This window comes from Pistacia vera, unplaced genomic scaffold (assembly GCF_008641045.1).
Source record: "Pistacia vera cultivar Batoury unplaced genomic scaffold, PisVer_v2 Contig407, whole genome shotgun sequence".
Taxonomy (NCBI): domain Eukaryota; kingdom Viridiplantae; phylum Streptophyta; class Magnoliopsida; order Sapindales; family Anacardiaceae; genus Pistacia; species Pistacia vera.
This window is the reverse complement of record NW_022196232.1, coordinates 651,469-723,557: the sequence shown is the minus strand read 5'-3', so window position 1 is coordinate 723,557 and position 72,089 is coordinate 651,469. Positions and strand designations below refer to the sequence as shown.

The 72,089-nt window shown below is 36.1% G+C and overlaps 6 protein-coding genes and 1 pseudogene across 6 annotated transcripts in view; 2 read left to right on the top strand and 5 right to left on the bottom strand.

Moving 5' to 3' along the window:
- Positions 1–4,687, bottom strand: part of LOC116142349 — an 11,698-nt gene extending 7,011 nt beyond the window's left edge. Inside the window, exon 1 of the mRNA XM_031427775.1 lies at positions 4,490–4,687. Coding sequence (XP_031283635.1) covers positions 4,490–4,687 — 198 coding nt within the window. The remainder of the gene's footprint in view (positions 1–4,489) is intronic.
- A 465-nt stretch (positions 4,688–5,152) lies between these two features.
- On the bottom strand, positions 5,153–7,105 carry LOC116142348 (disease resistance protein RPM1-like). Its single transcript, XM_031427774.1, has one exon. It carries the CDS (start codon positions 7,103–7,105, stop codon positions 5,153–5,155), a length of 1,953 nt encoding a protein of 650 aa, XP_031283634.1.
- Positions 7,106–10,132: 3,027 nt separating this feature from the next.
- Positions 10,133–14,049, bottom strand: LOC116142305 (disease resistance protein RPM1-like). The gene is made up of 2 exons (XM_031427734.1): positions 11,146–14,049; positions 10,133–10,445 (listed from the first exon to the last, which is right to left on the bottom strand). The coding sequence occupies exon 1, from the start codon at positions 14,004–14,006 to the stop codon at positions 11,916–11,918; it is 2,091 nt and encodes a 696-aa protein (XP_031283594.1). The 5' UTR covers positions 14,007–14,049; the 3' UTR covers positions 10,133–10,445; positions 11,146–11,915.
- Positions 14,050–36,955: 22,906 nt separating this feature from the next.
- LOC116142347 (disease resistance protein RPM1-like) lies at positions 36,956–38,859 on the bottom strand. The gene is made up of 2 exons (XM_031427772.1): positions 38,184–38,859; positions 36,956–38,100 (listed from the first exon to the last, which is right to left on the bottom strand). Exons 1-2 carry the CDS (start codon positions 38,857–38,859, stop codon positions 36,956–36,958), a joined length of 1,821 nt encoding a protein of 606 aa, XP_031283632.1.
- A 4,668-nt stretch (positions 38,860–43,527) lies between these two features.
- LOC116142346 lies at positions 43,528–44,438 on the bottom strand. Its single transcript, XM_031427771.1, has 2 exons — positions 44,127–44,438; positions 43,528–43,959 (listed from the first exon to the last, which is right to left on the bottom strand). Exons 1-2 carry the CDS (start codon positions 44,436–44,438, stop codon positions 43,528–43,530), a joined length of 744 nt encoding a protein of 247 aa, XP_031283631.1.
- Positions 44,439–53,481: 9,043 nt separating this feature from the next.
- LOC116142345 lies at positions 53,482–54,842 on the top strand (annotated as a pseudogene).
- Positions 54,843–63,320: 8,478 nt separating this feature from the next.
- On the top strand, positions 63,321–64,694 carry LOC116142343 (UDP-glycosyltransferase 79B9-like). The gene has a single exon (XM_031427770.1). The coding sequence runs from the start codon at positions 63,321–63,323 to the stop codon at positions 64,692–64,694; it is 1,374 nt and encodes a 457-aa protein (XP_031283630.1).
- Positions 64,695–72,089: the final 7,395 nt, after the last annotated feature.

Sequence of the window (72,089 nt, the reverse complement as noted above, 5' to 3'; positions counted from 1 at the left end):
GAATAGTTGATATTGCATGTTGATAACAAGCAAATACTACACCATTATTGATGACACTACACACACGAATTACAAGCAATACAAAACCTTTATTACAAGAAAAAGCCATAATCATCCTCGGTGATCACTGGAAGAGATGGATTCATCAACGTCATTCTTCACCTATTCATGACAATAAAAGATTTACATCCGTCAGCTAAATTAATTCATAGGATAAGTAAAAAAAAAAAAATGTAAAAAAAGAAAAAAAAAACTGATAATTTCATTTGAAGCGACAACGAGCGGTTTCCGGTAACAAGAGACTTGTTCAGCTTGTTACAGTAACAAAATTTATATTAAAATGATCGTCTCTAAATGATCTATCTGTCTATATAACTTTAAACTGGAAAAATGCTTGCATTTATCCGGGATCTGACCGAGAAAATGCGACCACATGAACTTTCTCCGTCATATATTGGCCAAACGTTGCATTGGACAAAGCCTTCAGCTATCCAAAGGCGAATTAATCTACCAAATCTAATTTCGTAGCCTTCTGGAAACACACCAAGGTATAAGAGACATTTTCTGAACTTTGGCAAGCCATGATAATCCTAAAAGATGGCAATATCCCTGAAATAATTTACACCTTCAGCAGTGCAAATAGAGGCTACTGGGTTGCTTAAGAGCCAATCTTGAACTAAATCAAAGCAAAGCTGCATGTGCGAGAAAAGGGAGAAGTTAGTAGCTGTGAGTTGTGGTTACATATCGCAAGAAGTTTCAGTTTCAGCATGGAGAATGGAGGGTTGAAATCACCAACTACTTCATCCAATACTTAATGTTTAACACAATGATCACATAGGAGGGCTTAACAGAAACTGTAACAAGGTCAAGTTGATTTCTGTAGGCTGTATCCACTCAACATGTAAAAAATTTCACCAAGTACAAAACAATCACAAGAGAAAGAAAATATTTTAACATCATGTTCAAGTAGGAGAAAATATATATCATATAGAAATCCAAATCCTGTAATTGCGTCTTCTTCCGAAATACAAGCAATTACTAAGGAAATGACAACAGATTGACAGCACTCAGCAATTAGGAAATAGTAGATATTAGATACTGATCATATAAATATAAATAGTAGATATTAGATATTAGGAAATAGTTTTACAGGATCAGAGTATTGTACTTTTTGATAAGCTAATCCATCTATTACCGGTCCTAGACCTGTTAAGTTTGAAGACAGGAATCTTGGAGTTAAGAAAGATGGTGCTGTTTGCTGATAAAGTCAAAGAAAAACTGATATAATGTTTGCCAATAAAGAAGATTTGTAAAGACAATAACTTTCTCTTCTCTTATGTATGCCACGAATGTATAACTGATTTTCCCAATTTAGAGAATGCAACAAGTATGATGTTAACAATGATACCTCATCTATCACCTAATATTGTAATAGCTGGTAACTGAATTTAAGAGACAGGCTATATTCAAAAGGCTTATTTGTTTTAAGAGACTGACCTGTTGTTTCAGTACTCGTGGAATGGGTTTAGTGACCTTGTCCCACTTCTCTTTTTTAATCATGCAATAAACCCCCTTCAACATCATATTAAATACAATTTTCTTTAGGTTATTGAGATGCTCAATTCCAGTTGGAATCTCCTTCAACAGTGGGCATGATTCCGATCCTCAGCAATGTAAGATTAGGCATTGTACCTTTCTCCATCTTTGAAAGAGTCCTAGGATCAAACGAAAAAAGAAACCGGAAAGCTGTTACACTTTCTCAAGAAACAAACACAAAGAGAAACAGAAATTTCCAGAATTGCAATTTTATTGATAACCTTCATCATATAATCCAATTCACGAATTTGTTTGATACTAGACATGAGTCCACGTTGGCAGTAAGTATGACTCGTACAGATTAATAACTACAATTGATTCAAAAGAAACACAAAATTAAAGTATTTCAGCTGTTGATTTAGGAACTACAACTTACTGATCTTTGACCCAAAAATGAATAAAAGTCCTGCAACTTTGATCTGAACCGACAGCACTTGATTTGGCAATCCATGTGATTTTCAATATTAGAAGATCTGATCCATTCAACATTCAATCAACAAACACAAAACTCAGATTTGTGCAAGAACAGAGAGGAGAAGATGACTTAGCAAAAAAAGAGAGGAGAAGAAGAAGGAAAACCCTTGCTTCACTATGTAATGGAAACGACACCGTTGGACTTATGAGAGCTAACATCCATGTAACGGAACTTCGTTGACAGCCGCTTACTCTTTTTAAACAATAACACTTGGAATATTTTCCAGAATCCAGAATCCAGAACAGAACTCTTTCAAATTGCTGCTGAACCAGATGTTAAAGCTCAAATCTCCAAACTTTTTTCTTCTGATTTTTCAGTTGTACCCTTATCTCTGATCGTTGATTCACTAACAATCTTCATCCATTTCAATCCTTTGAAGTTGTAAAGATACAAATTTTGAAACCTGTACATCAGATCGTGGACTTTACAACTTGAACCAAATTTCTGTCAAGTATTCTTCGGCAATATGCTCTGATGGGAGGTGGTGGCTGTATTTGACAAATCCTTCCTCTTTTTGTAAATGAACTCATCAGATCATGGACTCTACAAGTTTTAGCTCCTACAAACATCCAAGCTTCTTTTAGTAAGCTTTTTCAAGTAATTCTTCTGCAACGTGTTCAGATGGGAGGTGGTTGTTGTGTTGGACAAAGCTTTCAGCTATCCAGAGGCGAATTAATCTTCCAAATCTAATTTTGAAGCTTTCTTGAAACAGACCAAAGTATAAGAGACATGACTTGAGATGGTGAGGGAGATCATCATAACCTTCAGACAAAAACAGGGGACCTCAATAAAAGTCTGAAAAGAGTGTATGATTCATGGAATATATAAGAAATTGAAATTGTAAAGCATCAGAACTCCATTTCTCTTTGATGCTTTGAACTTCTTTCTTTACACTTGTCAACAACTTGGTTTCTTGGACAAGCAAGGAGCCCAAGGTTTCTATAGCAAAGTTCACTGTACACTCTGCCATATCTGATAACCTCTTTCTTGATCACTCCATGGTTAAGATGTTTGCTCATGGATACAGTGTTGTGTGTACATCTAGAAAAAGCCAGATATCCTAATGGGTTCTCCAATTTTCTTTTATACCATTTTTCCAAGTGTGATTTTCTTTTTCCTCATGCCATGAGATTAAAAATATATATTATAAAATTGATTTTATGTAAAAGCAGGTTCATAGGAAAACAGGGTAAAACAGGCGAAATGTTTTTTATAGGCAGACAACAACACAATGATGACTATAACAGTAGCAACAACAACCACATTTCAGGGTAGATATTACACAGAAAGTTCAAGAAAACTCCCAACCCAACAACATGGAAATTACAAGAAGAAAACATTGATAGTAGATATTGCATGCTGATAACAAGCAATACTACACCATTATTGATTACACTACACATGAATTAAAAGCAATACATAACCTTTTTTACAAGAAAAAGTCATAGTCATCCTGGGTGATCATTGGAAAAGATAGATACATCAACATCATACTTCATCTATTCATGACAATAGAAGATTTACATCTGTCAACTAAATTAATTCAGAGGATAAGTAAAAAACAAATGTAAAAAAAGAAAAAAAAAAAAAAAACTGATAATTTTGTTTCCAGCAGCAATGGGCAATTCCCGATAACAGGAGACTTTTTCGGCATGTTGTGGTAACAAAATTGATATTAAAGTAATCGTCTCTAAATGATCTATTTGTCTATACAACTTTAAACTGGAAAAATGATTGCGTTTGGCCAAGATTTGACAAAGAAAGTGCGGCCACCTGAACTTTCTCTATCAGATCCTGGTCAAAAGTTGAATATATTGCAAAATATAATTGCAGATATAGATAGATCGTTAAAATTAAATTACTTTGATACCACTATTGTTATCTAATATAGCCAAAACAAATTTCGGCAATGGACCAGCAACTGTTGGTATTGGATTCAGGCAGCTGGAACTTAATCAATTAATTAAGATAAATTAAAAAAAAATGCTTTAAATAAAAAAAAATTATAAGAATATTTTAATTTTACTTTTATTATGATAATCAATTATTATGTATTTATAAAAAAATTTAAATAATTGATGATTCTTTACAATTACTACGAGATTAGAATTACGTAGTTTCTTACAAGCTAATCCAGCTATAAAATTATTTTTAGAGTTTGTAGTGATATGGTGCTATTTCCTGATAAAATACTAAAACAATTTAATAGCAAAGAAGTGAATTTATGAGAAACACACTATTCAAAAGGCTTGCTTGTTTTAGGAGACTGGCTTGTTGATTTTGTGATGGGGCTACTCGTTACTCGACCTCAATTCTTTTAATAATCTTCTCCAAATCTTCTACTAATAGAGATGACAGATATTTACTAACGTAAAAAAAGTACATTCTAAATGTTTTCTGTTTATAGGTGACACGTACTTGTGGAATGTATTTAGTGACATTCTCCCAGTTTTCATTTTTTATCATGAAATAAACCACCTTCAACATCATTTCAAATACAACTTTCTTTAGGTTATTGAGATGCTCAATTCCAATTGGAATCTCCTTCAACAATGGGCATGGTCCAAGATACAACACCGTAAGACTAGGCACTGCACTTTCAATATCATCATGCATAGTAGTGGTTTAGAAATTTCTGTTAGGGTGGGCCAAAATAAAAACTAATTGCACATAACATTCATATTCTGTTTTTCTAGTCAAAATTGTCACAAAAAGAAAAAAAAAATTACATATTAATTTTTTTTTTTTTTTTTAATTTGAGGGTGGGCCATGCATTTCAATCCTTTGAAGTCTAAGAGATACAAGTTTTGGAGCTTTGGAAACCAACCTTCTTTGAAATGCAATTGTTCATTAAATTATTTTTAGAAAAAAGTTTGTACTGACATGGCTCCATATCTTAGGCTTAACCTAATATTTAATAGCAAAGAAGTGAATTTAAGAGAAACACACTATTAAAAAGGCTTACTTGTTTTACGAGACTGACCTATTGATTCTGTGAGTGATGGGGCTACTCATTACAAGACTGGCCTCAATTTCTTAAATAGCTTCTCAAAATCTTCTTCCGAAAGAGATGAAAGATATTTACTCTCTATTTGTCTCTTTATAGCTGATATGTACTTGTGGAATGTGTTTGGTGACATTCTCCCAGTTCTCATTTGTTATCATGCAATAAACCTCCTTCAACATCATACGAAATACAACTTTCTTTAGGTTATTGAGATGCTCAATTTCTATTGGAATCTCCTTCAACAATGGGCATGGTCCAATATACAGCACTGTCAAACTAGGCATTGCACCTTTCTCTATCATCACGCATTTCAATCCTTCGAAGTCGTAGAGATACAAGTATTGGAGCTTTGGAAACCAACCTTCTTTGAAATGCAATTGTTCATCACAGTTCTCCACAGTGAGAAAAAGCTTCAATAAGTTAGGCAAAGTTTGAAGGATTGTCATTGAATCATTGGTTGATCCTTTCAAATACAAATCTAATCCAGTTAGGTTTTGAAGTTTAGAAATCCAAACTGGTAGAATTTCAATGAACATCCCTCCAAAACCAAATCGCTGAAGACATAAAGGAGGAGAAGCCAAGGATTGTATATCAAAAGGCTCTTCTCCCTTTGTAAACACTGATACAGTCAAACCTTCAAGGTTTTCCATATTTTGGATAATAGCAAACAAATCCTTCACATCTCTTTTTTTAACCCCAATGCCCAACTTTCTCGTCTGCCTCAGTTTCGTAAGCTCTTCAAGTACTTTAGTGTTTGCCTGCACATACCGTAGCTGCTGCGACTCTGTTAAAGCCCCAAAACCTTCCTGTATAATTGCTCCGTAAGAACCTTTGTTGTCACACCGTTTTGCAATTAGACAGCGCAATTTTTTCAAATTCTTGATCTCAATTAGAAGCTCAATTACAAAAGTCCACTTCAAATCAAGAGTCTCTAAGTTGAGAAGCATGCCCATGGACTTGGGAAGTTCTTTAACTTTTGTATTTTTCAAACTTAAGTAGTGCAAATGGAAGAGCTTTCCCACTCCATCAGGAAGACAATCCAAAGGGGCATTTTCAAAATCAAGTATCTTTAAAAGCTTGAAATCAACAACAAATGTAGTCATGAAAGACTCAGGCAATTTGTCTACATTGAAAAGACAATTGGATCGGATCTTTGAATTTTTTATGCTTTCTAAAACACCATTAGTGCAGTTGTGTGTTGAAATACGCTGAGTTTTACTGAAGTGGCTGAAGTTTTCTTCATCAAAGAAAAGACCAAAATCACATGCCCCCATCTTTCTGGGAATGATCTCATACATCAAATTATGAACTCTACAACTTTTAGCTCGTCTATAAGCTTTTCTTTTTGAAACTTGAACTAAGCATCTATCAATAAGTTCTTTCAAGTATTCTTCAGCATCATGCTCAGATGGAAGGTGGTTGTTGCATTGGACAAAGCCTTCAGCTATCCAAAGGCAAATTAGTCTACCAAATTTAATTTCGTAGCCTTCTGGAAACACACCAAAGTATAAGAGACATTGCTTGAGATGGTGAGGGAGATTATAATAACCTTTAGACAAAACTCTCTTGCAATCACTAAGACGGGAATTAGTGCTTAATTTTGAGCCCAAACTATCTAGTAAATTTTCCCATTCAGAAACAATCTTGTTTTTTCTTGAGAGAAGCCCACCCATCGCAGATATTGCTAGAGGAAGACCTCCACATTTTCCAACGATCCGTTTCAATAATTCCGTCAAGTTTGGAGGACAACAGCCGTCAGAGCCTAATGCCTTTCTACAAAAAAGTTCCCATCCCTCCTCTAAAGACAAGGGTTCAAGCATGTGAACATGAACTATTGACAATGGTACGAATTCAGCAATTGCGTTATTCCGTGTCGTTAGCATTACTCTACTATTTTTTTGGTTATCAAGTAACGCATGCTCTACATCTCTCCAAAATTCAATTTTCCACACGTCATCAAACACAATCATGTAACACTTGTCCGGTAAGTGTTCCCTCAACATCATGATCAAATCCTTCTCTTCCATTTTGTCTGCCTTGGTCCTCTTAGCTGTCTCTTGTCAAGTGATGATTTGATATCTTCAATCTCAATGGCAATCCTATGGCGCAGTTTGAGTTCATTTGTGAAACAACACATTTTCTGAAGGAAACGAATGAGACCACTGCCACGAGGAAGTTTTGCATCCTTCAACACGTCATCAAGAACATCTTCAATGTAATAAGCTTGTTCCCTCACTTGTTTTCTCCTTCTTCTTCGGCTGCTGCTCTCGCGTCTACATCCTTGAGGAAAGATTTGATGCTCTCCAATTCACTTTTGATGCTTTCAACTTCTTTCTTTGCACTTCCCAACAACTTGGTTTCTTGGACAAGCAAAGAACCCCAAGGTTTCTGTAGCAAAGTTCACTGTAAACTCTGCCATATCTGATAACCTTTTTCTTGATCACTCCATTGTTAAGATGTTTGCTCATGGATACATTGTTGTGCGTACATCAAAAATTTGTTTTAGGAAACCAGTGTGTATGTACAGATACAAATATGGGTATTTTTGTTTTAAGTACTTTTGTTAACAAATGTAATTCTATAAGTGCACTCGGCTTTATCTTATCTGTATGAAAAGTGAAAACATTAATTTTATATATAATTAATTTTATGTAAAAAGCAGATCGATAGAAAAAACAAACTAAACCCATTGAAACAGAGTAAAACAGGGGAGATGTTTATTTATAGGTAGACAACAAGGATGACCATAACAGTAGCTACAGCAACCACATTTCAAAGTAGATATTACACAGAAAGTTTAAGAAAACTCTCCGTCCTACAACATTGAAATTACAACAAGAAAACATTGACAATAGATATTGCATGCTGATAACAAGCAATACTACACCATTATTGACGACACTACACACATGAATTATAAGCAATACAAAACCTTTATTACAAGAAAAAGCCATAGTCATCCTGGGTGACCACCAGAAAAGATAGATTCATTAACATCATACTTCATCTATTCATGACAATAGAAGATTTACATCCGTCAATTAAATTAATTCATAGGATAAGTAAAAAAAAAAAAAAAAAGTAAAAAAAAGAAAAAAAAACTGATAATTTCGTTTGCAGTTGCAACGGGCAATTTCTGGTAACTAGAGACCTTTTTGGCGTGTCACAGTAACAAAATTGATATTAAAATGATCGTTAAACAGAAAAAATGATTGCGTTTGACTGGGATCTGACTAAGAAAGTGCGGCCACCCGAACTTTCTTCGTCAGGTCTCGAACAAATGTTGCATATATTGCTAAACATAATTGTAGATATAGATAGATCGTTAAAATTGATTATTTTGATACCAATATTGTTACCTAATATCGCCAAAACAAATTCCAGCGACGAATCCACGAGTGTTGATACCGGATTCTAACAGCTGAAACTTAATCAAAATTTAAGAGACCCAATCTCCTTCAACAATGGGCATGGCCCAATCTCCAGCTCTGTAAGACTAGGCATTGCACCTTTCTCTATCATCATGCATTTCAATCCTTTGAAGTCGTACAGACACAACTGTTGGAGCTTTGGAAACCAACCGTGTTTGAAATGCTATCGTTCATCACAATCATCCACAGAGAGAATAAGCAAAGATAAATTAGTGTCATGGAATCATTGGTAGATCGAACCAAATCCAATTCTAATCTGGTTAGGTTTTGAAGGTTAGAAATCCAAACTGGTAGAATTTCAATAAACATCCCTACCAAACCAAATCGCCGCAGACATGAAGGAGGAGAAGCCAATGATTGTATAGCAAGAGGCTCTTTTCCACTTCTAAACGCTGATACAAACAAACCTTCAAAGTTTTTCATATTCTGGACAAACAAAAGGTTTTTAAGAGAGATACAGAAATTTCCAGAATTGCAATTTTATTGGTAACCTTCATCATACAATCCAATTCACGAATTTGTTTTATACTAGATATGAGTCCACGTTGGCAGTACGTGTGACTCTTGCAGATTAATAACTACAATTGATTCAAAAGAAACACAAAATTAAAGTGTTTCAGCCGTTGATTTAGGAACTACGACTTTGACCCAAAAATGAATAAAAATCCAGCAACTTTGATCTGAACCGACAGCTCTTGATTTGGAAATCCATGTGACTTGCAATATTAAAAGATCTCAGCCATTCAACATTCGATCAACAAACACAAAACTCAGATTTGCAGGCCGTCGGATTTCTGCAAGAACAGAGAAGAGAAGAAGAAGAAGACGGAAAACCCTTGCTTCGATCTGCGTTGTTCGAGTTTTCGCCCTTTTTAATATGTAATAGAAACGACACCGTTGGAAGAGCTAACGTCCATGTAACGGAACGTAACGGAACTTGTATCTTTGTCGTTAACAGCCGCTTACTCTTTTTAGACAATAGCACTAGGAATATTTTCCAGAATCCAGAACAGAACTCTTTCAAATTGCCGCTGAACCAGATGTTAAAGCTCAAATCTCCAAACTTTTTTCTTCTGATTTTTCAGTTGTACCCTTATCTCTGATCGTTGCTTCACTAACAATTTTCATCCATTTCAATCCTTTGAAGTTGTAAAGATACAAATTTTGAAACTTGTACATCAGATCGTGGACTTTACAACTTTCAGGTCGTCCAGAAGCCTTTCTCTTTGCAACTTGAACCAAATTTCTGCCAATAAGTTCTGTCAAGTATTCTTCGGCAATATGCTATGATGGGAGATGGTGGCTGTATTGGACAAATCCTTCCGCTTTTTGCAAATGAACTCATCAGATCATGGACTCTACAAGTTTTAGCTCCTACAAACATCCAAGCTTCTTTTAGTAAGCTCTTTCTTGATCACTCCATGGTTAATATGTTTGCTCATGGATACAGTGTTGTGTGTACATCTAGAAAAAGCCAGATATCCTTATGGGTTCTCCAATTTTCTTTTACATCATTTTTCCAGGTGTGATTTTCTTTTTCCTCATGCCACGAGATTAAAAAAAATATATTATAAAATTGATTTTATGTAAAAGCAGGTTCATAGAAAAAACCAACTAAATCCATTGAAACAAGGAAAAACAGGGGAGATTTTTTTTATAGACAGAAAACAACGATGACCACAACGCAGCAACAACAACCACATTTCAATGTAGATATTACACAGAAAATTTAAGAAAACTCCCCGTCCAACAACATGGAAATTATAAGAAAACATTGACAGTAGATATTGCATGCTGAGAACAAGCAATGCTACACCATTATTGATGACACTACACACATGAATTACAAGCAATACAGAACCTTTATTACAAGAACAAGCCATAGTCATCCTGGGTGATCACCGGAAAAGATGGATTCATCAGCAACATTCTTCATCTGCTCATGACAATAGAAGATTTACATCAGTCAGCAAAATAATTCATACGATAAGTTAAAAAAAAAAAAAAAAAAAAACTGATAATTTTGTTTCTAATGGCAGCAGACGATTTCCAGTAACAAGAGACTTTTTTGGCGTGCTGCAACAAAATTGATATTAAATGATCATCTATAACCGATCTATCTGCCTATATAACTGTAAATTGGAAAAATGACTACGTTTAGCTAGAATCTGATCGAGAAAGTACGGCCATCGGAACTTTCTTGGTCAGATCCCAGCCAAACGTTGACTATATTGCTAAAACTAATTGTAGAGATAGATCATTAAAAGTGAATTATTTTGATACAAATATTGTTACCCAATATCGCCAAAACAAATTCCAGCAATGGACCTGGAGCTGTCGGTATCGGATTCCGACAGCAAGAACTTAATCAATTAATTAAGTAATTTTTTTTAAAATGTTTTCAATAAAATAAATTATAGGAGTATTTTTATTTATGATAATAAAATAAAATGTATTTATAAAAAAAAAATTCAGATAATTAATGATTAATTACAAGTACTACCAGATTAGAATGATGCTAATCCAACTATTAAATTATTTAAAAAAAAAGTTTATTTGTTTACTCATAAAAAAAACTGCAATATTTAATAGCAGAGAAGTGAATTTAAGAGAAACACACTATTTAAAAGGCTTACTTGTTTTAGGAGACTGACTTGTTGATTCGGTAATGGGGCTATTCGTTACTCGGGCTTAATTTCTTCAATAGCTCCTCAAAATCTTCTGCCAAAAGAGATGACAAATATTTACTAGTGAGAAAATAGTATTTACCTCTTTTTGTCGGTGTATAGCTGACATGTATTTGTGGAATGTGTTTAGTGACATTCTCCCAGTTCTCCTTTTTTATCATGCAATAAACCTCCTTCAACATCATACGAAATGAAAGCAACTTTAGGTTATTGAGATGCTCAATTCCAGTTGGAATCTCCTTCAACAATGGGCATGGTCCAATATACAGCTCTATAAGAGTAGGCATTGCACCATTCTCTATCATCATGCATTTCAATCCTTTGAAGTCATAGAGATACAAGCATTGGAGTTTTGGAAACCAACCTTCTTTGAAATGCAATTGTTCATCAGAGTCACGCACAAAGAACATAAGCACCAATAAATTAGGCAGAGCTTGAAGGATTGTCATGGAATCATTGGTAGATCCAATCAAATCCAATTGTAATCTGATTAGATTGTGAAGTTTAGAAATCCAAACTGGTAGAATTTCAATAAACACCCCTCTCCAATCAAATCGCTGAAGACATAAAGGAGGAGAAGCCAAAGATTGTATATCAAGAGGCTCTTCTCCACTTGTCAACACTTTTACACTCAAAACTTCAAGCTTTTCCATATTCTGGACAATTACAAACAAATCCTTCACATCTCTATTTGCGACGCTAATGCCCAGCTTTCTTAACTACCTCAGTTTCTTAAGCTCTTCAAGTACTTCAGTGTTTCCATGCACATACCGTAGCTGCTGCAACTCTGTTAAAGACCCAAAACCTTCGTGTATTTTTGCTTTATCTCCGTAAGGACCTTTGTTGTCAAAGAGTCGTACAATTAGACAATGCAATTTTTTCAGATTCTTGATCTCAATTGGGAGCTCAATCACAAAAGTCCACTTCAAATCAAGAGTCTCTAAGTTGACAAGCATGCCTATGGACTTGGGAAGTTCTTTAACTTTTGTATTTTTCAAACTTAAGTAGTGCAAATGGAAGAGCTTTCCCACTCCATCAGGAAGAAAATCCAAAGGGGCATTTTCAAAATCAAGTATCTTTAAGAGCTTGAAATCAGCAACAAATGTAGTCATGAAAGACTCGGACAATTTGTCAATATTGAAATGACAAATGGAACGGATCTTTGAATTTTTTATGCTCTCTAAAACACCATTAGCACATTTGTGTATTGAAATACGCCGAGTTTTACTAAAGTGACTCAAGTCTTTTTCATCAAAGAAATGACAAAAATCACATTCCTTCATCTTTTTGTGAATGATCTCGTACATCAGATCATGAACTCTGCAACTTCTAGCTCGTCCAGAAGCTTTTCTCCTTGAAACTTGAACCAAGCTTCTATCAATAAGTTCTTTCAGGTATTCTTCTGCAACATGCTCAGATGGAAGATGGTTGTTGCATTGGACAAAGCCTTCAGCTATCCAAAGGCGAATTAGCCTCCCAAATCTAATTTCGCACCCTTCTGGAAACACACCAAAGTATAAGAGACATGGCTTGAGATGGTGAGGAAGATCATAATAACCTTCAGACAAAACTCTCTTGCAATCACTAAGATGGGAATTAGTGCTTAATTTTGAGCCCAAGCTACCTAGTATATTTTCCCATTCAGGAGCAATCTTGTTTTTTCTTGAGAGAAGCCCACCTATCGCAACAATTGCTAGAGGTAGACCTCCACATTTTCCAACAATACGTTCCGATAATTTCGTCAAGTTTGGAGGACAACAACCGTCAGAGCCAAATGCCTTTCTGCAAAAAAGTTCCCATCCCTGCTCTGAAGACAAGGGTTCAAGCATGTGAACATGAACTATTGACAACGGTATGAATTCAGCAACTGCGTTATTCCGTGTCGTTAGCATTACTCTACTATTTTTTTGGTTATCAAGCAAAGCATGCTCTACATCTCTCCAAAATTCAATTTTCCACACGTCATCAAACACGATCATGTAACACTTGTCCGTTAAGTGTTCCCTCAACATCATGATCAAATCCTTCTCTTCCATTCCATCTGCCTCCGGTAGAGTGAACCCTGTTGAACGGTAAAGTTCTCGTAAAATTTTCCTTAGTAAATCTTTCTTCAAGTATTCTTTCCCAACTGTGATCCAAGCCTGGCAATCAAAATGCTTCTTCATTGTATCATTCGCATAAATTTTCCCGGCAAGAGTGGTCTTGCCAAGTCCTCCTTCGCCCACAACTGCAACAACTGAACGGTTGGATATTCCACGTACCAACAAACCAATCAACTGGTCTCTAGTAGATTCGATGCCCACAAGTTCAGCGTCTTGGATGAAAAAGGAACCAACTCGAGAGTCGTGCGGTACAACATCTCCTTGATCTATGGTTCTGAATTTATAGTCATCAGCTCTTCTTCGTATATCAGCAAGTGATGATCTGATATCTTTAATCTCAGATGAAGTTCCATGTCGCGCCTTAAGGTCACACACGAAGCAACGCATTTTTCGAAGGAAACCAGTGAGACCTTTGCCACCATGTTCATCATGCTTCGCCTTATTAAGTATGTACTCATCTATGACGTCTTCAATGCGAAAAGCTTGTTCCCTTACTTGTTTTACCCATATACCTACAATGCCTCCATTGCTTTCTTCTTCTTTTTCGACTGCTGCCCTTGTATCTGCATCCCTGAGGAAAGGCCTGATGAATTCCAATTCTCTTTTGATGCTTTCAACTTCTTTCTTTACACTTATCAAGGGCTTGGTTTCTTGGACAAGCAAGGAAGCCAAGGTTTTTTTAGCAAAGTTCACTGTAAACTCTGCCATATCTCATAACCTTTTTCTTGTTCACTCCATATTAATTCTTAAGATGTATGATCTTGCATACAATGTTACTAAAACAGTGGGTTGGACAGAAGTGTGAACACAATTCTTTAGATGTTTTTGTTGACTAGTAAAACTTTTGGGACTCTGTGACTTAGTCGTAAACAGCTGGACTAATTAATAATTAATAAAGTTTGAGAAGACTCTGTTATTGATTAATTTGGTTATGTATGGTTTTAAGCCTATATTACTGTGAAAAAGTTGTATCTACCAAATGTTAAAGGAAAATATGGATAAAAATATATTGAAAACTCAAATGGATTGAATTAATTGATGTGATATAAACTTACACAATAAAATATAACATGATACCAAATAATATAATATAGTTCAATTAATATAACCAAAAAAAAAAAAAAAATTATTAGTCTAATATACATAAAGGAAAATACTCACACTTACTATGCATACCAACTTTTCATCTTGACTAATGTGAAGTGTGATGTGGGGAGTCTCAAGCCGATCATGTCGCATTCTACGTCAGTTGGTATACAGAATCAGTACCCTCTACATGAAATATATATAAAAATATCTATATGATATTACATTGCGATGTTGAGTGACATTGTTAGTGTGCATGCCCAAACTGCATCAAAATACTCTGGACTGAGAAGCAGAATTAGTTTATCAAAGTTGGTTAAGGAAGTTGACGGAGTAGAAGGTTTTTTGTTAATAGAAGTATAATCCCGTTAGTTTACTTAAACTCAACGCTGTCATTTTATTTGAGTTTGAAAAACATAATTTGAAGATTGAACACACAGAGATCAACAATAACAGTATATATTAAATTGAAGGAAGAATTATCTACATCTCCAACTATAGTATATACTAAACTTTGGCCTCTGCGAGCCAAAAAATAACAGTCAACAACGTTTCTGGTAATACCAAATAGCTCTCTATCTTCTCGTTTATACAATGTTTCTTCTTTGTTTATACAATGTTTGATTGTTGTGTTAAGAAAGCAGCGGGTTGGAGAGAAGTGTGAACACAAATATTTTATTCTTTTGTGATCGGACTCATTACTACCAGCGTCTACACACGAAAACTTTATCCTTTATTTTCCACACGCTAATCTCTTTTGTCAAGGTCTGTCAATAAAGAGAATCTAGTTGTTCCCTCTGAGGAAAAAGAGGGCTCAATTTTCTTTCTTCCCTGGAAAAAAGTGATGCTGGGGAATAATTGTCACTATCCTTGAATTTCGTAAAGTGATACTATCGGGTGCACCTTTATCTTCTAATGTAATATGTTATTCAAAATGAAAAACCAACATGATTGTTTCATGAAGGGCACTTGTTTCAATTTGATTAGGAAATGCGTCTTCGAACTCTGTTATTTTCTTGACCTTTTAGTGATGGAGTGTGATACAGATTGGCAATATACCACTGCGAGGATAAGAATGAATTATTTTAATTAAGCTGGTGTTAAGTGACATTGTTGGTGTGCAAGCTCAAACTATATCAAAATACTTCTGGATTGAAGAAGATTGAACACAGGGGTTTTAACACTTGAAATCACAGAGATCATCAATCTGGATTTGTAAATCAACGGTTAGATGGCGGTCATTTTGTGTTTCTTTTGTCAAGTTCACAAGGATTAATCATTTTAAATTAAAAACTCTTCAAGTATGAGGAAGTTGATAAAGAGACTCCCTATAACTTTGTCGTAAACAGCTGGTGTAAAATAGACTTATTAATAAACTAATTAATTTGGCTAAGGTTAGGTATGGTTTTAAGCAAATATTACTTGAAAAAGTTGTAGTGGTTAAACCCTTCACCCTCTGTTACGCAATGGTGGAGATGGGTCCCTTATATCAAATCAGCAAAGCTACTTTATGAATAGTATTTGTTGTATATATATATATATATATATTAGGCCAATAACATTACAGTTTCACTCGTGTGATAATATTATGGGGTTGATATTTTAATAATGTGTTCTATGGAATTTCATGTTACCAAATGCATGTAGAGAACATGATGGCCTATGTTTGTTCCCACAAGGTTCGGGTTCGAGTACCCTCAGGCCTGGGTTCAAGTCCCCACATTGGTAAATGTAGGTAATTATACGACCAAAAGCTATTGTTTCTCACTTCCTAAAAACAGCATTTGTTGCCTTGTTATATATAATTTTGTCCTTAATTATTTACCTAGAAAAGACCAGGTATGCTATTAGGCTATTTTATGTAGATGCAATTTCATAGAAAAAACCAACTAAATCCAGGGAAACAGGGGACTCTTTTTTTTTATTGACAGAAGGTGTTCCAAAAAAGGTTTATACTTTCTTCAAGTTTCAATGGAAGTATCCATGGATACACTGTTTAAGAAACTTTGGAGAGAAGTGTGAACACAATTCCCATACAAATAAACGATTAAATTTCATCAAATTTCATGGTGAGTGGACTACGTATTTACACTGATTTGATTGATATTATTCAAGTTTGTATATAGTAATCTAGATATGATTTAAAAATAAAACGTATGTATTTTAGTTAGACCTTCAATTCCATTAGGGGGGCCGAAAAATGAAATCAAATAAATATATTTTTAATTATAGGAACCTAAGTGTGGACATACATATTATTCACAATTGTTTATTTCAACAACCTGGAATTTGTCTTATCTCTTCTGCAAGTTGATTAATCATACCTAATATCTTATTTTAGTGCTGGCCAGCAGTTGAAGGAGCCTTTTGTTTTCTTTCCTTTGTTTTAATTTTTTCCCCTTCATCCGCTTTAGGCCTTTAGCTACTATAATATAACCATCTGGCATCTACCATTTAGAGCTTAATAATACAAGATCCAGGTCTCCCTGTCCAGCATTTTCCATACCAAACGCTCGCTATTTTAATCCTTGAGCAGGTAGCAGGTCATGGTCATAAGAGATAAGACAAGGTTTCTTTATGCAAGTTGCAGAATTATGGTGTTTAAAAGTGTATGGGAAAAGGATTTTAATTGATAAACAAAGGGAATTAATTAATCTTTGAAGACAAGGACAACAAGCTTATTCCCAGAGGCTACACGGTACAGGTTGGCTCATTTTTCCTTTCAAATTAGTAAGTCTTAAAGGATTTACGATTCTACATTAATTTGTGTACCAATAATTTGATGCTATGAGGAATAAAAAAATGTGGTTTAGCCTTAAGTACTATAACCATCTACCTTATAGTTGTTAAGAAATACACAAGGTCCTCGTTCTCACAAACTAAAATTTCCAATCTTAAAAGAAGAAATTTATCAAACTTAGGTTGATCAGGTTAAAATGTTGGATGCAAAATTTTTAGTCATTTGAGACAAATTTATTTGAGAAGAGGCATTTAATTTATAATTGAGAAAGTGGCAGGTTATGGTACAAGAGATAAGGGAAGATTTCTTAATGCAAATGGCACAATTATGTTGCTCAAAACTCTATGGGGAATGAAAGGATTTTAATTTATAAAGAGAGGAATTTAATTAGTTTGGAAGATCACCATAACAATCTTCTTACCATAGGCTACACATGGCACATTATTCATTTAATAAATTAATTTGTGAGGCCTTTGTTAAAAGAGAACAAAGGAAAACAGGGGACCCTGTTTCTCCAAAGGTGTATACAATACATTTCAAATGTGCACTGCTTTACTAATGTTTAACACAATGATCTTACACCAAGGGCTTGATGAACTGGACGGAGGTGTATCAAGAATCTCATTTCTACTTGTCAATGCAAGTACAACCAATTGCTCAAGGTTTTCCATATTCTCAATTACAGCAAATAAATCTTTCACATCACTATTTTCAAGCTAACGTTCAATTTTCTTAACTGTTTGAACATCGTAAGTTCGTTAAGTATTTCAGAGTTTATCTGTACATGAAGTAGCTTCCGCAACTCTGTTAAAGCCCCAAAGCCCTCTTGTATTTTTGCTCGATCTTGGTAAGGACATCTATTGTCCAACTGTCCAACTATTAGACAACGCAATTTTTTCAGGTTCCTGATCTCGACCGGAAGTTCAACTTGTCCACACAACCAGCCCACTTAAACGAACCTCGCACAGGGGAGTCCATGCAGAATAGAGCAGAAGGCTGACGCAGCCTGCCCATGCATCTGCACGACCTGCCCACGCAACCAGCCCATGCTACCAGCCCAAACAAATGAAGCGCTTTCCCACTCCATCAGGAAGAGAATCCAAAGAGGCATTTTCAAATCAAGTAATTCCTTTACTTGCCTTCTCGAACAAGAAGATGGTACAAATTAGACGGATTAATTTAAACAGTTGGATGCATAGCTTTAATCTACCAAATGTTACTGTAAAGTAGAGGTGTTCAAAAGCAGTTAACCGGTTCCGCTTTTCTAAACAGAACTGGATTTTCGGTTCAGGAAAATCCCCGAACCGAAACCGAACCGGTTTTAGTGAAAACCGATTTTTTGGTTAACTGTTTTAAAAAAAGCGGTTAACCGATTTTGAACCGGTTTTCCCTTCTTTTTTTTATAAAACTTTTTTTTTTTTAAATTTTGTCCTAAATTAAGTTGTAAATATAGACAATACATTGGGAACTAAGAAAAAAAATTTGGGTTGAGATTTTAGATTGAGTGAATTATGAAATTGTTCATCAAATACAGCTGAAATGTGAAGTGCTGCTTGTTTAATGTTTAACCCAGAAAACAGATAGCAGGAAAGGTTACTATCAAGGTCAAGTTGAAGAAAATATCATCTAGAAATTCGAATCCTGGAATTGTGTCTTCGCTTAGGAAAACTTTATCCTTGACCTACTGCTGTAATAACTGAGCGTTCGAATCTTCCATTCAATAACCGATCAATCAATTCGTCTCTAGTTGATTCAATACCCACAACTTCAGTGTCTTCGATAAAAAAAGGAATCAACTCGAGAGTCATGTGGAATGACATTTCTTGTTCCACTGCTTGGTCCGTGATCTGTGGACCTGATGAAGCTATACATTGGTCCTCTTAGCTGTCTCTTGTCAAGTGATGATTTGATATCTTCATTCTCAATGGAAATCCTATGGCGCAGTTTGAGTTCATTTGTGAAACAATACATTTTCTGAAGGAAACGAATGAGACCACTGCCATGAGGAAGTTTTGCATCCTTCAACACGTCATCAATAACATCTTCAATGTAATAAGCTTGTTCCCTCACTTGTTTTCTCCTTCTTCTTCGGCTGCTGCTCTCGCGTCTGCATCCTTGAGGAAAGATTTGACGCTCTCCAATTCACTTTTGATGCTTTCAACTTCTTTCTTTGCACTTCCCAGCTACTTGGTTTCTTGGACAAGCAAAGAACCCCAATGTTTCTATAGCAAAGTTCACTGTAAACTCTGCCATATCTGATAACCTTTTTCTTGATCACTCCATTGTTAAGATGTTTGCTCATGGATACATTGTTGTGCACACATCAAAAATTTGTTTCAGGAAACATGTGGGTATGTACAGATACAAATATGGGTATTTTTGTTTTTAAGTACTTTTGTTAACAAATATAATTCGATAAGTGCACCTGGCTTTATCTTATCTGTATGAAAAGTGAAAACATTATATATAATTAATTTTATGTAAAAAGCAGATTGATAGAAAAAAACAAACTAAACCCATTGAAACAGGGTAAAATAGGGGAGATGTTTATTTATAGGCAGACAACAAGGATGAACATAGCAGTAGCTACAACAACCACATTTCAAAGTAGATATTACACAGAAAGTTTAAGAAAACTCTCCGGCCTACAACATGGAAATTACAAGAAGAAAACATTGACAGTGGATATATATTGCACGCTGATAACAAGCAATACTACACCATTATTGACGACACTACACACATGAATTATAAGCAATACAAAACGTTTATTACAAGAAAAAGCGGTAGTCATCCTGGGTGACCACCAGAAAAGATAGATTTATCAACATCATATATGTTCATGACAATAGAAGATTTATATCCGTCATCTAAATTAATTCATAGGATAAGTAAAAAAAGAAAAAAAAAAACTGATAATTTCGTTTGCAACTACAACGGGCAATTTCTAGTAACTAGAGACTTTTTTGGCGTGTTACAGTAACAAAATTGATATTAAAATGATTATCTCTAAATAATCTATATGTTTATATAATTTTAAACAGGAAAAATGATTGTGTTTGACTGGGATCTGACTAAGAAAGTGCGGCCACCCGAACTTTCTTCGTCAGGTCTCGAACAAATGTTGCATATATTGCTGAACATAATTGTAGACATAGATAGATTGTTAAAATTGAATTATTTTGATACCAATATTGTTACTTAATATCGCCAAAACAAATTCCAGTGACAGACCCGCACTGTCAATACCAGATTCTAGCAACCGAAACTTAATCAATTAATCAAGGTAATTTAAGGAAAAAAAAAAATGTTTTGAAGTCATAGACTAGGCATTGCACCTTTCTCCTTCAACAATGGGCATTGTCCGATATCCAGCTCTGCAAGACTAGGCATTGCACCTTTCTCTATCATCATGCATTTGAATCCTTTGAAGTCGTAGAGACACAAATGTTGGAGTTTTGGAAACCAACCTCGTTTGAAATGCAATTGTTCATCACAATCATCCACAGAGAGAATAAGCAAAGATAAATTAGGCAGAGCTTGAAGGATTATCATGGAATCATTGGTAGATCGAAGCAAATCCAATTCTAATCTGGTTAGGTTTTGAAGGTTAGAAATCCAAACTGGTAGAATTTCAATAAACATCCCTACCAACCCAAATCGCCGAAGACATCAAGGAGGAGAAGCCAAGGATTGTATAGCAAGAGGCTCTTTTCCACTTGTAAACACTGATACAAACAAACCTACAAGGTTTTTCATATTCTGGACAAACACAAGGTTTTTATGAGAGAAACAGAAATTTCCAGAATTGCAATTTTATTGATAACCTTCATCATACAATCCAATTCACGAATTTGTTTGATACTAGACATGAGTCCACGTTGGCAGTAAGTGTGACTCTTACAGATTAATAACTACAATTGATTCAAAAGAAACACAAAATTAAAGTATTTCAGCTGTTGATTTAGGAACTACAACTTACTGATCTTTGACCCAAAAATGAATAAAAGTCCTGCAACTTTGATCTGAACCGACAGCTCTTGATTTGGCAATCCATGTGATTTTCAATATTAAAAGATCTCATCCATTCAACATTCAATCAACAAACACAAAACTCAGATTTGTGCAAGAACAGAGAGGAGAAGAAGAAGGAAAACCCTTGCTTCACTATGTAATGGAAACGACACCGTTGGACTTATGAGAGCTAACGTCCATGTAACGGAACTTGTATCTTTGTCGTTAACAGCCGCTTACTCTTTTTAAACTATAACACTTGGAATATTTTCCAGATTCCAGATTCCAGAACAGAACTCTTTCAAATTGATGCTGAACCAGATGTTAAGCTCAGTTCTCCAAACTGTTTTCTTCTGATTTATCAGTGTACCCTTATCTCTGATTGCTGCTTCACTAACAATCTTCATCCATTTCAATCCTTTGAAGTTGTAAAGATACAAATTTTGAAACTTGTACATCAGATCGTGGACTTGACAACTTTCAGGTCGTCCAGAAGGCTTTCTCTTTGAAACTTGAACCAAATTTCTGTCAAGTATTCTTCGGCAATATGCTCTGATGGGAGGTGGTGGCTGTATTGGACAAATCCTTCATCTTTTTGCAAATAAACTCATCAGATCATGGACTCTACAAGTTTTAGCTCCTACAAACATCCAAGCTTCTTTTAGTAAGCTCTTTCATGTATTCTTCTGCAATGTGTTCAGATGGGAGGTGGTTGTTGTATTGGAAAAAGCTTTCAGCTATCCAGAGGCGAATTAATCTTCCAAATCTAATTTTGCAGCTTTCTTGAAAAAGACCAAAGTATAAGAGACATGACTTGAGATGGTGAGGGAGATCATAATAACCTTGAGACAAAAACAGGGGACCTCAATAAAGTCTGAAAAGAGTGATGATTCATGGAATATATAAGAAATTGAAATTGTAAAGCATCAGAACTCCATTTCTCTTTGATGCTTTGAACTTCTTTCTTTACACTTGTCAACAACTTGGTTTCTTGGACAAGCAAGGAGCCCAAGGTTTCTATAGCAAAGTTCACTGTACACTCTGCCATATCTGATAACCTCTTTCTTGATCACTCCATGGTTAAGATGTTTGCTCATGGATAGAGTGTTGTGTGTACATCTAGAAAAAGCCAGATATCCTAATGGTTTCTCCAATTTTCTTTTACACCATTTTTCCCCAGGTGTGATTTTCCTTTTCCTCATGCCATGAGATTAAAAAAATATATTATAAAATTGATTTTATGTAAAAGCAGGTTCACAGAAAAAACCAACGAAATCCATTGAAACAGGGTAAAACAGGCGAAATGTTTTTTATAGGCAGACAAAAACACAATGATGACCATAACAGTAGCAACAACAACATGGAAATTACAAGAAGAAAACATTGATAGTAGATATTGCATGCTGATAACAAGCAATACTACACCATTATTGATGACACTACACATGAATCACAAGCAATACATAACCTTTTTTACAAGAAAAAGCCATAGTCATCCTGGGTGATCACTGGAAAAGATAGATACATCAGCATCATACTTCATCTGTTCATGACAATAGAAGATTTACATCTGTCAGCTAAATTAATTCATAGGCTAAGTAAAAAACAAATGTAAAAAAGGAAAAAAAGAAAAAAAACTGATAATTTTGTTTCCAGCAGCAATGGGCAATTTCCGATAACCGGAGACTTTTTCGGCATGTTGTGGTAACAAAATTGATATTAAAGTAATTGTCTCTAAACGATCTATTTGTCTATACAACTTTAAACTGGAAAAATGATTGCATTTGGCCGAGATTTGACAAAGAAAGTTTGGCCACCTGAACTTTCTCTGTCAGATCCTGGTCAAAAGTTGAATATATTGCAAAATATAATTGCAGATATAGATAAATCGTTAAAATTAAATTACTTTGATACCACTAGTGTTATCTAATATAGCCAAAACAAATTCCGACGATGGACCGACAACTGCTGGTACTGGATTCCGGCAACTGGAACTTAATCAATTAATTAAGATAAATTAAAAGTTTGCAGTGATATGGTGCTATTTCCTGATAAAATACTAAAATAATTTAATAGCAAAGTAGTGAATTTAAGAGAAACACACTATTCAAAAGGCTTGCTTGTTTTAGGAGACTGGCTTGTTGATTTTGTGAAGGGGCTACTCATTACTCGACCTCAACTCTTTCAATAAGCTTCTCCAAATCTTCTGCTGATAGAGATGACAGATATTTACTAGTGTGAAAAAAGTACATTCTAAATGTTTTCTATTTATAGGTGACTGTGAAATGTGTTTAGTGACATTCTCTCCCTTCTCATTTTTTATCATGAAATAAACCTCCTTCGACATCATTTCAAATACAACTTTCTTCAGGTTATTGAGATGCTCAATTCCAATTGGAATCTCCTTCAACAATGAGCATGGTCCAAGATACAACACCGTAAGACTAGGCATTGCACCTTTCTATATCATCATGCAGAGTAGTGGTTCAGAAATTTTTGTTAGGGTGGGCCAAAATAAAAACTCATTGCACATAACATTCATATTATGTTTTTCTAGTCAAAATTGTCACAAAAAGAAAAAAAAACTACATATTAATATATATATATTTTTTAAATTTGAGGGTGGGCCATGCATTTCAATCCTTTGAAGTCTAAGAGATACAAGTTTTGGAGCTTCGGAAACCAACCTCTTCGAAATGCAATTTTTCATTAAATTATTTTTAGAAAAAAAGTTTGTACTGACGTGGCTCCATATCTTAGGCTTAACCTAATATTTAATAGCAGAGAAGTGAAATTTAAGAGAAACACACTATTAAAAATGCTTACTTGTTTTACGAGACTGGTATGTTGATTCTATGAGTGATGAGGCTACTCATTACGAGACTGGCCTCAATTTCTTCAATAGCTTCTCGAAATCTTCTTCCAAAAGAGATGAAAGATATTTACTAGTGTAAGACTTGTATCCTTTATTTGTCTCTTTATAGCTGATATGTACTTGTGGAATGTGTTTAGTGACATTCTCCCAATTCTCATTTGTTATCATGCAATAAACCTCCTTCAACATCATACGAAATACAACTTTCTTTAGGTTATTGAGATGCTCAATTCCTGTTGGAATCTCCTTCAACAATGGGCATGGTCCAATATACAGCACTGTCAGACTAGGCATTGCACCTTTCTCTATCATCACACATTTCAATCCTTCGAAGTCGTAGAGATACAAGTATTGGAGCTTTGGAAACCAACCTTCTTTGAAATGCAATTGTTCATCACAGTTCCCCATAGTGAGAAAAAGCTTCAATAAGTTAGGCAGAGTTTGAAGGATTGTCATGGAATCATTGGTTGATCATTTCAAATACAAATCTAATCCGGCTAGGTTTGAAGTTTAGAAATCCAAACTGGTAGAATTTCAATGAACATCCCTCCAAAACCAAATCGCTGAAGACATAAAGGAGGAGAAGCCAAGGATTGTATATCAAGAGGCTCTTCTCCCTTTGTAAACACTGATACAGTCAAACCTTCAAGGTTTTCCATATTCTGGACAATAACAAAAAAATCCTTCGCATCTCTTTTTTTAACCCCAATGCCTAACTTTCTCATCTGCCTCAATTTCTTAAGCTCTTCAAGTAATTTAGTGTTTGCCTGCACATACCGTAGTTGCTGCAACTCTGTTAAAGCCCCAAAACCTTCTTGTATAATTGCTCCGTAAGAACCTTTATTGTCATTGCAACGCAATTTTTTCAAATTCTTGATCTCAATCGGGAGCTCAATAACAAAAGTCCACTTCAAATCAGGAGTCTCTAAGTTGAGAAGCATGCCCATGGACTTGGGAAGTTCTTTAACTTTTGTATTTTTCAAACTTAAGTAGTGCAAATGGAAGAACTTTCCCACTCCATTAGGAAGACAATCCAAACGGGCATTTTCAAAATCAAGTATCTTTAAAAGCTTGAAATCAACAACAAATGTAGTCATAAAAGACTCGGACAATTTGTCTACATTGAAAAGATAAATGGATCGGATCTTTGTATTTTTTATGCTTTCTAAAGCACCATTAGTGTAGTCTCAAGTTTTCTTCATCAAAGAAAAGACCAAAATCACATGCCTTCATCTTTCTGCGAATGATCTCATACATCAAGTTATGAACTCTACAACTTTTAGCTCGTCCAAAAGCTTTTCTCTTTTAAACTTGAACTAAGCATCTATCAATAAGTTCTTTCAAGTATTCTTCAGCATCATGCTCAGATGGAAGGTGGTTGTTGCATTGGACAAAGCCTTCAGCTATCCAAAGGCGAATTAATCTACCAAATTTAATTTCGTAGCCTTTTGGAAACACACCAAAGTATAAGAGACATGACTTGAGATGGTGAGGGAGATTATAATAACCTTCAGACAAAACTCTCTTGCAATCACTAAGCTGGGAATTAGTGCTTAATTTTGAGCCCAAACTATCTAGTAAATTTCCCCATTCAGAAACAATCTTGTTTTTTCTTGAGAGAAGCCCACCCATTGTTGATATTGCTAGAGGAAGACCTCCACATTTTCCAACGATTCGTTTCGATAATTCCATCAAGTTTGGAGGACAACAACCGTCAGAGCCAAATGCCTTTCTGCAAAATAGTTCCATCCCTCCTCTAAAGACAAGGGTTCAAGCATGTGAACATGAACTATTGAGAATTGTACGCAGTCAGCAACTGCTTTATTCCGTGTCGTTAGCGTTACTCTACTATTATTTTTGTTATCAAGTAAAGCATGCTCTACATCTTTCCAGAATTCAATTTTCCACACGTCATCGAACACAATCATGTAACACTTGTCCTTTAAGTGTTCCCTCAACTTCATGATAACATCCTTCTCTTCCATTCCATCTGTCTCCATTAATTAGAGTGGACCCCGTTGAATGGTAAAGTTCTCGTAAAATTTTTCTTAGTAAATCTTTCTTCAAGTATTATTTCCCAACTCTGATACAAGCCTGGCAATCAAAATGTTTCTTCACTGCATCATTGTTATAAACTTTCCAGGCAAGAGTGGTTTTGCCTAGTTTCACGGGTTGGGAGTTTCACACCCAAAAGGCTAACCTATTAGGTGGAGGGACTCTACCCATTTATAAGCCCAAGACCTCCCCAATACGCTTTCAATGTGAGATTTGTTACATTCTCCCCTACCCAATCCTGTGACGCCCTCATCACAGGTGGGGCCCCCCACCTACCCATCCACCTCACTCTCATGTGGACCCACAATCACACGTGGACGCCCCTGCGTGGGCGCTTGGTGGGACATCGAAAGACGGATTGGGTCTGTTCTGATACCACTTGTCACGGGCTGGAAGTTTCACACCCAAAAGGCTAACCTATTAGGTGGAGGGACTCTACCCATTTATAAGCCCAAGACGTCCCCAATACGCTTTCAATGTGGGATTTGTTACACTAGTCCGCCTTCGCCAACCACTGCAATCACTGAACGAATATTGGATGTTCCTTCCACCAATAAAGAAATCAAATTTTCTTTAGTAGATTCCATACCCACAACTTCAGCATCTTCAATGAAAAAAGAATCAACTCTAGAGTCATGAGGGATAACATTTGTCCCTCCTCTGAAGTTGTAGATTTGTCCTCTTTCTTGTATACCAGCAAGTGATACTTTGATATCTTTAATCTCAGTGGCGATTCCATGTTGCAATTTTAGAATCTTTTTGAAGTAGCACGCTTTATGAATGTCAGCAACGAAACCTCTGCCATGAAGAAGTCTAGCCGCCTTCATTGTGTACTCATCGATGGCATCTTCAATCCGGAAAGCTTCTTCCCTCAATTGTTTCACCCAGGTTTTAACAACTTCATTGCCCCCTGTTTCTTCTTCTTGTGCAGCTCTTGTATCAGCATCCTTGAGTAAAGATCTGATGCTCTCCAGTTCACGTTTGATGTCTTCAACTCCTTGTTTTGTATTTCCCAACAACTTGATTTCTTGGACGAGCCAAGAACTCAAGATTCGAATTACAGAGATCACTGCATCCTCTACAATATCTCACCTTTCTCTTGTTACTCACTGCATTGATATCAAAAGCTTATAAAATTATGGTGTTTAATTGTATGGGAAAAGGATTTAATTAATAAACAAAGGGAATTAATTAATCTTCAAGACGAGGACAAGAAGCTTTTTCCCAGAGGCTACACATTAGTCAATGGAGAAGATGATTCACTGCTACATTCTCACACCTCAAGATTCTGCATCTATTAGTGGGCTATAGAAGAAAAACAAATGTCAAAATAATTTTTAGACAACAGAAGCATTTTTTTTTTTTTTTTTTTTGGAAACAACAACAGAAACTTTGCTAAACGAAAAAGTTTGTAGTGATAAGGTGCTATTTCCTGATAAACTTAAAGAAAAACTGAAATAATCTTTGCCAATAAAGAAAGATTTAGAAACTGACTTGTGAAATGTGTTTTCATTTTTTATCATGCAATTATCCTCCTTCAACATCACACGAAATACAAATTTCTTTAGGTTTCTGGGATGCTCAATTCAAGTTGGAATCTTCTTCTACAATGGGCATGGTCCAATACAACCTTTCTCTATACTGATCCCTTTCAATCCTTTGAAGACACAGAGATACAACCTTTGAAGCTTCAGAAACCAGCCTTCTTTGAAATGCAATTCTTCATTACAAAGAGAATAAGCACCAATAAATTAGGCAGAGATTGCAAGACTGCCATGGAATTATACGTTGACTCATCCAATGTCAATTCTAATCTGATTAGATTTTTAAGTTGAGAAATCCAAACTGGTAGAATTTTAATGAATATCCCTCCCAAGTAAAAACGCTGAAGACATAAGAGGAGAAGCCACAGATTCTATATCAAGAATCTCATCTCTACTTGTCAATGCAAGTACACCCAATTGCTCAAGGTTTTCCATATTCTCAATTATAGCAAATAAATCTTTCACATCACTATTTTCAAGCCTAATGTTCAACTTTCTTAACTGTCTGAGCATCCTAAGTTCGTTAAGCACTTCAGAGTTTATTTGCAAATGAAGTAGCTTCTGCAACTCCGTTAAAGCCCCAAAGCCCTCTTGTATTTTCGCTCTATATATCTTGGTAAGGACTTCTGTTGTCCAACTGTTGAACTATTAGACAATGCAATTTTTTCAGATTCTTGATCTCGACTGGAAGCCCAAACATAGGAGTCCACTTCAAATCCAAGGTCTCTAAGTTGTAAACAAACTATCTATACAAGGCCACATAGCCCAGAAAAGAACTCTGCCGAACCCAAAGGGGAAGTCTATGCAATCAAGAAGGAAATTGCTGCCACCAGCCCACGCAAACTTCCCACGGAACCAGCCCAATCAACTTGTCCAAACAACCAGCCCACTTAAACGAACCTCGCACAGGGGAGTCCATGCAGAATAGAGCAGAAGGCTGACGCAGCCTGCCTATGCATCCGCACAACCTGCCCAAGAAAGAAAAACAAGTGTCTTAAGGGCATGTTCTGCGGGAACAGGGCAAAGCCGGTCAATGTTCTCAACGGCAACTGGAGAAAGAAAAAAATTTAGTGTCTTCAATGATTTGCCAGTTGTTGTTCATGAATATGTACATCAGTACGTGGATTGAGATATAGCACATACCGTTTTAATTCCTGTTAAAACGGAACAGAGGAAAACAGGGGACCCTGTTTTTTATAGGCAAAGCTTTCCCTAAAAGGTTATTGGAAGAAATTTCAGTTTCAGCATAGAGAGTGGATGTTTAAAATTATCAAATTGTTCATCAAATACAGTTTAAATGTGCACTGCTTGCTTAATGTTTAACCCAAAAATCATATAGCAGGAACGGTCACTATCAAGGTCATGTAGGAGAAAATATCATCTAGAAATCCAAATCCTGGAATTGTTTCTTCGCTTTGGAAAACTTTAGCGGCAAGAGTGGTCTTGCCTAGTCCTCCTTGACCTACCACTGCAATAACTAAGCGTTTGAATCTTCCATTCAATAACCGATCAATCAATTCGTCTCTAGTTGATTCAATACCCACAACTTCAGTGTCTTCGATGAAAAATGAATCAACTTGAGAGTCATGTGGAGTGACATTTCTTGTTCCACTGCTTAATTGGTCCATGATCTGTGGACCTGATGAAGCTATACCTTGGTCCTCTTAGCTGTCTCTTGTCAAGTGATGATTTGATATCTTCAATCTCAATGGCAATCCTATGGCGCAGTTTGAGTTCATTTGTGAAACAACACATTTTCTGAAGGAAACGAATGAGACCACTGCCACGAGGAAGTTTTGCATCCTTCAACACGTCATCAAGAACATCTTCAATGTAATAAGCTTGTTCCNGACGAAGAAACTAAGAGATTGTAAACTACATATACTATTAGAGAAAGAAAAAGAGGGTGGGGTGGGATGGGGTGATTTGTCGTGGAGACGCTGGTGATGTGAAGAGACGAAAGGAGACGAACTGTGCGGTAAGGATGGATATGCCACCGGCGCGCTATTAGGTTTAAATAAACATGTTGCGTAATACCAATTAGCGCCCTAACGGTTACTTTCTTATCGACGCAATCCAATTGGTCCGTTGGAGGACGAATTTGAAATTTAGTAGCCTCTAAGGCACTAACGGTCACTTGGAGGACGAATTTGAAATTTAAAAATCAAGTTGTCCTTGTTTGGGTCTTCTAGAACTATAGGGACTAACCTATCTGATTAGTTTTAATAAATATGAAATTAAAAAATGGAAAAACTAATTTAGCAAAAAATAATAAACTAATAAATAATAATAATAATAATAATAATTTGATCATATATCATACATATATAATAATAATTTTATCTGAAATAACATATAAAATAAATAGTTTTGGTGGTTTTGTGCTTCAGCCTTCCAGTGCAAACAACTTAGGACTTTAGGACAAGTTTCAGAGTCGGTAATTGTGAGAAACTCATGTATTTGCGGCAGACTGAGACTTCTCTTAAGAAGCCTCCACAAGGGTTGCATAGCTGCAGCTGCCTCAAAACACTATGCATTCAAGGTAGCCCAACTCTTGTTTCTTTTCCAGAGAACGGTTTTTTGCTGAGTCTAAGTGAACCTAAGGGAATGAAGCATGATAATTCTTGTCTTGAAAGGCTGCATATTGAAGGTTGTCATTCACTTGCATTCATTGTCAAAGGTCAGCTACCTCCATCTCTAAAACGGTTTTCAATAAAAGATTGTGAGAAATTGCAGTTTTTGTTTGGTGATACAGAGGATAACTGTAGTGCCTCTGCATTTCTTCTTGAGAACTTGTGTATCAAAGAATGTCCATCTCTGATGTGCATATCACCAAGAGGCCAGTTGCCCATGGCGCTCACACATCTTGATATTTGGGATTGCTCAAAGCTAGAGTCGATAGTAGAGTGGTTCGATAGTAACATGTCTCTTGGGACAATATTTATCTTGGGATGTGAAAATCTTAATTCGTTACTTGAGGGAGGGCCTATGCAATCTTAACCATCTTTATCATATATATGTACAGTTTTCAAACCTTGTTTCCTTCCCAGAAGGAGGGCTTCCCAACACTAATTTACATGTTTGTTTGTCTGGATGTAAGACACTCAGAGACCTGCCCTACGGTAATCAAAACCTCAGCTGTCTCCAAGAATTATCAATAAGGAGTTGTTCAAGTATCAAATTGTTTCCAGTAGAAGGTTTCCCTACCAGCCTAAGATCTCTTACAATTACCGGTAATCACGAAATCTATAAGCCACTGAAGGAGTGGGGATTGCACAAGTTCACCTGCCTTACAAACCTGGAGATAGGTGGATGTCCATATGCAGTGTCTTTTCTGGGGGATGAGATGGGAATGATGTTGCCCACCTCTCCAACTGATCTGACCAGGTTAGAATTTCCTACCAAAGAATATGATGCATGAAGTCACACATTTTCGGACCAAAACTAGTGCAGCAATTCCAACCAATTCAGCCGAGTTATATGTATATAAATAAGACAAATAAGAATCATAACACACCCATTTATTTATTTATTTTTCAGATTTTTCATCAATAAAAAGGTGCTGAAATCAAATCTGTACATGCAGCTAATATTAAGCTATTTACTTCATCTAAAGCATACTTCCAACACCATCAAGTCTACTGTCCAGGCCAAAACACCCAAAGTATATTATCCAGCAACACAACCGCCATTTATTTACTTACACCAACACTGGTAATAACCTAGCCGAAGCATGGAGAGAAGATTTTTAAACTGTTTCACAAAATAGCCACTTTAACTTTTGTATTTCTCAAACTCAAGTAGTGCAAATGGAAGAGCTTTCCCACTCCATTAGGAAGACAATCCGAAGGGGCATTTTCAAAATCAAGTATCTTTAAAAGCTTGAAATCAGCAACGAATGCAATCGTGAAAGTCTTGAGCAATTCGTCTACATTGAAAAGACAAATGAAACGGATCTTTGAATTTTTTATGCTCTCTAAAACACCATTAGCGCATTTGTGTACTGAAATACGCCGAGTTTTACTAAGGTGACTCAAGTCTTTTTTCATCAAAGAACCGACAAAAATCACATTCCTTCATCTTTCTACGAATGGTCTCGTACATCAAATCATGAACTCTACAACTTTCAGCTCATCCATAAGCTTTTCTCTCTGAAACTTGAACCAAGCTTCTATCAATAAGTTCTTTCAAGTATTCTTGTGCAACATACTTTGATGGAAGGTCGTTGTTGCATTGGACAAAGCCTTCAGCTATCCAAAGGCGAATTAATCTCCAAAATGTAATTTCACACCCTTCTGGAAACACACCAAAGTATAAGAGACATGACTTGAGATGGTGAGGAAGATCATAATAACCTTCAGACAAAACTCTGTTGCAATCACTAAGATGGGAATCACTGCTTAATTTTGAGCGCAAGCTATCTAGTATATTTTCCCATTTAGAAACAATCTTGTTTTTCCTTGAGAGAAGCCCACCGATCGCAGCAATTGCTAGAGGTAAACTTCCACATTTTCCAACCATACGTTTCGATAATTTCGTCAAGTTTGGAGGACAACAACCGTCAGAGCCAAATGCGTTTCTGCAGAAAAGTTCCCATCCCTGCTTTGAAGACAAGGGTTCAAGCATGTGAACATGAACTATTGACAACAGTACGAATTCAGCAACTGCATTATTCCGTGTCGTTAGCATTACTCTACTATTTTGGTTATCAAGTAAAGCATGCTCTACATCTCTCCAAAATTCAATTTTCCACACGTCATCAAACACGATCATGTAACACTGGTCCATTAAGTATTCCCTCAACATCGTGATCAAATCCTTCTCTTCCATTTCATCTGCCTCCATGAGAGAGGACCGTGTTGAACGGTAAAGTTCTTGTAAAATTTTCCTTAGTAAATCTTTCTTCAAGTATTCTTTCCCAACTGTGATCCAAGCCTGACAATCAAAATGCTTCTTCACTGTATCATTCATAAAAAATTTCCTAGCAAGAGTGGTCTTGCCACGTCCTCCTTCACCCACAACAGCAACCACTGAACGGTTGGATGTTCCACTTACCAACAAACCAATCAGTTGGTCTCTAGTAGATTTGATGCCCACAAGTTTAGCGTCTTGGATGAAAAAGGAACCAACTCGAGAGTCGTGCAACACAACATCTCCTTGATCTATGGTCCTCAATTTATAGTCCTCCGCTCTTCTTCGTATATCAGCAAGTGATGATCTGATATCTTTAATCTCATATGAAGTTCCATGACGCACCTTAAGGTCACACAAGAAGCAACACATTTTTCGAAGGAAACCAGTGAGAACTTTGCCATCATGCTCATGATGCTTCGCTTCATTAAGCATGTACTCATCTATGACATCTTCGATGTGAAAAGATTATTCCCTTACTTGTTTTACCCAAGTACTTAGGACACCTCCATTGCTTTCTCCTTCTTCTTCGGTTGCTGCCCTTGCATCTGCATCCCTGAGGAAAGATCTGATGAACTCCAATTCTCTTTTGATGCTTTCAACTTCTTTCTTTACACTTCTCAACAGCTTGGTTTCTTGACAAGCAACGAAGCCAAGGTTTCTATAGCAAGGTTCACTGTAAACTCTGCCATATCTCATAACCTTTTTCTTGATCACTACATCTTAATTCTTAAGATGTATGATCTTGCATACAATGTTACAAAAACAGTGGGTTGGACAGAAGTGTGAACACAATTCTCTACACTTCTCAACAGCTCGGTTTCTTGGGCATTTTTGTTTTAAGTACTTTTGTTAACAAATATAATTCGATAAGTGCACCCGACTTTATCTTATCTGTATGAAAAGTGAAAACATTAATTTTATATATATATGTAAAATTAATTTTATGTAAAAAGCAGATTGATAGACAAAGAAACTAAACCCATTGAAACAGGGTAAAACAGGGTAGATGTTTATTTATAGGTAGACAACAAGGATGACCATAACAGTAGCAACAACAACCACATTTCAAAGTAGATATTACACAGAAAGTTTAAGAAAACTCTCCGCCCTACAACATGGAAATTACAAGAAGAAAACATTGACAGTAGATACTGCATGCTAATAACAAGCAATACTACACCATTATTGACGACACTACACACATGAATTGCAAGCAATACAAAACCTTTATTACAAGAAAAAGCCATAGTCATCTTGGATGATCACTAGAAAAGATAGATTCATCAACATCATACTTCATCTATTCATGACAATAGAAGATTTACATCCGTCAACTAAATTAATTCATAGGATAAGGAAAAAAAAAAAAAAACTGATAATTTCGTTGCAGCTGCAACGGGTAATTTCTAGTAACTGGAGACTTTTTAGGCGTGTCACAGTAACAAAATTGATATTAAAATGATCGTTAAACAGGAGAAATGATTGCGTTTGACCGAGATCTGACTAAGAAAGTGCGGCCACCCGAACTTTCTTCGTCAGGTCTCGAACAAATGTTGCATATATTGCTAAACATAATTGTAGATATAGATAGATCATTAAAATTGAGTATTTTGATACCAATATTGTTACCTAATATTGCCAAAACAAATTCCCCCGATAAACCCGCGACTGTCGATACCGGATTCTAGCAGCCGAATCTTAATCAATTAATCAAGGTAATTTAAAAAAAAAAAAAAAGTTTTGAAGTCGTAGACTAGGCATTGCACCTTTCGCCTTCAACAATGGGCATGGCCCAATCTCCAGCCCTGTAAGAGTAGGCATTGCACCTTTCTCTATCATCATGCATTTCAATCCTTTGAAGTCGTAGAGACACAACTGTTGGAGTTTTGGAAACCAACCTTGTTTGAAATGCAATTGTTCATCACAATCATCCAGAGAGAGAATAAGCAAAGATAAATTAGGCAGAGCTTGAAGGATTATCATGGAATCATTGGTAGATCGAACCAAATCCAATTCTAATCTGGTTAGGTTTTGAACGTTAGAAATCCAAACTGGTAGAATTTCAATAAACATCCCTACCAACCCAAATCGCCGAAGACATGAAGGAGGAGAAGCCAAGGATTGTATAGCAAGAGGCTCTTTTCCACTTGTAAACGCTGATACAAACAAACCTTCAAAGTTTTTCATATTCTGGACAAACACAAGGTTTTTAAGAGAGAAACAGAAATTTCCAGAATTGCAATTTTATTGGTAACCTTCATCATACAATCCAATTCACGAATTTGTTTTATACTAGAAATGAGTCCACGTTGGCAGTACGTGTGACTCCTGCAGATTAATAACTACAATTGATTCAAAAGTAACACAAAATTAAAGTGTTTCAGCCGTTGATTTAGGAACTACAACTTACTGATCTTTGACCCAAAAATGAATAAAAATCCAGCAACTTTGATCTGAACCAACAGCTCTTGATTCGGAAATCCATGTGATTTGCAATATTAAAAGATCTCAGCCATTCAACATTCAATCAACAAACACAAAACTCAGATTTGCAGGCCGTCGGATTTCTGCAAGAACAGAGAAGAGAAGAAGAAGAAGACGGCAAAACCCTTGCTTCGATCTGCATTGTTCGAGTTTTGCCCTTTTTTAGTATGCAATAGAAACGACACCGTTGGAAGAGCTAACGTCCATGTAACGGAACGTAACGGAACTTGTATCCTTGTCGTTAACAGCTGCTTACTCTTTTTAGACAACAACACTTGGAATATTTTCCAGGATCCAGAACAGAACTCCTTCAAATTGCTGCTGAACCAGATGTTAAAGCTCAAATCTCCAAATTTTTTTCTCTGATTTTTCAGTTGTACCCTTATCTATGATCGTTGCTTTACTAACAATCTTCATCCATTTCAATCCTTTGAAGTTGTAAAGATACAAATTTTGAAACTTGTACATCAGATCGTGGACTTTACAACTTTCAGGCCGTCCAGAAGCCTTTCTCTTTGCAACTTGAACCAAAATTTCTGTCAAGTATTCTTCAGCAATATGCTCTGATGGGAGGTGGTGGCTGTATTGGACAAATCCTCCCTCTTTTTGCAAATGAACTCATCAGATCATGGACTCTACAAGTTTTAGCTCCTACAAACATCCAAGCTTCTTTTAGTAAGCTCTTTCTTGATCACTCCATGGTTAATATGTCTGCTCATGGATACAGTGTTTTGTGGACATCTAGAAAAAGCCAGATATCCTAATGGGTTCTCCAATTTTCTTTTATACCATTTTTCCAGGTGTGATTTCCTTTTTCCTCATGCCACGAGATTAAAAAATATATATTATAAAATTGATTTTATGTAAAAGCAGGTTCATAGAAAAACCAACTAAATCCATTGAAACAGGGAAAAACAGGGGAGATGTTTTTTTATAGACAGACAACAACGATGACCACAACAGTAGCAACAACAACCACATTTCAAAGTAGATATTACACAGAAAGTTTAAGAAAACTCCCCACCCAACAACATGGAAACTACAAGAAAACATTGACAGTAGATATTGCATGCTAAGAACAAGCAATGCTACACCATTATTGATGACACTACACACATGAATTACAAGCAATACATAACCTTTATTACAAGAAAAAGCCATAGTCATCCTGGGTGATCACTGGAAAAGATGAATTCATCAGCAACATTCTTCTTCTGCTCATGACAATAGAAGATTTACATCAGTCAGCAAAATAATTCATACGATAAGTAAAAAAAAAAAAAAAACTGATAATTTTGTTTCTAACGGCAGCAGACGATTTCCAGTAACAAGAGACTTTTTTGGCGTGTTGCAACAAAATTGATATTAAATGATCATCTATAACCGATCTATCTGCCTATATAACTGTAAACTGGAAAAATGACTATGTTTGGCTAGAATCTGATCGAGAAAGTGCGGCCACCGGAACTTTCTTGGTTAGATCCCAACCAAACGTTGAATATATTGCTAGAACTAATTATAGAGATAGATCATTAAAAGTGAATTATTTTGATACAAATATTGTTACCCAATATCGCCAAAACAAATTCCAGCAATGGACCCACAGCTGTCGGTATCGGATTCCGGCAGCGAAAACTTAATCAATTAATTAAGTAATTTTTTTTTAAATGTTTTAAATAAAATAAATTATAAGAGTATTTTTATTTATAATAATAAAATAAAATGTATTTATAAAAAAATTTTCAGATAATTAATGATTAATTACAAGTACTACCATATTAGAATGATGCTAATCCAACTATTAAATTATTTTTAAAAGAAAGTTTATTTGTTTACTCATAAAAAAAACTGCAATATGTAATAGCAGAGAAGTGAATTTAAAAGAAACACACTATTTAAAAGGCTTACTTGTTTTAGGAGACTGATTGTTGATTCGGTAATGGGGCTACTCGTTACTCGGCCTCAATTTCTTCAATAGCTTCTCAAAATCTTCTGCCAAAAGAGATGACAAATATTTACTGGTGAGAAAATAGTATTTACCTCCTTTTGTCGGTGTATAGCTGACATGTATTTGTGGAATGTGTTTAGTGACATTCTCCCAGTTCTCCTTTTTTATCATGCAATAAACCTCCTTCAACATCATACGAAATGAAAGCAACTTTAGGTTATTGAGATGCTCAATTCCAGTTGGAATCTCCTTCAACAATGGGCATGGTGCAATATACAGCTCTGTAAGACTAGGCATTGCACGATTCTCTATCATCATGTATTTCAATCCTTTGAAGTCGTAGAGATACAAGTGTTGGAGCTTCGGAAACCAACCTTCTTTGAAATGCAATTGTTCATCAGAGTCACGCACAAAGAGTATAAGCACCAATAAATTAGGCAGAGCTTGAAGGATTGTCATGGAATCATTGGTAGATCCAATCAAATCCAATTGTAATCTGATTAGATTGTGAAGTTTAGAAATCCAAACTGGTAGAATTTCAATAAACATCCCTCTCCAATCAAATCGTTGAAGACATAAAGGAGGAGAAGCCAATGATTGTATATCAAGAGGCTCTTCTCCACTTGTCAACGCTTTTACACTCAAACCTTCAAGCTTTTCCATATTGTGGACAATTGCAAACAAATCCTTCACATCTCTATTTGCGACGCTAATGCCCAGCTTTCTCATCTGCCTCAGTTTCTTAAGCTCTGCAAGTACTTCAGTGTCTGCATATACATACCGTAGCTGCTGCAACTCTGTTAAAGCCCCAAAACATTCTTGTATTTTTGCTTTATTTAAGTAAGGACCTTTGTTGTCCAAGAGTCGTACAATTAGACAATGCAATTTTTTCAAATTCTTGATCTCAATTGGGAGCTCAACCACAAAAGTCCACTTCAAATCAAGAGTCTCTAAGTTGACAAGCATGCCTATGGACTTGGGAAGTTCTTTAACTTTTGTATTTTTCAAACTTAAGTAGTGCAAATGGAAGAGCTTTCCCACTCCATCAGGAAGACAATCCAAAGGGGCATTTTCAAAATCAAGTATCTTTAAGAGCTTGAAATCAGTGACAAATGTAGTCATGAAAGACTCGGGCAATTTGTCTACATTGAAAAGACAAATGGAACGAATCTTTGAATTTTTTATGCCTTCTAAAAACCGTTAGTGCATTTGTGTATTGAAATACGCCGAGGATTACTGAAGTGACTCAAGTCTTTTTCATCAAAGAAATGACAAAAATCACATTCCTTCATCTTTTTGCGAATGATCTCGTACATCAGATCATGAACTCTGCAACTTCTAGCTCGTCCAGAAGCTTTTCTCTTTGAAACTTGAACCAAGCTTCTATCAATAAGTTCTTTCAGGTAATCTTCCGCAACACGCTCAGATGGAAGATGGTTGTTGTATTGGAAAAAGCCTTCAGCTATCCAAAGGCGAATTAACCTCCCAAATCTAATTTCGCACCCTTCTGCAAACACACCAAAGTATAAGAGACATGGCTTGAGATGGTGAGGAAGATCATAATAACCTTCGGACAAAACTCTCTTGCAATCACTAAGATGGGAATCAGTGCTTAATTTTGAGCCCAAGCTACCTAGTATATTTTCCCATTCAGAAACAATCTTATTTTTTCTTGAGAGAAGCCCACCTATCGCAGCAATTGCTAGAGGTAGACCTCCACATTTTCCAACAATACGTTCCGATAATTTCGTCAAGTTTGGAGGACAACAACCGTCAGAGCCAAATGCCTTTCTGCAAAAAAGTTCCCATCCTTGCTCTGAAGACAAGGGTTCAAGCATGTGAACATGAACTATTGACAACGGTACGAATTCAGCAACTGCGTTATTCCATGTCGTTAGCATTACTCTACTATTTTTTTTGGTTATCAAGCAAAGCATGCTCTACATCTCTCCAAAATTCAATTTTCCACACGTCATCAAACACGATCATGTAACACTTGTCCGTTAAGTGTTCCCTCAACATCATGATCAAATCCTTCTCTTCCATTCCATCTGCCTCCGGTAGAGTGAACCCCGTTGAACGGTAAAGTTCTCGTAAAATTTTCCTTAGTAAATCTTTCTTCAAGTATTCTTTCCCAACTGTGATCCAAGCCTGGCAATCAAAATGCTTCTTCGTTGTATCATTCGTATAAATTTTCCCGGCAAGAGTGGTCTTGCCAAGTCCTCCTTCGCCCACAACTGCAATGACTGAACGGTTGGATATTCCACGTACCAACAAACCAATCAACTGGTCTCTAGTAGATTCGATGCCCACAAGTTCAGCGTCTTGGATGAAAAAGGAACCAACTCGAGAGTCGTACGGTATAACATCTCCTTGATCTATGGTTCTAAATTTATAGTCATCCGCTCTTCTTCGTATATCAGCAAGTGATGATCTGATATCTTTAATCTCAGATGAAGTTCCATGTCGCACCTTAAGGTCACACACGAAGCAACGCATTTTTCGAAGGAAACCAGTGAGACCTTTGCCACCATGTTCATCATGCTTCGCCTTATTAAGTATGTACTCATTTATGACGTCTTCAATGCGAAAAGCTTGTTCCCTTACTTGTTTTACCCAGATACCTACAACGCCTCCATTGCTTTCTACTTCTTTTTCGATTGCTGCCCTTGTATCTGCATCCCTGAGGAAAGGCCTGATGAACTCCAATTCTCTTTTGATGCTTGCAACTTCTTTCTTTACACTTTTCAAGAGCTTGGTTTCTTGGACAAGCAAGGAAGCCAAGGTTTCTATAGCAAAGTTCACTGTAAACTCTGCCATATCTCATAACCTTTTTCTTGTTCACTCCATCTTAATTCTTAAGATGTATGATCTTGCATACAATGTTACTAAAACAGTGGGTTGGACAGAAGTGTGATCTTGCATACAATGTTACTAAAACAGTGGGTTGCATACAATGTTACTTTATCCTTTATTTTCCACACGCTAATCTCTTTTGTCAAGGTCTGTTAATAAAGAGAATCTAGTTGTTCCCTTTGAGGAAAAAGAGGGCTCAATTTTCTTTCTTCCCTGGAAAAAAGTGATGCTGGGGAATAATTGTCACTATCCTTGAATTTCGTAAAGTGATACTATCTGATGCACCTTTATCTTCTAATGTATTATGTTATTCAAAATGAAAAACCAAAATGATTGTTTCATGAAGGGCACTTGTTTCAATTTGATTAGGAAATGTGTCTTCGAACTCTGTTATTTTCTTGACCTTTTAGTGATGGAGTGTGATACAGATTGGCAATATACCGCTGCGAGGATAAGAATGAATTATTTTAATTAAGCTGGTGTTAAGTGACATTGTTGGTGTGCAAGCTCAAACTATATCAAAATACTTCTGGATTGAAGAAGATTGAACATAGGGGTTTTAGCACTTGAAATCACAGAGATCATCAATCTGGATTTGTAAATCAACGGTTAGATGGCGGTCATTTTGTGTTTCTTTTGTCAAGTTCACAAGGATTAATCATTTTAAATTAAAAACTCTTCAAGTATTAGGAAGTTGATAAAGAGACTCCGTATGACTTAGTCGTAAACAGCTGGTGTAAAATAGACTTTTTAATAAACTAATTAATTTGGCTAAGGTTAGGTATGGTTTTAACATTTAAGCATATATTACTTGAAAAAGTTGTAGTGGTTAAACCCTTCACCCTCTGTTACGCAATGGTGGAGATGGGTCCCTTATATCAAATCAGCAAAGCTACTTTATGAATAGTATTTGTTGTAAAATAATTGATATTGTTAAAAATATATATTAGGCCAATAACATTACAATTTCACTGGTTTGATAATATTATTGGGCTGATATTTTAATAATGTGCTCTATGGAATTTCATATTACCGAATGCATGTAGAGAACATGATGGCCTATGTTTGTTCCCACAAGGTTCGGGTTCGAGTCCCCTCAGGCCTGGGTTCAAGTCCCCACATTGGTAAACGTAGGTAATTATACGAACAAAAGCTATTGTTTCTCACTTCCTAAAAACAGTATTTGTTGCTTTGTTATATATAATTCTGTCCTTAATTATTTACCTAAAAAAAACCAGGTGTGCTATTAGGATGTTTTATGTAGATGCAATTCCCATACAAATAAACGATTAAATTTCATCCTTAGAATTTCATCAAATTTCATGGTGAGTGGACTATGTATTCACTGTGATTTGATTGATATTATTCAAGTCTGTGTATGGTAATCTAGATATGATTTAAAAATAAAACGTATGTATTTCAATTAGACCTTCAATTCCATTAGAGGGGCTGATATGAAATCAAATAAATATATTTTTAATTATAGGAACCTAAGTGTGGACATACATATTATTCACAATTGTTTATTTCAACAACCTGGAATTTGTCTTTTATCTTGTGCAAGTTGATTAATCATACCTCATATCTTATTTTAGTGCTGGCCGGCAGTTGAAGGAGCCTTTTGCTTTCTTTCCTTTGTTTTAATTTTTTTTCCTTCATCCGCTTTAGCTACTATAAGATAACCATCTGACATCTACCATATAGAGCTTAATAATACAAGATCCGGGTCTCACTGTCCAGCATTTTCCATACCAAACACTCACTATTTTAATCCTTGAGCAGGTAGCAGGTCATGGTCATAAGAGATAAGACAAGGTTTCTTTATGCAAGTTGCAGAATTATGGTGTTTAAAAGTGTATGGGAAAAGGATTTTAATTGATAAACAAAGGGAATTAATTAATCTTGAAGACAAGGACAACAAGCTTCTTCCCAGAGGCTACCCGGTACAGGTTGGCACATTTTTCCTTTTAAATTAACAAGTCTTCAAGGATTTACGATTCTCCATTAATTTGTGTATCAATAATTTGATGCTATGAGGAATAAAAAAATGTGGTTTAGCCTCAACTACTATAACCATCTACCTTTAAGTTGTTGAGAAATACACAAGGTCCTCCCTCAACACGTCATCAATGACATTTTCAATGTGATAAGTTTCTTCCCTCACTTGTTTTACCCAAGTTAAGACTCCTTCATTGCTTTCTCTTTCTTCTTCGGCTGCTGCTTTCCAATTCACTTTTGATGCTTTCAACTTCTTTCTTTGCACTTCCCTACAACTTGGTTTCTTGTACAAGCACATAACCCAAGGTTTCTATAGCAAAGTTTACTGTAAAGTCGGCCATATCTGATAACCTTTTTCTTGGTCACTCCATATTAAGATGTTTGCTCATGGATACATTGTTGTGTGCACATCAAAAATTTGTTTCAGGAAACCAGTGGGCCTACTGGGTATGTACAGATACAAATATAATTCGTTCAGAGCACGCGACTTTGTCTTATCTTTATGAAAACATGCTGACTGAAGAATGGTTAGACAACATTAATTTGAATAAATAATAAGGCACCCTATTTCTTGATTAATAATGACTTAATATCAGTTTTTTTTATCACCTAGAAAAAGCCAGATATCCTAATGGGTTCTCCAATTTTCTTTTATACCATTTTTCCTGGTATGATTTTCTTTTTCCTCATGCCATCGAGATTAAAAAATATATTATAAAATTGATTTTATGTAAAAGCAACTAAATCCATTGAAACAGGGGAGATGATTTTTATAAACAGACAACAATGATGACCATAACAGTAGATTGTAGCAACAACAACCACATTTCAAAGTAGATATTACACAGAAAGTTTAAGAAAACTCCCGGCTCATGAATTACACCATTATTGATGTCACTACACACATGAATTACAAGAACTAGCAATAACATAGAAATTACAAGAAGAAAACATTGACAGTAGATATTGCATGCTGAGAGCAAGTAATACTACACCATTATTGATGACACTACACACATGAATTACAAGCAATAGAAAACCTTTATTACAAGAAAAAGCCATAGCCATCTTGGATGATCACCGGAAAAGATGGATTCGTCAGCATCATGCTTCATCTGTTCATGACAATAGAAGATTTAGATCAGTCGGCTAAATTAATTCATATGATAAGTAAAAAACAAATGTAAAAAAAGAAAAAAAATCTGATAATTTCGTTTCTGGTGGCAACAGACGGTTACCGACAACTGGTGACTTTTTTGGCACGTTACGATAATAAAATTGATATTAAAATGATCTTCTCTGTGATGATGATGTGGCTTGTGTATGCCACGGTGGAGTCAGCACCAGTCGGAGGCTCGAGAGACCTTGAGAGGACATTCTCTTTCTTGAGCTTTCGTGGGTTACAAGATCAAATAGCACATCCAGCTTACTCTATCGACAGTCCAGCCAGCTAAAGGATCAAGGAAATCGGGATCAGCTGCCTTTAAAGGGGGTCTTGAATCTCATGTCATCAAAAGTAGGCAGGCTTTGAACAACCAGATAAGAATCAGTTCAACTTTCAAGAGCTTTCGTCCATCTCTCGCCCATCTATTTCCGGATGCAAGCATTGATCTTGAATGGTGTAGTTATCATACCTCTTAGGAAGAAAAACCAGACCCGCCTGACTCCCTCAACCTATAGGTCGAGTCACTTCCTTCCACTTGCCTTACAAGGACCTACCAGACTATCGGCTTTAGATAGTCATCTTCCTCTCTTGCTCCACTTTCACTACCCTTGACTATAGCAGCAAAGCTAGGAGACTCCTGAATATTCTGCTGCTTTCCTTCATTTTTATAAGAATGGTGATGCATCTGTTCCACCTTATCTATATTTTCTTGGCATAGCACTGCATTTGATTCTTTGGGAAGAATGACATCATCTACAGATAAGTCTTCATTAGAAAGCATTTCAAATCTATTTGCTACAGATTTTGCAGACCCTTTCATTTTACTGACATTTTCTATCATATCAGCTCTCTGTTTCATACCTGAAGGTCTCTGCACAACTCTCCAGTCATTAGCATTATCAGTCTTTTTAGGGACCCAGTCCCGCTTGATTTCCTTCTTCTTCTTCAGAGGTTGAGCAAGGGTTTGGTTATTCTTCGGGCACTTGACAGTTGAATGCCCCAATTCTTTACAGTTAAAGCATTTCAAAGGTTTCCAAGGGCTTTTATAGATAGAATTTCTCCATCTCAATTATTAATCAATACAGACTCAGGGAATTCATCATGAAAGTCAACCTCAACACCAAACTTTTGCAAAAGTCAATCTGTTACCTCTCTCAGTGCAATGGCCTTATCCATGTATAAAGGAACTCCAATAGCACTTGCTAAGTAGCTTAAGCCCATTCTGGTCATATATTCCATTGGAACATGCCAAAACTTCACCCAGATAGGAATTTTAGTAGCTGCAAGCTTTATGAGCTGCATATTGGGTTTCCATCTTATCAGAGCCAGAGTCTGGTTTGCAATGTGCCAAGGTTCCTCTTCTAACACCCAATCCCTGGTTCGGTTCTTTGAAAATTTGAACACCCAAAAATATTTATCCGCTGCCATAACTTCAACTGATCCATCACGTCCCCAAAGCATGTTTGCAACATTGTAAACAAGGCTATATTGAGTGAGTCAATAGCTTGGTGAGCACTTAGCTTTGCCCTATCAGTCAAGCAGTCCTTGGTGCTTATGCGCCTGTATCAGTAGCCCTAGTTCCTCTTTTATCATACTAGCCTTGTAGTATGATTACAGAGATAAAGTCCATAGGGATTTCATTTTCTACCCTTACAAGATCTTGAGATTGCTTTTCGTTAGGGTGGCTAACGCTAATATCTTTCCTTGTCCCTGGTAGGTCTAACAATGGAATAAGGAGTAGGTGTAACGCTTAATAGATGAATTTCCCTAGTACTAACGCTAGTAATTCTTTCTTGGGAAGGATCTTGCTATAGGCTATAAAAGCCTGGTAATTGAATGTATGGCGTATAAGGGTTTGTAAGACTTCTAGAAGAAGCTTTTTTCTAAAGGGCTAGGTGTCAAGGGTAACAAACCTATCCAAGGATATTATGTCTAATCGGCTAAGGGCCTAAGGAGTAGTTGATTATCGAGCTAAGATCTCTCGCGATCTGACAAGGCTTCTCTCTGGGCATATTAGTTTGAAAGCCTACAAAAACGAAGGAAGAACTTTTTCAATTGAAAGCAGTTTTAGTTCAAATGGAAAGACCAATGCAATCCCTTAGGCAAGTAAGCATCTTAGGCAAGTGAGAAAGCTTGTTCCATCAGGTTACAGGGCAGACAGTGTAGGTTACCTTTGAATATTGTCCCATAGTCGGTAATATAGGGTAGGGTGTAAGCCATCCAGTCCCAGTGCCTGTTCCCGAATAAAGAATATAGTCGGCATCAAATTTCATTTCATTCCAGTAGTACCCGTTGCTTGTTTTGTTGGGTTGGTTGGAGTGCTTTAATCAGACTTGACCGAGTAGATAATGTTGGGATCTTATCTTCACCATGAATGATCCTACTGGCGAACATCTCATGGCACAACATTGATCAATAAGATAAGAAAGGATAAATAGAATATACGGAGATACCCCCCATTCCTATCAGCGTGAAATGAAAAAAAATCAGTCCTCTCCTCCGCTCTCTCTGTCCCTGGCTTCTACTTTCACATACCTTCTGGCCTCAGTCGTTGACTTTGCCCCTTCCGCTCCTCCATTTAAAAAGAAATTGAGTGGTTGTTTGCTCCTGAACGAAGGGGATAGTGGTTTTTATAGCGCTTTCTCAATGAGATATATCATATCGCGGTAGAGCCCCTATCCGTGTTTTGAAAAATCCCTCTCTGGTGTCATCTACTTGCTGACTGCACAGCCTTACTATGGCTTTTAGAAAGCAAGATCCCTCCGTTTATCACTCTATAGAAAGAACATCCCATACATACTTGCTTGCCCTAATCGAATGTTATCCCTTACTCCATCCCCTGAAGGAGTGTATCCTTTTTCATCTAATGATGTATTTTCCAACTACCTTTCTTTCTGTCTCAGTCATCTCATCTCTCTTACCTAAACATAGAAGATAAGGGGTTAGCTAGACTGACTCCCCTTATGAGCCCGAAAGCCATATGAACGAAAGCAGGCAAAAAAGTAAACTAGACAAAAGGGTACCACTCCATAAGAACAGATTCACCAGGCACTTGAAATTCTCAAATCCCTGGACGTGGTGAAATAGAAAGGAAAGAGCAGACTTTCTTCCTTTCGAGGCATACTACTATCTCAGTTTCTCTCCTTTGACTGTCAGATCGATCCCTTATTGAATTGAAGGGAATTCTTCTCGGAGTTGGGGTTATCTCCATTCTCTTTATCGATGAATAAGGGAGTCCGGCAGGAGACAAAGAAGATTAATGAAAAGGATGCATCGAGGTTCGAAGGAGTTGAATGCATAATAAGATCTCTCTGACTATGTCCCATCCATACTTGGTTTAAGTTGTTAACTCTCCATAAATAAATAAAATAAGCTATAGAGCCATAACATTTGCCTTCATTGCTTCGGTGTACGGTTGACATCTTTAAGGGAATGCTTCCTTTGCTTGTACTTCATTGTTGGGCCCAATGGTCTAACTTATGGTTGCCATGACCTTGATCCGAATAGGGGTCTAAATCAATAGTTGCACCAAGAACCGTAGCACCAAGACTACAATATGGTTGCAACTAGAGGATAGGCCGAAGCGCCAAGTAGGAGAGGTCAGAGTAGTGGTTGTCGACTGAAAGAGATTCGAGGTTTTGACGGTGAGAGATATTGATGACCACGAACTTAGGGAAGTGGAAAGTGGAAGAGAGAGGTCGGACCTAAAAGGATAAGAAAGAAGGCTCTCCATCCACTTTTTTTGTTTGACAGGGGCATACTCCAATAAATGGTTTCTACCTCAGCCCTTCTTGCTTCTTCGTACTTTCCTCTTGCTTCTCTTTCCTGAAGGTCTTCTCTTTGTCTTCCTTTATCTGCCTATGTTGGAATACTAATAAAGGAGAGTTTTCAATCACCCTTTGGGTACTTATGCTTATTCAAAGAGCTATATTTAGCTTGTCTGGACGTCCTTTGTAGTCGCTGAGTGCAGAGGTCCCAGTCTCAAGTACTTTCTTTTGTCTTTATTTTTGATTGGTCGTGGCTAGCTCGTGCATAATTGTACCTATGGATCTCCAAATACCTCCACTCGTTGACTTCAAACGTCCTAGCGAGATGAAGAAGAAGGCGACCAAGAAATTGTGTAAAAGACAGAGAGATGCTAGGGATACAGGCACAACGAAAAACTTTTGTGCCTTAACCCAGCTAGTGTGCTCTAACTGACCTATGTGCCACGATTAGGACTAAGAGCTTATGCCTCATTGCAAATTGAATTACCGCTTGAGAAAAAGGAATATAGAAAGCTATTTCGAGAGTGCTGACTCCACTCTTGTTTTTAGATCGAGATTCCACTATTATATGGAAAGACAAGGGAGGTCCCCTTTGAATTGGGACTACAGATCTGAGGAGACAACTAAAGGCTCATATCATGAATGAAGGCTTAACTTAAGCTTAAGAGAGCACTCCTTCAAAGCCTAAGAGATAGGCAATTCTTACCCCCTTATATTCTTTAGTAGGAATATTCACTACTGCCGCTCGTTCGAAGCACCCAGTTCTTGAACAATTTCCTATTTTAATTCAATCTCGGGCATTAAGTCAGTTCAGAAACCCTGCCTGTTCTGCCTATAAACCACCGACCGATCTCATCCATTTGACAAGAGGTATAAAAGTTTCTAATTTGATTGTCTAAGAGTTTTCTAATAGTTTTTTCAATGTCCAATTCCAATAGAGTATTGAGTTGTTCCATGAGGAAAAAAAGAAGAGAAGAAAGAATATAGGATCATGGAAGAAAGGGAAAAAAATAATACCAATCAAAAAAACTTTTGTCTTTTTTTTCATTCAGTAAAAGGTGCCGAATTCCTTTCTCATCTACAGAGTTTTCTAACTAAAAAGATTTTGACTTGGAAAGAGGGTCCAAAGAATCTCGATAGTCGTTCCATGAACAATCGGATGGATTTTTTTATAGTGGAAATGCCATAGAGCGCAAACCAAGATCCATAATAAGACCATAATAATTTAAATTAAAAAAAAAAAATAAGATCAGTATGAGAAAAGATATCGTGATGTAAATATCTTTTTCCTTGCATTGCATCATAGGTGTTGCTACGTCTTGAGATAGGAAGTAAAAGGGTTTCACTACATCAAAATGACTATCGTCTGTATAAAGTTTTAGGAAGAACTGTATTTTAATAATAATCTTGTTTGCTTTTTTATTTGACTGCTTGGTGAAATGACGTACTTACGATTCCAATGGGAGGTTAAGTCAAAAATACCGCGCCAATGATCAAGCAAGAAGATTTCCATAAGAACTTCCACAGTTGAGATAAGAGTCTAGCCAGCTCTGTATGACATGTGTGGATAATGAATGACTTGCATGGTATGCAATCTGAACATCCACAGGGTACAAAAGGTAAGACCTAAATGAGCTTAGTACAACACTATGGGATAGAAACCTAATCCTAAAGAAAACCCATCACTGAACAAGCATAGGAATAGAAGAAATGGGTTTAGAACTAAGTGACAGTAACTTGCATATACCCCCCTATCGAGCCCAGTTAAGCTCACGAACTGTTCGAGCCGAGCATCAGGGAGCTTGAGCTCAGCTTGACTTAGCACTCGAGAGGCTCAAGCTTGATAAGTCGAGCCGAGCTACGAGCTTATCGCAAGTAGCTCGGCTAGTTTGCAACTCTAGTATTGTCTATGCTTTTTAGGGACAGTCGATAGAAGCATACTTATTTGTCATCATGCAATTTTACATATTAGTGAATAGAGTGCATGTGCATATGTTAGCAAGGAAATTAAGGATTGTGTGTGTCCAGCACATTCTCTTGTGTATAAGTAGCACTCTCAAAATTTACTTATCTGAAACACAAAAATAGATACCTCAAAACTTCATGTAGCAATGTTTCCTTTGGTTGCCTTTGGCCATTTCATTCCTTTCCTTACCTCTCAAACAAGCTCGCCGAGAGAGGTCACAAGTTATAGTTTCAAACTTTCGATTTCATCATTTAATATAATAAATTGAATGCTTGGAAAACTTTTAGTTTTAGTGCAGGTAACGGGCAAGGATGAATCCTTAACCGCCCAAATCTCAGATTTTTCAATCTCTCTTTTATTTTACTAATTCTTATTTTTAGTTTTATTGCACTATAGATGTATTAGTACAACTATTTCGACACCATTAATGGCCAAATGTGTCACTGGTTCGTAGCAAAATATTGTTAAAGCCATCATTTGGTAGTTTATTTGATACAGAAGGAAAGAAAAAGGTTTCGTAGCCTATTTTATAAAGAAGGCCATGAATAACTTTTTTGTAAGTATTTTTTAAGCCTTTTACTTTAAATGGATACGAATTATATCGTAGCGTTTTTTAATAGAAAAGACTATGAAATACTATAAATGACCATGTATTAGTTGGCTATGAAGATTATGTGGGAATAACTACTTATAGGCTAGATTAAGGTGCAGAGGGCTCTCCTTGGGAGAGGGTGCTGCATCAAATAACTGATAGGTAAGTGAAGCCACCCAAAGGGGGAAAGGACTACCGTCGGGTTAGTATCGATAGAGTAAAAGTCGTCGTGGATGTCGGCTCTTGAAGGGGGTGCATGTTAGGATCCTAAATCAGGATCTCACACTCACCAAGTGTGGTACTTGAGCCTAGAGGCTCTCCCACCTATTAGGTCAGAAATTATAGTTTGTAGTCAAAATCAAGCAAGATGAGTCTATCATGACAATGGGATCATGGTTTTTTTTTTTTTTTTTTTTTCAGCCGTGAGCATCTATTGCAACAGAAATTTAGTTTTGGGCTTCTAAATTTTTTTGTAGAAACCTCAACGGGTTAGTCTGATAGTCAAGGAAATTTGTTTCCTTTATTGACTTCTTAGTTTGAACCTTGGAGTCATCTATCACATTATAATTTATCTGACTCTTTGGGTTTATAAGGTGTTCAAAGAATCTTAATGATTAATTGAGGTATATATAAACTAATCCGAACACCTGATTAGTGTACATCCATAATCAATTCAACATACTCACAACAAATGAAAATTCCAAAACTCCATCATGTCTAATTTCATCGAGTTTCTTGTTTCTTGAAATAAAAAGCAACAGTAGAGAAAAAAAAAATTAATCATAAAACTTTAATTTGGCAAAGCTTGTATGTAAAATCTTCCTCCTTTCTTCCAATGAAGTGGTAAAATATGTAAAAGTAAAACGGAGACTCATTATATTATCAGTTTATCACCATTGCGTCAATCCCACCCAGATTTTCTCATTCAAAAAGCTGGAAGAGGAGAGTACATATTTGTCAAGCTGTCGGATATCATCGGGTGGAGTGCATTTTAGGTGACTAAATGCATCAATATGGTGTAGCCGACAAGAATATCTGAACACGTGATTTTCATGAAAAATGTCGGACCACCCATTTTTTTTTCATTTCGGCCACCTTTTTTAAGAATGTGAGGACTTCGTTCACATTTTTTTGTTTTTGTTTCCAAAGTTCAGAAAAGTTTCATCTCATTTTCTTTTTCTTCTTATTACTTTTATCTTCCCATGCAACAAATAAATCAGTATAGTCCTTCACAAAATAAAGAGAAGCTTTTTAAGGACAGGGACTTGGATCAATGAACTGTTGGTGCAGGATCTATGAAGCCATTGATAATGAGGGAAATAATAATTCGAGATGCAAATCTCTGCCACCTTCTAACTGATTAAAGTTTCTATCATGTGGCCATTGCTTTGCTCCATTTTCCAGTTTGCACATTTCATGTAACTATCATAATACATGTAATTGTAAACTAGTGATAGAATATAAATAGATAGTTTCCAGGATAATTTTTTTTTTTTTTTTTAATTTTATCGTTTGTCTTCTTTTTAAAGTGTTGCATTGGGAGCACATACTTATTAGATAAGAAATGAAGTAATAATAGGAATTTTAATATGACGTAGCGAGTTAGTATGATAAAACAAGGCAAGCACTTAATTATACCTTTAAAGTTGATAAACAAGTCTCAATCTAAAAACTTAAGTCTCAAAGTCTAAGATAAAATTTGAATGATTCATTAAGTATTCTATCTCCCCCAAAGAAACAAATAATATGTCTATATAGGGTGGTTACAACCAACCCTAACAAGGCTCTAATTAAACAAAGAAATAAAATCCTACTTAAACAAGAAAACTAATTAAAATAAGAAATCTCAACGGTTGACTAATTATAAATTAAAAAAGTAAAATTTAACTAAATTAAAACTTCCTAAATCAACTAAACTCCTAATTTAACAACATTTTTCCTACATCATACTCCTCCTCTTAAAAATAAACTTGTTCTCGAGTTTCAATCTGGTGGGTGATACTTGAAGTAGAGTAATAAGTCCTTATTTGGAGCAAATAAATATCCTTTGTCATTGATCTTCCCAAGAGAGTTGTCACGCACTATAGTCTTCAAGTCGAAATCGAATGTCATCAAAGTTTCATCCTTTTGATCCTTAACTTGAATGTGCTCTTCTTGCTCAAGCTTCTTCTTTAGGACAACTTGCTTTTGCTCAAGCTTCTCCTTTAGGACATCTTGCTTTTGCTCTTGTTCAATCTTCTCTTCTTGGAGAATTCGTTCAGCTTCAATGTCTACTTTATGCTCAATCTCATTTGATGTGTGATCCTTCATTTGTAACATCTCACAATCTTCGTTGGCTTTAAAAATTTCTTTAGGAAGTACTTGATGCTTCTTGTCTTCTTCCATTATTGGTGAGGCATGTATTCTCTAAAGAAGAATTCTTTTTTTAATTCTTAATTGTCATTCTACATTAGAGGCTAATTGAAGAACATCAAGCAATGTATGGTTAGGTTGTAAATTAATTTGAGCTCCTATGTTTACATTCAACCCATTAAAGAATCTTAAAACTACTCTATATGGATGTTCATATAGTCGAGGAGGAGTAACAACCGTCGATATTCAGCAATATATTTTCGAACAAATCTCTGACCCTGATGGCATCTTTGGTACTGCTGGAACAAGATCCATTTATAATCAAAGGAAGAAAATCTCTTTGTAACAACTGTTTCATCCTGTACCAGGTTCTAACTTGTACTTTCCCCTTGCAAAATCTTATGGATTTATAATCTTTCCCACCATGCAAAAGCTCCACCCTTCAATTTGCACACAACAAGTCTCACCCTTCTTCCTTATGGAATCTCCATATATTCGAAAAACCTGTCTATTTCCGCAATCCAATCCGAAAAGTCTTCAATATTTAAATTACCATTAAAGCAAGGAATATCTACCTTTAATTTGAATTCGCTAGTATCTCTATCCCCATAGCCACTTCATCCATATCCAGCATGCCTCCCAAAATCTACAAAGTAATCATCTTCTTCATCCGAATCTTCCACATAGACTTGTTGTCTACGCCTGTTTGGAAAAACTAGTCTACCAAAAAGTTGTCCATGAGCCACATCATCTCCGATACGTTGCCTCTCGTCATTCCAGTTTCTGTTGGCATCTTCGCTCACAGAGTATCAAGTTGATCTGTAATTTCTTCAAAGTGTCGTTCCAAATGCTGGAATCTAAGATCCATTTGTTGCTCCAAAGCTCTCAACGCCACCCCTTGCGAGGTCTCAGTTCCTTGATCTTAGCCATGAGAACCGCTGTCGCCTACAACTTCATCACTTGCATGCCATTAGATCAGACGAATTTTGCCTGCTCTGATACCAACTAACGTAGTGAGTTAGCATGATAAAACAAGGCTAGCACTCGACTATACCTTTAGGGTTGATAACCAAGTTTCAATCCAGAAACATAAGCCTCAAAGTCTAAAATAAAATTTGAATATTTCATTGAGTATTCTATCTCCCCAAAAGAAACAAATAATATGTTTATATAGGGTGGTTACAGCCAACCCTAACAAGACTTTAATTAAACAAGGAAATAAAATCCTACTTAAACACGAAAACTAATTAAAACAAGAGATCTCAACCGTTGACTAATTATAAAATAAGAAAGTAAAATCTAACCAACTAATTGTATTTTATTAGTATTATCAAATATTCATCTAAAATTATGTATAAGTTAGTATTATTTCAAAAAATATTTACAGCTTGATAAATTTTTGGTTGTGCCCTTTTATACGAACCCTTCTTACACATTTTATGGAAGAAAAAGATAAAAAGAAAAAACTGTTGATAAAAATGGACATAACCTTAATTTCCAATATACAGTATTCTAGAAAATTAGAGCTCTCATTGCCTTTTTATATTTTTTATTTTATGATTGAGGTGTCCGGATCAACTTACGCACACTCCTATTAACAATTGAAGAAAAACTCAAATTGATGACTTTTTAAGTAATACACTCAAAAAGTCCCTCAGTCACCCAGAAGCTGGTTAGCTCTCATTGTTTTTAAACGTTTGTGTATGTAATTCAAACAAAAATCAATAGACTCTGCGGTCATTTTCTTTCTTCCAACCATATTCCTTCGCCATCCAATACAGACGTTTTCCATTGTAAACTTCAAATTACTTGGCTGAAGGAGAAAAAATGGCCACCGAAAAACTCCATGTAGCAAAGTTTCCCTGGTTTGCCTTTGGCCATTTCATTCCTTACCTTCATCTCTCAAACAAGATTGCGGAGAGAGGTCACAGGGTCTCCTACTTATTGCCCAAGGGAGCTCTCCCAAAGCTACAATAACTCAACCTCCACCCTGACCTTATTCACTTCTTACGATTCCCCATGTTGATGGTCTCCCTCCAGGTGCTGAAACTGCTTCCGATGTACCATTCTCTCTTCATCAACTACTTGCTTCTGCTTTGGACAAAACTCAATATCAAGTTGAGACCATTCTTACCAATCTCTAGCCAGATATTGTCTTCTTCGATTTTGGGCGATGGATTCCATCAATAACCCGTCAATTGGGCACCAAGTCAATCTACTATTCCGTAGTTAACGCATGCATACTTGCGTTCTTCGCGGTTCAAGGTCGAAGATTTACTCCGGAGACTACCTTGGAAGAGAAAATCCAACTACCGCCTGGCTACCCTTCTACTACTGTGATAATAAAACCCAATGAGGCTCCTCATACTGTTGGGCTAAGCGATCCCCTTGAAGGGGCTTCCCTTTACGAGCGGTTGACTAGAAGCTTGAAAGGAAGCGATGCAATTGCTTTGAGATCATGTCAAGAAACTGAGGGACCTTACTCTGATTATCTTGGACAACAGTATTCAAAGCCTGTGCTGTTAACAGGGCCTATATTGCCTGAAACTTCAGCTACAAAGCTTGAAGAGAAATGGGGTAAGTGGCTAAACAAGTTTGAGCCAGGTTCAGTGGTGTATTGTGCATTTGGAAGCCAAATTACTCTGCAAAAGTAGCAATTTGAAGAGATAATGTTGGGGTTTGAGTTAAGTGGGTTTCCATTCTTGGTAGCTCTAACACCGCCTCATGGATGTTCACCGATCGAAGAAGCATTACCTGAAGGGTTAAAAGAGAGAATTGGTGAGAGAGGTTGGGTGCTTGGAGGATGGGTACCGCAGACGTTGATACTAAAACACCCTTTTATTGGGTGTTTCGTGAGTCACTGTGGATTTGGTTCGATGTGGGAATCTTTGGTTAGTGATTGCCAAATAGTACTGATTCCATTCCTTCCTGACCAAGTTATGGGTACAAGATTAATGGTAGAAGAACTGAAGGTAGCAATAGAAGTGGAGATAGGAGTAGACGGGATTATTGGCAAAGAAGCTTTGAGCAAAGCAATCAAGTTGGTTATGGACAACAACAGTGAATTGGGTGCCTCAGTGAAGAAAAATCATGTGCAATGGAAAAATATCTTTTCCGCTAAGGATTGGCAAGATGAGAAGCTAGATACTTTCGTTCGAGATCTGCAATTTATTTTAGAATCTGCATAAGCAAGTTCACAGCTAAATGAATGATGATGGAGGCAGCAGTTATCTTCTTTTCTGTAGAGTATGTGTTAAAGTCAGATGTGTTTCGCTTGTCCTTGTTCTTATATTGGCTCGTTTGTATCAAACTTAGTAATAAACTTCTCTCAGTGAATTGAAGAAGTTGTAGTTTCAATTTCATCATTTAATAAGAAGGTTAAATCCTTTAGAAAAATTGTAGTTTTAGTGCAGGACCGCAGGTAATGGGTAAGGATCGGCATCTTCTCATCATTAAATCTCAGATTTTTCAATCTCTTTCCTATCCATACTCAAAACAAACGAAATTTCAAAATTCTATCATCTCTAATTTCATGTACCATCACAAGTTTCTTGTTCCTTTAAATAAAAATCTGCTGTAGAGAAAAAGAAAAAAAAAATTAATCACAAACCTTCATTTTCCGCAGGAGTAGATGAGAAATAAAATTGGGAAAAATTCAGTACGATAATAAGCGGTTGCTAGTAGAGTCGGCGATGGGCTGTGTCATGTTATGCTGTGCCTAAAAATTTAAGGCCCATTATAACGTGGGCTGTTCCATGCTAAATCTTGCAAATATTCGTGCTTTGTAATGTCGTACCGGCCTGTCAAATCTGAAGGCTCATGGCACAGCTCGCTATATAGCGTGCCATTCTACAGGCCTTGCACGTGGGCTAGTCCACGTGCTTTGTGGACCGGTCTACAAACTTTTCTTTAATATTTATAAATTATGGTCATTTTGATTTATTATCAATAATTTTATTATAAAAATATTTTATATGTTATATTTAGTGACATTTTGTATTTGTATTAATTAAGAAAATATATAATCACTATTAAATATAATAAAATAATGAGACATTGAAATATTAATTGAATTTCAACACTTTTTATTGTTTATAAGTTATAATTATAAATTATAAATATAAAGTTAGAAATTAGAATTAAAAATTAACATTAACAATTACCTCTTCATTAGAAATACAAGTATATAAATATAATACAACTATCTCAATTTTGATTTTAGTTTATAAATATTCAAAGTAAATGATTGATCAAAAAAATATCATACATCTTCATTTTCATTAATAGAGATGTAATTATTAATTCTTAATCCTAACTTCTAAGTTTGTATTTGTAATTTATAATTATAAGTAATAAAAAAGTGTTAAAATTTAATTAATTTTTAATATTTTATAGTGATTATATTTTTTTTTAATTAATTCAAATACAAAATGAGAGAGAAAGGAGAATGAAGATTGGGATTGGAGTGTGAAAAAATAAAAGATATAACGAGATATTTATAAAAAAAAATTAAAGAAAATGTGAAATCATTGTTCCCCCTCGCCCATGGGGTAACAACTATTTTAAAAAATAGTCATTATTAATGACTTTTTTTTTTTTTTTTTTGAAGTAGATCGTGCGTGTCTTTTTTAAGACCCATGATTTAGCATGCATGATTATGAGTAGCGCTGTAAACAAGCTGAGCCAAGCCAAGCCGAGAGTTTTCGACTTATCAAGCTCGGCTCATTTGCTACAGGATCGAGCTCGAGTTCGAGCTCGAACTTGTTAAGTAAGAGAAAAGAGACTCGAACTCGAACTCGATCAAGTTAGAGTCGAGTTCGAGCTGACTCGACTGAGTCGACCAAGATTACCACACTTTTTCCTTCCAGCACTCTACACGATGAATATCATTGATACTTTTCCATTTTAACGTCTGCCATTTTACACATACAAGGAAAGGAGAGGAAAGGAGAATTTTTTTTTTTTTCCTTTGCAGCTTTTTCTAGACATGGAAGATCCATCGCTCTCAATACACACACTACCACTCAAGTCTTCATCACCTGCATCTTTATCTCCACCATTTTCATCTTCATCTTTATTTTCTTCTCCATCTCATCTTCATCTTGTAGAACATCACGATTTACACTGCTTCCATCTCCATCTTCTTCATCTTCATCTTCGTCTTCGTCTTCTTTCTCATCACAACCTTATTTTGATGTTGATTTTTTATTATTAAAATTTGCAAGAACAAATTTAGGGGTTAGGGGTTGTCGATTTGGGAAATCTGATTTCGGGGTTTAATTTTGTGTTTTGGAACTAATTACATCGGGGGGTTAAATGTCGTTTTTACAAATTTTTAAAATTAAAAAACAAACATAACACTTCAATCTCCATAGTTTATAAAATATAACAAATAGAACCCTGTTTAGCCAAGCCACATCAGGCTCGCGAGCCTACAAGCTGAGCTTCTCCATGTTTGAACTCGACTCATTTTATACAACAAGCCGAGTTGACTTGGCTAATTACAAGTTGAGTCATAAACGAGCTTCAAATGAGCTGACGCGAGTCGCTCGGCTCATCTGACAACCCTATGAGTCTTGTCATGTTGAAAAAAATGAGTCTTGCCGTGTCGTTCTTTTTCTCATTGACATACTTTTCTTTTTTTTTTTTTTTTTTTTTTTTTTTAAGGTGGCTGCCAGCTCTAGCTGCTATTGATGGCTAGTGCAAGTGTTGCTAGGTGGGTTACTGTGTTAGATTATGAGAGAAGAAAGATAAAAAATATGTGGCTGGGATTAGTGTGAAAAGATAGATGTTTTTAGTGGGCAACAACAATGAATCTTCGAGTGGACTGGTTTGGTATTATCATGATGTCATAAAGAGGGTGAAGTATAAAATTATTAGGGGTCCATGAAGAAGTTGATAAGTACGGCTGGTTTGGTCTCAAGATTCACAGTGGCCGACTATGAGTCATCTTCGTTGGTACAGACCCCACATGGTAAAAACATCGGCTAGCCGCCTAGCCCTATACGAAATTTTATTCAAGCCAATGGAACTCATTATTCAAAATTTAGGAAGGTTCAAGATTAGTAAATAATCTAGTCTTATGAATTTTTTCTTATAATTTTAGTATAACAGTTTATAATTAATTAATTTACAATTAAACAAGTAGATGGATAAATTTGTAAACTGATCAATTATAATCTATTACATCAAAATTACGAGAAAAAGTTTGTGAGATTATGTTGTAAATATAGTATTACTCATTTAAGAATTATTAGGCTAGATGGATTTTTATGCGTCAAGTGGGTTGGGTTGCGGGTTACACAACCCAAAAATTTATACATGTTTATACACTAGTGAAAGGCAGGCCATTGAGCAGTTGATGTCTTGGAGAATATTATTCTTTCTTTTTCTTTGTGAGATTGAATTAAATTGAATTTCATTTGGGTTAAATCAAAGAGAAACATTATTTTGGGATTAATTAAACAGCTTCGTCAATTTTGATAGATACTGATGATGTTCTCTTATCGCTAGCTTTAATATTAATTGTAATAAAAAAAGAAAAGAATAAAGAACATAATCATACATATATCAAGGCCACTTCTGTTATTTTAAAAATCAAGGACACCAGTTCTCCTAGAATTTTTTTCTAGTCTTCTTTGATTTTCTCTTCATCATCCAAACACTCACAATTCGCCAATTGAGTCTCAAAACAATTATTGAACATATATATTAAAACATCATATATGACAAAACTCCTAAAATGGAAGTGATAAGAAATTATTCTTATTCATCTATCTTGTAAACAAAATATAAAAAGCAAATATATACACGTTTCTGCTAAACTTGTACAAGTATATACAAGGGAAATAAACAAATCAATTAAAAAAATTATGGAGATAATTAAGAAGAAAAATGAGACAATTAAGGAGATCATCAATCACTCGAATTATGGAGGTAATCAAAGAAAAATATCTCTAATACTCCTCCCTCAAGATGGAGTGCGAAGATCTTGAATTCCCATCTTGACGAGTAAATGGTGGAAGGTATTAATGGCAGAAAGTTGGATTTGCTGCAATATGTAATGCCACTTTTTTTTATTTGGTATAATAATTGGTGGTCACTTCTTGCCTTTGCTGCAAACCCAGAACCCTTTGATCTTTTAAATCTCCAATCCATCATTCACTCGCTACAAGGGGTGGTTAAGACCACATCTGTCTTGTACACAATACTCTTGATTTCTGGATTCCACAACTTATACCCTTTGACTCCATCCTTATATCTAATGAAGATACACTTTGTTGATTTACTATCCAACTTGCTTCTATTTTCTTTTGGCACATGAACAGATGCATCACATCTAAATACCCTCACATGAGACAAACTAGGTTTCCTTCTAAACATAGCCTCAAAAGGTGTCTAATTTTGTAGAGCTGATCAAGGAAACCGATTCTCTAGATAACATGTAGTGGCTATGGCTTCAGACTAGAACTCAAGTGCTAGACCAGCACCAGTCAACATACTCCTTGCTTTTTCCATGAGTGATCTATTTAGACATTCAATCATTCCATTTTGTTGAGTAGTATATGAAGTTGTCTTTTGTCGTGCAATGTCATTAGTCACACAAAATTTGTCAAATTTTTCTGAGCAAAATTCTCCACCATTGTCTGTCCTGAGAACTACAACTTTCCTCTCCGATTGATTCTCCACCAAACCCCCGGATACGTCAACGTCCACAGATAATCCATTAACCCCATGCAAAGTATAAACCATATCTAACAATATAATCTTTTAACAATGTTGTAGATTTGACGTAACTAAAGTAGTAAAATGACATCGTAGAAGCCAATCTATAATGTCTGTCGGTGTAGTTGTAACCGATCTAACATGTGTGCTGTGTCGTCTAGTGAAATACGACAAGTTCTTTTAGTTTCTTTAAACAAAGTTTCATCGAATTAAAAGTAGATGAAATAAATAGACTAGCATATTTCGTTGGATTTATTTATCGATTAAAATAGCTTATTTAAAGTTATACACTTTTAAAAAAATTTAATTGTTTTGGCAGCATCTCAAAAATACTTAAAAGATTAAAATAAATTATTTTACGCCTATTAAAAGAAGCTCTTGAACTTTTTTAATACTTTTAAGCTTATATAAAAGTTAAAATTTTAAAAATATTTTTATACTATTCTATTATTTGACTTTATATTTCTTGTATATTAAAGTCTCTTTTATTAATTACAAACAAGAAAATTTGTTTATATTTTTCCAATTAAATAACTAACAATTTTTTTATAAAAGCTCTTGTACGATAAATTCTTATTCTAATGAGTTCTATTCTATACACTTTATTGGAATAAATAGTACTAAACAGACCTTAAAGAAAAAGTCTGGAGAGATGGCAACTGGTAAGGGTTAGTGGGCCTTGTGGCGGTGCATGGATAAGTAGTGCATGTGTTGAAAGTAGCTGTTGGGGTAGATTTTGAGAAGAGAAAGATAAGATTATAGTTGAAAGACTCTGGACCCGTGTCCACCTCATATGGACGCTTATCCATAAAATTATAAAAATAAAATAATGGACGCTCATCCATCTTATATAAACGACCGTCTGTCCATATAATTTGGATGGTCGTCCGTCCATATACAATGGACGATCGTCTGTATAAAATGGACAGACGTCTATACGCATAAACTTATAAAATTGGTTGAAATGTATACAAATGAACAATTATAAAATCCTTGGACATGCCCGAATCTGGTTATACATCTACGTGTTTTATTATATCTCTGAGATGCAGCATGTGTCATATCAATGGACAATAAATGAAAATAATCATGCATCAAAAGCATACTATTTGATAAACCAATTAATAATTTCTCTAACTAAAGTGCAAAATATTTTTATTGAAAAATTGTGAGTAGAAAATCAAAAGTAAAACATTATTTTGTTTTTATAATTTTCTGGACTGTCGTCCATTATTTTGTTTTTATAATTTTATGGATGGGCATTTGTATGAGGTGGATGCCCGTCCATATAAGATGAGTAAGAGTCCATTGATATTTTTATAGACACTCGTCTATTCGTGATGAACAACTGTCCATAATTGTTGGACAATTGTTTATTCACGGAAGATGTGTTTTGTCTCCAACGTAGTCGCATCTAACTAGATGCCACATCCTTCAGTACAAAAATCGATGTCCGTAGCATTATTGGTGATAAGAAATGAGCAATCAGAGTCTATTAGGGCAGCATTTTTTTTTCTTTTTTTCTTAATATTTTATAGGTATCTATGGGTATATCCGGTTTATCTGAAAAAAAAAAAAAAAAAAAAAGAGTTGGACCGGGTACGAATCAATTCTAAACAGATGCTAAATGAGTGACTGGCACCATGTATAATTTTGGAGTAATACTACACCAACAACCCTCTCTCACAAACTTTCTCTCACAACCCTAACATGACAGCTTGCAATTGGTCAACTTGCAATTAATTAGTGGGATCCATGTGGGATCCATATGGGATCCGTTGTGAACTGACCAATTGCGAGCTACCACGTCAGGGTTATGAGAGAAAGTTTGTGAGAAATGATTGTTGGTGTAGTATTATTTATAATCTTGACAAATACGGGTCCACTTGCAGATAAATACCCGTTTGGGCTAGGTTTATCTGCTACTAAACATTGTCTTCATAAATATTATTTGCTCCGTCATAATTTAATAATAATCATTTGGTTCTTACTCCTTTTAGATACTTGCACTTAACTCCCCATTTATATCTACAATAATGCTATAGACACCAGGACTGTGCACCAAATTTTTACACAGAATTATGTGTCATCACACTCAGACCAACCACGTATCACTTTAACAAATATTTTACGAGTGAAGAGCCATTCATTAACTATGGACGACCGTTCACTGTGATTGGACGAACGTCCATCAAAGCTAGATGCCTGTCCATGCGAAATGAACGATGGACTCTCGTCCATATTATATGGACGAGAGTCTATTTACTATGGACGGGTGTCCACCTATAATGGACGCCTGTCTATAGTTTAAATTTAAAGAATTTGAAAACAAAAATCATGGACTCCTGTCCATATTCAATGGACGAGGGTCCATACTAATGGACAGGCAAACACCTTTAATAGACCCCTGTCCAAACTATAAATTAAAAACAAAATTAATGGACGCCCATTTAAATGTTATGGACGGGCATCCCTTAATAATGGATGGGCGTCCAATCCCTTAATAATGGACGGGCGTCCACCGTTATTAGACGCCTGTTAAAATTATGCTCAACTTAATGGACGCCCGTTCAAAATTTTTTGAATAGGCGTCCCTTAATAATGGACGTGAGTGGATGCCCGTCTAAACTTTAAATTTTATTCTCTTTGACCGTGATGGTAACAACTGCATGACACTTTTGCTATTTTTGCTGTTCTTCGTAATTAATTTCCCATTCTTCTGGAATTCCTCGTCTTGTACCTTTATTCGACTCATTTGTTTCTTGAGGGATCTGTGCTGCTTTCTCCCACTCTTCATCTGTGTTTGTTGTGGAGTGTGAAGCATCACGGGGATTGTTGTTAGGGGCATGAACCCCTGCAGCAACTCTAACCTGCTCAAAAAAGAGAACTTGCACCACAACTCGGAGTGGCAGTCGTTCGTTCAACGCCGCGTGCATAGATGCATCTATTGTCAGTTTTCTGACAACCATCAGCCCACATATCTTCCTTCTTTCAGCCTTTGTCAAGCCTGGGTGCTCCTAATAATAAATTAATAAACCAGTTCATCATTATCAGTAATGTTCTTTGTTTGTTACATTCTCGTTCACAAGAGTAAAAGTTCATAAGAAATTAACAGAAAGATATATTCTCTTCTGTTTAGAATCATGTCTGTATGAGTTTTAACAAAAACAACTGACATACACAAAATAAGTGCTCAGGTACAAAAGCTTTACCTTCAAGTACTCATCAATGACTTTGTACGGTCATCCATTAATTTTGTTTAAACATTTTTTTTAAATTTAAAGTTTGAACGAGTGTCCATTAAATATGAATGTCTGTCCATAGTAAATGGACTCCTATTCATATAATATGAATGGAAGTCTATCGTTCTTTTCACATGGATGGGCATCCATATATAATAGACTTTCGTCTAATAACAATGAACGACTAATCATAGTTGATAAACCGCCGTTTACTCGTAAAATATTTATTAATGGAATATGTGATTGATCTGAATCATGTGATATGTAGTTCAATGTAAAAATTCGGTACATAAACCCGATATCCCCGATATCCGTAACATTATTGTTATATCTATCTTTGTTTTATACAATCCAAAAAGATTGAAGTCTTTCAATTATCTTAATCTGTCTTTCTTTCTTTCCAGCACATGTATGATAGCATCATATCCTACAGCTGTTCCGCTTCCACAAATACCAAGACGATTGACTCCTTTGACCTGAGTTTATAGCCTCTAAATCTGTTCTCTTAAAATCCTTCCATTTGTTTATTACAAAAGCAACCTTGATGGCTTAAAAATTTTTATGGGCACCCTTTCTTTTCACTCATAAAAGGAAACAAAAAATGAGCATAACAGCGAGTCTTTGCCGACATAATTAGCCTACAAATACTCTGAGACATTGCCCTTTCTAAACTTGAAATTACTTGGTTGAAGCAGAAAAATGGCCACCTCAAAACTTCATGTAGCAATGTTTCCCTGGCTTGCCTTTGGCCATTTCATTCCTTACCTTCACCTCTCAAACAAAATTGCGGAGAGAGGTGTTAAGGTGTTCTTCTTGTTGCCTAAAGGGGCTCTCACAAAGCTACAACAACTCAACCACCACCCTAAGCTTATTCACTTCTTTCCTCTTGTGATTCCCCATGTTGATGGTCTCCCTCCAGGTGCTGAAACTGCTTCCGATGTACCATTCTCTCTTCATCAACTACTGGCTTCTGCTTTGGACAAAACTCGAGATCAAGTTGAGACCATTCTGACCAGTCTGCAGCCAGATATTGTCTTCTTCGATTTTGGACGATGGATTCCAGAAATCACCCGTCAATTAGGCACCAAGTCATTCTACTATTCAGTGATCAACGCCTGCACACTTTCGTTCTTCAGGGTTCCAGCTCGAAGAATTACTGTGGAGACTACCATGGAAGAGCTAATCCAACCACCGCCTGGCTACCCATCTACTACTGTGAAGATAAAACGCAATGAGGCTCCTCATATTGCGGGGCTAAACGATCCCCGTCTAGGGGATTTCCTTCACGAGCGGTTAACTACCGGCTTGAGAGAGTGTGATGCAATTGCTTTGAGATCATGTCAAGAAATTGAGGGAGCTTATTCTGACTATCTTGCACAACAGTATTCAAAGCCTGTGCTGTTAACGGGGCCAGTATTGCCTGAAACACCAGCTACACAGCTTGAAGAGAAATGGGATGAGTGGCTAAACAAGTTTGAGTCAGGTTCAGTGGTGTATTGTGCATTTGGAAGCCAAATTACTCTACAAAAAGAACAATTTCAAGAGTTGATGGTGGGGTTTGAGTTAAGTGGGTGTCCATTCTTGGTAGCTCTAACGCCGCCTCATGGATGTTCAACCATCGAAGAAGCATTACCTGAAGGGTTTAAAGAGAGAATTGGTGAGAGAGGTTGGGTGCATGGAGGATGGGTACCGCAGACGTTGATACTAAAACACTCTTCTATTGGGTGTTTTGTAAGTCACTGTGGATTTGGTTCCATGTGGGAATCTTTGGTTAGTGATTGCCAAATAGTACTGATTCCATTTCTTCTTGACCAAGTTATGGGTACAAGATTAATGGTAGAAGAACTGAAGGTAGCAATAGAAGTGGAGAGAGGGGAAGACGGGATGATTGGCAAGAAAGCTTTGAGCAAAGCAATCCAGTTAGTAATGGACAACGAGAGTGAATTGGGTAACTCAGTGAAGAACAATCACATTAAGTTGAAAAATATATTTTCTAACAAGGATTGGCAAGATAAGAAGATTGATTCCTTCGTTCAGGATGTGCAAATTATTTTGGAATCTCCAGGGGCTTAAATGTATAAGCAAGTTCACAAATATTTGTTTTATTGTTTTAATTTTTATTGTATTGTGTTAAGATGTTTCATGTGTTTAATTGCCTGTTCAAACGGATTTTTCAATTACTTTGACATCAAATGAAAATTCCAAAGTTATATCATCGATCACTAATTTCATTTACTGTCACAAGTTTCTTTGTTTCTTAAGTAAACAAAAAGCTATAGTCAATCCATGGATGATTGGAGTAGTTGAGCCAATATTAAATTAGAATAAAATTTATAGTGAATGTGACCGTAGAGATGGAAGATTGGATTGGATTTGATTTAATTTAAATTTAGGCCAAATGACTTGCGCCATACCCAAGGATTGCTATAATGATAAAGTGGTAGCTAAAAGGTTTGAAAATAACAAACAGGTACCTTTTGTCATGTGCTGTTAGTGTTTTCTGTTTGTTAACAGTGAAAAGACTAAAATGCCCTTGAAAGTTTAATATTTTAGTTTTTTATAAATTTATAAATTTATAAATTTTAAATTTTAAAAAACTCCCTAGGTTTGCTAATTTAACTAAACACCCCCATATATAAAAAGTTTGTTAAATAACAAAAACACCCCCAACACCTACAGTGCTAGACTCTGGCCACCACTGTCAAAATCTGGCCAGAAATTGCGTTACGACACAGACCCGTCGGATCTGTGTCGTAACGCATCGATCTGGCCGTCGACGCTGCAGATGGAGTTTTGCAGCCACGAAGGCCAGATCTAGCCGTAGATCTGACCTTTTTCGACTAGATCAACCACGGATCTGGTCGGAAAAGGTCAGATCTGGCCGTCGAGGTCGTAAAACTCCATCTGCTGCCTCAACGGCCAAATCGACACATTACGACACAGATCCGATGGGTCTGTGTCGTAAAGCAATTTCCCGGCTAGTTTCCCGCGGTGGTGGCCGGAATCTGGCACTGCAGGTGGTGGGGGTATTTTTGTCATTTAACAAACTTTTTATATATGGGGGAGTTTAGTTAAATCAGCAAACCTAGAGGGTTTTTTAGAAATTTTTAAATTTATAAAAAACTAAAATATCAAACTTTTAAGGGCATTTTAGTCTTTTCACTATTAACAAATAAAAATTACTAACAGTACATGATGGAAGGTATATGTTTGTTATTTCTAAACCTTTTAGATACCAATTTATTATTTCGGCAAACCTTGGGTATGCACAAGTCGTTCGGCCTTAAATTTATAATTAAATTAATATTTGGTTTGATTTGATTAAGATTTGATCGGATTTTAAATTAGATATAATATTTTTTTAGATAAAAGCAAGTAGGAGAGAGGAGATGGCTTCTAGATAACAAATCAAAATCATGGATTAAAAAAAAATAAAAAATTGAGGAGAGAATATCCGGTTCTTGATTGAGTCGAAGGACAATAGCAATACTACGAGATTTTTGTCTTGAAAAATTGTACGGCAATCAACGTTTTGTACCAAAATTTTTACATCAAACAACGTGTTTATTGAATCAGACAAACTATGTATCACGTTAATAAATATTCTATGAATGAACGGTCGTCTATCAAATATGGACGACCGTTCATTGTTATTGAACAACCGTTTATTTGAAATGGACTCCCGTCCACCTAGAATGAATACACGTCCATGGTTTAAACAAAAAAAATTTGGTCTAAATTGTTTATGAACGCCCGTCCTCTTATGAGGATGACTGTCCATAGTTATGGACTCCCGTCCATATATTATGGACAAGAGTCCTTTTACTATGGACGAGGGTCCATATAATTTTTAGATAAAATATTCATTTTTAAAGTATAAAATTTTCAGATGAAATAAAAGAAAAAAATATGATTTTAAGTAAAAGTACGGATGCCAGTCCACTCATTTGGATGGTCGTAACCATCCAAATGAGTGGAGTAGTGGACTGGCATCCATTCTCAGTTTTTTTTTTTAATTTTCAATTATAAACAAAATGCAAAGCAAGAGAGAAATGAACCTTGTTTTCGGAGGCCTAATTTTTAAACATTCTAATTGAAAATTTTAAAGAAAATTTTTTATTAAACTAAAATTTGGGTATGGACAAAAATTGAATGAAACCTATCCAATTACTTTGAATATTGACAAAAAATGAATGAAGATAGCGATATTTATTTTTGGATTGAGACAAAATTTGAATATAAATTTTTTTTAAATTAAACAATGGACAGGCGTCCATCTAAAGACGTCTGTCCATTAAATGTAAAATTTTTTGGATGGGTGTCCATATAAGATTGACGCCCGTCCATAGTAAATAGACACTCGTCCATATAAGATGGACGGGCATCCATTATTTTTCTTTTAAAATTTTTTGGACGGTCGTCCATCTAGTCCATAGTAAATGGACACCCGTCCATAAAATATGAACGGGAGTCCATTAAAAAAATGAACATCATTTTATCTTGTAACCTCCAAATAGTCTTTCTTGAGTAATCCAATATAAGGAAGAAGAAAGTATGATAGAGAATGAGAGGAAATGAAAAAGTGAGAAAAGGTAAAAAAGTGTTAATTAATTCAAATTTTTGCGGGATAAAATTTGTAAATTCCATAATATGTAAGGATTGTTTTGATTTTTTCCAAAAGTTGAGTGGGTTCAATTAAACCCATAATTATGTATGTGGCTATGTGGCTGGACATAACAGCTCGTAATAGGTCTTACCTAACTAATTGTGAGCTGACTACTTGCGAGCCACCACGTTACATTTGTGAGAGAAAGTTAATTAAAAGGGTTTGTCAACCTATCTTTATTTTTCTTGCAATTCCTCAAAAAATATTAGTTCATATCAACCGGAGAAAGTGTCTTACATAATTTAATGAACTTTTTCTATGCTTAAAATGTGCGATTCTCAAACTCCACTCTCACCTCATCCACCTTGCAAATTCTTAAGGCCTCGAATTTGGATTTTGGTTCTTGCCAATCTACTACTTTAATGGGCGTATACATAACCTATTGTAAAACACACACAAAGACCTAATAAAACAAACTGGTCAAGCAACCAAACAAAAACAAAACCGCACTTTTACCATGGTTCACCTTTCCAAGAATTGGAAAGATTACATCCACATTGAGCTCTAGAAATAGGAGAAGCTCATTGCACTATAAAGAATCAATGTTACAAATCACATACTCCAGACCAGTTGATCTAAGAACCAAACCCTTAATCAAACCCAACTTGTAACTAATAATCTAGAGAAGCAAAGATGAGATTCCCTAGCCCTTGAAAGACAAAACCCTTCACAAAATGACCAATCCTAATCACTCAAACACTAGTTACAGAGGTGCCAATCAAGAACTCAAGAAACCCTAGCAGAGCTAATTTTTCCTTATCTCTAAACATAATCAACTAAGAAAGAAAACTCGATAACATTTTTGCTTAAACACCATTGACCAGGTCTGGAGTGAATCGTAGTTGTTGGATCTCATAACAACTGATGGCCTTGATTTATCCTAGACCCACTTGAGATGACAGTGTATTACTCCCATGTATTACGGCACCATTTCAGTCTTCACATTTACAATCTCCACCTTGAAGACTCGAAATCCACTCCTCCACTTGACTCTTCTTAATGCAGCTCACTTCAACTGATTCCTTCATAGCTCTGTTGCTTCTGCTCATTTCACAAAGAACAAGTTTAGGCAGTGCTTGAACTTTGCTGTAGTGACTATTTTGGTTCCCATGTCTGCTAGATTTTCTTCAGTGGGGATCTTTCTCAGCTCAATTAACCCTCTAGCGATCAGGACTCTAACAAAATGGAATTGTACATCCACGTGCTTGGTTCTTTCATGGTAGATGGGATTTTTGCTCAACAGTATTGCACTTTGACTATTTGAGTAAATGGTCACCCTGCTATTAGTCAATTCAGCTTCTGTCAGTATTCCTTGCAACCATAAAGCTTCCTTAAAAACATTAGCCAACACCACACATTCTGCTTCAATTGATGAAAGAGCTACTAAAGGCTGGAGTTGCGATTTTCAGCTGATGCAATTCCCTCCGAGTGTAAAACAATAGGCAGTGGTTGACTTCCTGCTGTCCTTGTCACTTACAAAGTCAAAATCCACAAACCCAACTAGATCAAGTGTAGTTGTTCTTTTACAATACTCCAAACCTACACATATAGTATTGTTAATGTATCTGAGCACCCATTTTAGTGCAGTCCGGTGATCACTTCTTGGGTTAGACATGAATCTACTTAAAAGAGATATTACAAAAGCTAAACCAGGTCTAGTACCAATCATTGCGTACATTACTGATCCTATCACATTAGAGTAAGGGCCAGCCTCCATTTGAATTATTTCAGCAGGGCTCTTAGGGCACTGAGACTTAGACTATACAAAATGATTAGCAAAGGGCATTGACACATGCTTATAGTCAGACATTCCAAATTTAGAGACTAGTTTCTGCATATATGAATATTGGTGGATTTTTAGTGTACTCTTGCTTCTATCCCTATCGATGAACATACCCAGAATTTTCTTAGCCATTCTTAAGTCCTTCATGTCAAATTCAAAGTTAAGTCTGGCCTTTAATTCAATTATTTTGGACTTTGATTTATTGATTAAGAGCATATCATCAACATAAAGCAATGGTAAATGGGCATGTTATCTTTCAGTGCAAAATAGAAGCAATTATCGTACTTGCTTCTTGTGAATCCTATATTGACTATGAAGGTATCAAACTTTTTATACCATTGCCAGGGAGACTACGTTAGACCATACAAGGACTTATGCAGCAGGCAAACATTATTTGGCCTCCTATTATCTACAAACCCTACTGGCTGACTCATGAAGATCTACTCTTCTAAGTCACCATGTAGGAATGCTATTTTTACATCAAGTTGCTCTAGCTCTAGGTTTTGATGTGCAACAACTGATAGCATCCTCCTAATGGTCTTGTATTTGACTATGGGAGAGAAGACTTCATTGAAGTCTATACCCTCCCTTTGGCCACCAGTCTAACTTTGTACCTAGGGGATTCATGCATAGCTATACCTTCCTTAATCTTAAATAACCATTTACACTGAATCAGTATTTGGTCTTTAGGTTTAGGAACAAGGGACCAGGTTCCATTTACGTTTAGGGATTCCATTTCCTCTGTCATTGCTTGCCACCATTTGTCTCTGTCCTTTGAATTCATAGCTTCAGCATATGTCTCAAGCTCTGTCCTTTGTACATCAGTCCCTGCCAATAGGGTTGTACATATCAATTTTGCATATGAGTGCCTTGCTGGAGGCCTAATCTCTCTTCCAGTCCTGTCCGTAGCTAGTTGGTATTCTTGCAGTTCATTAAACTGGGGATCTTGTGTCTCCCCTACTCCACCTTCTTCTTTTTGATCTGGTGCATTAGGTGCTGGTTCTTCTTCTTCTAGCTAGGGAACCTCTGGATGCATACTGGCTGCCTCCACCTCAATTGGTGTGACATCTATCTGGCTTGGTAGTGTTTCAATGTTGCTTGAGGAACTTGCATCACTATTAGCGGATTTGCAGGGGAAATTCCCCTCATTAATTATCACATCCCTACTTACAATGATCTTTACTCCTGGAGTCTCTTTGTCCCATAACCCATAGCCTTTAGTACTTTCTTAGTATCCCGAGAATGCACACTTTATGGACCTAGGCTCTAGTTTTCCATCACTTGTGTGTGCTTATGCAGCACACCCAAACACCCTTAGATGGCTTAGACTTAGGTCTCTTCCTAACCATTTAGCTTCTGGACATTTGAATTCTATAGAGCTATTTGGACTTCTATTTATATTAGATAAGCTGCCATTGTCAAGGCTTCTCCCCATAACGTTTTTGGGAGGCCAGAGGTGAATAAGAGGCACCTGACTTTTTTTAAAAGAGTTCTGTTCATCGCAACCCCATTTTGCTAAAGAGTTTTTCTAACTGTACTATGCCTCAATATACCCTGATCTCTGTAATAATTACCAAATTCAATATTGCAAAACTCTAATCCATTATCTGTTCTTAAAGCTTTCACTCTTCTATCAACCTGATTCTCTACTAGTGTTTTCCAAGTTTTAAACTTAGTCAAAGCTTCATCTTTGGACTTCAGTAGGTAGTCTCATACCTTCCTACTAAAGTCATCAACTATGGAGAGAAAGTAGTTATTCCCTCCATGGGACCTAACCCTTTTGGGTCCCTAGAGATCTGCATGAAGGTACTCTAAACAATTTAAGGATAGGTGTGTGCCTTTAGTGAAGCCGCCTCTATGTTGCTTGCCTAATACACATGTTTCACAAAAAGCCAATGAGCTAATCCTATCCTTACCAAACAACCCCTGATGGCTAAGGATATCCATACCCTTTTGACTCGTGTGCCCTAGCCTCAAATGCCACTTATCAATTACACTAGGATTGGAGGAGACTAAGGCACTGTTCCTCTTCTCATGATGATAACTCCCACACAGTAAGTACAGTCCATTTTTCTTTAGCTCTCTTAATACTATGTAATTATTCTTGAACACATTAATGCATCCCCTTTCATCTTTATAGCTGCACCCTGATTCATCTAAGGTACCTAAAGATATCATATTTCTTTTTAATTCAGGAATGTACCTTACATTAGACAGTACTACCAGTTTTCCATCTTCCAATCTTAGAGTTATATTTCATATTCCTAATACTTTACAAGTATTGTTATTCCCCATGAACATTGTTTCATGTTCCCCATTCCTAAAGTCTTGGAACCACTCTTTGTTAGGGCTCGTGTGAAATGAGCAACCTGAATCTATCACCCAATCATGGATTTGATTTGTCCTAGACACAGTAAGTACTTCAAGGTCCGAAGTACTATCCTCTATACAAACTACATTACTCTCAGTATTCCCTGATTTTTTGCTTTCTAATCCAGTCATAGCAATTTCTTTTTTAAGTGACTTGCCTTATTACAGTGGAAACACTTTCTGGTTTCCCATTTCTTATTAGTACCTTTTCCTTTCTTCTTAATTTTTGACCCAGTATTTCGTTGCATGCCATTGAAAGGGTGTCCTGGTTCTATTTTACCCTTTACGAATAAATTGTTTCCATTTATTTTCTAAACCTTTAACTCTAATTCCCTAGCTTTCAGTCTTGCTATGATTAGATCTATGCTAGGGATAAGTACTATAAGGTATTCTTGACTACCTGATAGTCTTCCGTCAATGAGTTTAAAAGGATCATGGCTAGGCTTGTGTCTCCTATTCTTAGTCAGTTCCTTTCAAGATTATAGTCATTTTTAACAATTCATCTGGGTTCTCATCTATAGGCTTACTATTATTCATTCTATATGAAAACAAGGCACCTTTTAAGAAAGCAAGATGGGGTGCAGTTTGTCAAGCATACAGTGATCAAGCTTACCCCATTGTAAGAGAGGAGTCTCCAGTCCATCCACTT

Excerpts from the sequence above, each read along its gene's own strand:
- LOC116142348 (XM_031427774.1), bottom strand. The coding sequence starts at position 7,105 with ATGGAAGAGAAGGATTTGATCATGATGTTGAGGGAACACTTACCGGAC.
- LOC116142305 (XM_031427734.1), bottom strand. The coding sequence starts at position 14,006 with ATGGCAGAGTTTACAGTGAACTTTGCTAAAAAAACCTTGGCTTCCTTG.
- LOC116142347 (XM_031427772.1), bottom strand. The coding sequence starts at position 38,859 with ATGCTAACGACATGGAATAACGCAGTTGCTGAATTCGTACCGTTGTCA. Across the intron at positions 38,101-38,183 it reads TCACTTCAGTAATCCTCGGC|ACAAATTGCCCGAGTCTTTC; the intron begins GTATTTCAATAC and ends TTTTCAATGTAG.
- LOC116142346 (XM_031427771.1), bottom strand. The coding sequence starts at position 44,438 with ATGCTTTGGGGACGTGATGGATCAGTTGAAGTTATGGCAGCGGATAAA. Across the intron at positions 43,960-44,126 it reads AGGCCATTGCACTGAGAGAG|TGCCCGAAGAATAACCAAAC; the intron begins GTAACAGATTGA and ends TCAACTGTCAAG.
- LOC116142343 (XM_031427770.1), top strand. The coding sequence starts at position 63,321 with ATGGCCACCTCAAAACTTCATGTAGCAATGTTTCCCTGGCTTGCCTTT.